At 30.8% G+C, this 72,089-nt stretch overlaps 5 protein-coding genes, 1 long non-coding RNA gene and 1 pseudogene across 10 annotated transcripts; 4 read left to right on the top strand and 3 right to left on the bottom strand.

The window, feature by feature from the left end:
- The first annotated feature begins 16,746 nt into the window (after positions 1 to 16,746).
- Positions 16,747 to 17,479, top strand: LOC105136731 (uncharacterized). The gene is made up of 2 exons (XR_844410.1): positions 16,747 to 16,994; positions 17,301 to 17,479. It is a non-coding gene; the product is annotated as an uncharacterized LOC105136731 (long non-coding RNA).
- Positions 17,480 to 18,540: 1,061 nt separating this feature from the next.
- On the bottom strand, positions 18,541 to 22,872 carry LOC105136730 (probable kinetochore protein SPC25). Its single transcript, XM_011042188.1, has 8 exons — positions 22,575 to 22,872; positions 22,356 to 22,421; positions 21,052 to 21,198; positions 20,320 to 20,433; positions 20,141 to 20,230; positions 19,864 to 19,986; positions 19,365 to 19,582; positions 18,541 to 18,967 (listed from the first exon to the last, which is right to left on the bottom strand). Exons 1-8 carry the CDS (start codon positions 22,741 to 22,743, stop codon positions 18,956 to 18,958), a joined length of 939 nt encoding a protein of 312 aa, XP_011040490.1. The 5' UTR covers positions 22,744 to 22,872; the 3' UTR covers positions 18,541 to 18,955.
- Positions 22,873 to 36,323: 13,451 nt separating this feature from the next.
- On the top strand, positions 36,324 to 40,751 carry LOC105136729 (probable LRR receptor-like serine/threonine-protein kinase At4g26540). Its single transcript, XM_011042187.1, has 2 exons — positions 36,324 to 39,517; positions 39,987 to 40,751. Exons 1-2 carry the CDS (start codon positions 36,685 to 36,687, stop codon positions 40,496 to 40,498), a joined length of 3,345 nt encoding a protein of 1,114 aa, XP_011040489.1. The 5' UTR covers positions 36,324 to 36,684; the 3' UTR covers positions 40,499 to 40,751.
- A 1,655-nt stretch (positions 40,752 to 42,406) lies between these two features.
- Positions 42,407 to 47,139, bottom strand: LOC105136728 (cell division cycle protein 48 homolog). Of its 3 annotated transcripts, none has more exons than XM_011042183.1 (9): positions 46,958 to 47,139; positions 46,412 to 46,571; positions 46,103 to 46,331; positions 45,207 to 45,973; positions 44,892 to 45,113; positions 44,255 to 44,326; positions 43,843 to 44,124; positions 43,324 to 43,683; positions 42,407 to 42,934 (listed from the first exon to the last, which is right to left on the bottom strand). In XM_011042183.1, the coding sequence occupies exons 1-9, from the start codon at positions 46,999 to 47,001 to the stop codon at positions 42,635 to 42,637; spliced, it is 2,436 nt and encodes an 811-aa protein (XP_011040485.1). In that variant the 5' UTR covers positions 47,002 to 47,139; the 3' UTR covers positions 42,407 to 42,634. The 3 variants fall into 3 exon arrangements, with proteins under 3 accessions (XP_011040485.1, XP_011040486.1, XP_011040488.1); XM_011042184.1 differs by having other exon boundaries at positions 46,412 to 46,568; XM_011042186.1 differs by lacking the exon at positions 46,958 to 47,139 and adding an exon at positions 46,789 to 46,910 and having other exon boundaries at positions 46,412 to 46,568.
- Positions 47,140 to 53,680: 6,541 nt separating this feature from the next.
- LOC105136726 (uncharacterized) lies at positions 53,681 to 58,148 on the bottom strand. Of its 3 annotated transcripts, none has more exons than XR_844409.1 (8): positions 57,415 to 58,144; positions 57,198 to 57,284; positions 56,878 to 57,090; positions 56,320 to 56,484; positions 56,115 to 56,168; positions 55,875 to 56,021; positions 53,864 to 54,302; positions 53,681 to 53,796 (listed from the first exon to the last, which is right to left on the bottom strand). XR_844409.1 is itself a non-coding variant. In XM_011042182.1 (8 exons), the coding sequence occupies exons 1-7, from the start codon at positions 57,646 to 57,648 to the stop codon at positions 53,925 to 53,927; spliced, it is 1,278 nt and encodes a 425-aa protein (XP_011040484.1). In that variant the 5' UTR covers positions 57,649 to 58,144; the 3' UTR covers positions 53,697 to 53,840; positions 53,883 to 53,924. The 3 variants fall into 3 exon arrangements, 2 of the variants coding, with proteins under 2 accessions (XP_011040484.1, XP_011040483.1); XM_011042182.1 differs by having other exon boundaries at positions 53,697 to 53,840; positions 53,883 to 54,302; XM_011042181.1 differs by having other exon boundaries at positions 53,697 to 54,302; positions 57,415 to 58,148.
- A 212-nt stretch (positions 58,149 to 58,360) lies between these two features.
- Positions 58,361 to 66,464, top strand: LOC105136754 (uncharacterized; annotated as a pseudogene).
- A 1,018-nt stretch (positions 66,465 to 67,482) lies between these two features.
- Positions 67,483 to 68,817, top strand: LOC105136725 (heme-binding protein 2-like). Its single transcript, XM_011042180.1, has 2 exons — positions 67,483 to 67,868; positions 68,174 to 68,817. The coding sequence occupies exons 1-2, from the start codon at positions 67,660 to 67,662 to the stop codon at positions 68,625 to 68,627; spliced, it is 663 nt and encodes a 220-aa protein (XP_011040482.1). The 5' UTR covers positions 67,483 to 67,659; the 3' UTR covers positions 68,628 to 68,817.
- Positions 68,818 to 72,089: the final 3,272 nt, after the last annotated feature.

Below are 72,089 nucleotides of genomic sequence, written 5' to 3'. Positions count from 1 at the left end.
TTCTTAATTTATTTTGATTTATTTTGTATAAGGTTATTATGATTTTATAATCTAGATCGTAAATTTGCTAAGTTAACTTAAGTCGATTTAATATGCTATTATCTTAATATTTAAAAAAATATCATATAATATATCGTTCTATCAATATTTAAAAAAAAATCATTCAACATACATCATATTTTGAATTTATAATTAAAATATTTTAGAAATGTTTGGGCATATTGTTTTTTACCTTGAATAAGTATTATTATTGTCAACTAAGTGATACGCTCGGTGATTATATAACTTAACACCAAATAAGGACCATATTCCAAACTCTAACTCTATCCTTGATAGGGTTGGTATAATTCGGCAAAAGATCAGAAACAACCCTTATAAATTTTATTAATCGGCCAGGGTTGTTTGATCATTTGAGTCAATAGTGATTCGATAAATTATTTTATTGTAGAATATGCTATAAAATAATTATCAAGTTATTTGGTTCATAATTTATGAAAAATTTTTCTATAAAATATGTATCAAGTTTGTTGGATTCTATGATTCTTCAGTGTTAATTAATGATGTGAAGTGAAATATTCTATGACATATCTTCACATTTCAGAATATTTTGGGTGTAAAATATGCACCAACATTAATTTTGTGATTCCTTAGTATTATTATTTATTAGAGATATTAAATGGAATATTCAGTTATTATATTATAAAATCACTTTAATTTTCAGCCACTAAACGTGTACCTGATGTAAGAATCTCTGAACATTTCATTATGTGATAAGTGAATTTACAATAAATATGCAACTCGGCCAGCAAAGCAAGAGTGAGATTGTTATGAAATTCTCATTAAATTTCATTATCGTTTCATATCAACTTCATGTTGTAACTCTCACTTGGTCGCACGCAGGTCGGAGCCTAGAGATTGTGGGCTCGAGTGACACTGCTAAAAAATTATTAAATAATAATAAAATTATCAACATAATATTTTCCAACAGTAATCTCCTATTATTATAATAGTGATGGAATATATTTGTTAATTATTTCCAACAAACAAACTTACCACCAGAATATATTATGTTGTTAATTATTTATGAAATTACTGACACAATATAATAATTAAATAATCAAAAATATTTTGTTAATAATTTTATTTTTAATATGACATGTTATTATTTTCCAACAGATTTACTAGTGATATTTTTCATTGCAATAATCTATTAAAACTTTCATTTGTAAATTTAAAATTGTTGTTTTAATTTGTAAATTTAAAATTGTTATTATCACTAGCAATCCTATTCTTTCTTTTTTCTTCTTTTTTTTTTTTTTATTTGAACTATAAATCAAAACAGGTACTCCTCCGTTCTATTTTACGATAAATCTAAACCTCATTATCACAAATTTAGCCACTCAACACTCCATTATATCAACATCATTGTCTTGGTACCATTTAAAAAAAAAATATTTTCTACATGAAGTAAACAATCCTATTCATTTATGTTTTAAGATAATGTATTAATTTGATATGAAAAATGTGTATTGTAGTTTGCTTATATATTTAAGTGTTTTTCAACCTTTTCATAGAGAATTGAAGTTTGATTTGTATATTAAGTTTCATATAAAAAATTTAAAAGTTTGATTTGTATATTAAGTTTCATATAGAAAATTTAAATTTGTTTATGATTTGATGAAATTAATTTTAAATTTGATTATGTAACTTAATTAGGTCTGTTATTATAAAAGAAATGATAGGTTGTTTAATGAGTAATAATCACATTTTGTTAATTTTATTGTTATGCTGTAAATTTTATGGAATTTGATTTTTTTATGAAATTGATAGCAATTAAATGTTATTAATTTAAATTGAATAAATTTGAATTGAACAAATAATAAATAATTAGTTGGGTACCAATTAAATATTGTCAATTTAATTTATTTAGTTAATATTTTGATGCAATACATATAAAAGTTAGAGACAACAAACACACACACAATACAAAAATTTTACAAGTGAAAAGCATTGTTGATATGAACTCTAAATTCATAATTTTATTCTTTAAAATATAATAACGAAAAAGTCTGTCTTTTTAGATGATTTACAAAGTTTTAAATAAGTTACAAATCCTAAAAAATAAAAATAAAAATTCAAGAGTACTAAGAAAACAACCATAAAATCTGAAATAATACATGAAATCCTAAAATGACAAGGAAAATAACAATACTATCAAAATCGGGGGTCTTGACAAGATTTTTAATATCTTAAGATCTGATGGTCCGTATAGTAACATAGTTTGTACTATAAAAAAGATAACTTCTAGAAACTTTTGTAATAGTTTTAATTCTATTCAATAATTGGATAAAAAATTGTAGTTCTTTTAAAATATTAGTCTAATTTGGCATTATCAGACCTTTTCTTGAGCCAAAATTTATTTTATTAGTTTATAAATATATTTTTTAAGTCATTCATGTAAACTATTAGGGGTAGATCATTATCTTATTATAACATATTCACTGTTTATTATCTCAAACCCGACTATATCACCTAAGTACAAAAGTCTAAATCCAAAAACAAAACAATTGATGAATATATAGATTAAGTTGTAAGGCTAGCCGTAAAAGAAAAGAAAATGACCGACTAATAAGCTTTAACAGGAAAAGTCCATTCTAGAGACTTTGGCAAATTTATATGGAAGGCTTGGACGTTCTTTCAAAAAGAAGAGACTTCTCAATGAAATAAAAGTTTGTCATATGATCATATCTCAAGATAAGATGCTGATGTGAAATTCTGAAGCAAATAATTCATCATTTCAGCTTTGAAAACTATTATTTAAAGCTGCACATTCAACCACGTAGACTATCTTCTTGCCTCTCACACACCCCCCCCCCCCCCCCCCCCCCACCCCCCTTTTCCCCCCCTGAATTGTCATCTACTAGTCACTAAGAATGGCAAACACATTATCTTGTCTTTGAATAATTTTTTCTTATATTCCTTTTCCACCATTGGATTGCTCTTAATTAACTAGCTAGTTCAAGTGATCACCACTTTATCAAGAGTTATATCAACAAAACACTTGTTAAGAAGATTTTTTTTTTAGAGGTTATTTACAGAAAACACTTTGTCAAATCTCGATTTTCTAATTCAATTTTTTTCCCCAGACTTTGATTTAAAACTTGACAAGCCCCTCATCTCTTTTATGGGTAGATGTAGTTACAAAGACTTGATAGGTAGCACATGCTCCGTCACGGGTTGATTTAAATTTTCTTAATACAAGAAAATAATATTCAAATAATAATAAATAGAAACAAATTGAGTTAAATTTATCAAAGCATCACTCTAATATAAGATTGAAACAACCTGCAAAAAAAAAATTAAAAAAATCATAAAATTCAAGATTTAAAAAACTAATATCAAAGAAAAAAAATCAAAAAATATAATGTCAAGGAAGCAAATTTAAGTCAACTCGACCTTTAAACCGATAACCTACAATATGAGATCAGGATAAAAAAATATTTAAAAGAAATACCAAGCAAATAAAACAAAGTTCAACAAAAAAACTTCAAAAAAAATACGGGTTAACTTTACCAACCATCTATCATAATAATCATATACAAAAAAAAGCAAAAAAAACAATAACAAAGTTCAAGGGCAAATTATTCCATGCAAATTGATGAAGTTGAAAAAAAAACCTTATAAAAAAATCAAGGAAAAAAATTAAACTTTCAAAAAAAGCTTAGTAAGAAAATGCAATCTAACTGGAGTTAATTTTAACATCTTACACTTGAAATAACTTATTCCACGCTGATAGTGCATTTGTTCTTAAATAATTTTAATAAAACATATTCAAAAATAAATAATTAATATTTACAAAAAAATCATTATGCAAATATAAAAATGCTGGGCTGATGACATGTCTACACATGTGTCACACGTGTAAACCTACTTTATTGATTTATTAATATTATAATAATACAAATTACTAAAAAGACTCTAAGAACATACGAATATTATGAAAAAAACCAAAACACAAATATAAAAATACCCTCCCAAGACAACTTTTAATTTTTCTAAGTCAAAGGGAAAATATAAAATTTTACTGTACATAAATTGTGAAAAAATATAATAACTACTCCTTCAAAGATCAATATTTTTTAGGCTTGGAGGGCACAAGCGTGATTTAACAATGCAAATAAATCTGCAAAGATGCAAAAGCCCCTGGTTGGAGGCCAATTCTTTGAGTTCCCAGGAGAAATATAGTATTTTTAATGTACATAAAATTGGAGGCCAATTCTTTGAGTTCCCAGGAGTAATATAGTATTTTTAATGTACATAAAACAATAACTTTGTTTTCGATCAATTCACATTGAAATCCATGAAAAATATAATTTTTCTCCTAGTGCAAAGGCAATTATTAAAAATAATGAAGAGCAAAACTATCATTACAACGCTTAAGTCACAACAGTGAATCTCCTCACAAAAGACACGCTGCAGTAATCCACTTAGCCTTTGTAGTTTTTTTTTTTTTGGTCAATGAAGACAAACGACCTTTTCTCCAAATCTTCCCTTGCGAGCACCTAAGGCAAGCACGGAAGAAAAAACATGGAGACCAATTTTTATTTACTGCTTAGCATCGATCATCATGTCAAGAATACATAGCTAGGTAATCCATTAACCTATGTTTTAGGTATAACAAAAAGGCAAACACTAGATGCGGCCATGTCCCACTCTCCCGTGATTGGCTCTATTGGGGCCACATGTGAACCCATGAATGGCTTATGGCACGGACGTGTGGATAGCCCTCTTAGAAAATGATACATGATTTTCTCTCAAGTAAACTTCATCCACATGAATGACAAAAGCCAGGCTGGTGAAGATTATGGGAGAGATTTCTAGGGTCGGTCGGCAATGGTTGATGCTTTGCATTGTTGAGATGCGTCCATTCAGGTAGGAAAATTATGAACATGGGAGCAGACAACGCTTGGGCCCTTGCAAGTTCTTTGGGGGCAATTTTCGTTTTCGTACAAAGTTGTTGTAGCCCTAGAGAACTTGTGGTATATACTATGTTTTTTACGTATTGTAATTTAGGATTAGCACTTTACCAAAGAAAGTTTTGATTGAAAGGGCCTTCCAATCAAACCTTTATTACTTTACACTTTCTCGGGAGCATGCAATGAAGGAGAGAATGAACCCGAAGGGAGGCAAGATCACAAGATGACAAAATCTAAAATAACTCATGGTTTCACTGTGAACATATTTAGATTCTTACAGTGAAATTACTATTTTTCCCTTAACAATTTAAGTATTATAGCATGTTTTAAAAGGTAATAGGTTTTTTCAACATGATGCGTTTGCTACTACAAGAATAAATGGGGATACAAGAGTTTTTTAACCTTTTATTTGCACAGTGGATCTCTAAAATATGCTCAAAATTTGAGTTTTCTTAACTATGAAGGCAAGATGTATTCAGTTTTTTCTTTTTCTTGACACAGTATATTTACTGAAGTGTCATTTGAGTGAAATAATTTATAGCTAAGATTAAGGGAGTTTTTGATCAATTACTATTTTATTTTTTTTGGTTATATTTTGTGGGGTTAGGGATACTTTGACATTTGAATATATCAAATTACAAAATAAAAAAAAATTATTGGTGTGTGCATCATAAACGTCAATATTTGAGAGGTGTTTATATTGTTTAGATGAAATGTCCAGCTCTTCTTGATAGTCAAATATTATATTTCATGAAGGCGTTTGATGTGTTTCACTAAACCTTTCATGGTAAGAAGGTGTTTGCAATCGCTTCATGCACGGTGGAGCTTTGATATTTTTTTTTTCTTTTCCCTCTCTTTTCTCTTTCTTTAACCTTGAAAAACGTGTTGCTCTTGCAAACAATCAAAAGAGTGTTCTTTGTTAATTTTATCATATTAGATCTTTAATCTTTTAATTATATCAAATTTGATTTATTTTTTTTCAATTTAATTTTTTGATATTTGATTTTTATATCGGATTCATTCTTTTATTTTATAATATTTCTTATTGGACCCTTAATTTCTAATTTTAATTCTTAGCTCTTTTATCATATTTTATTTACTTTTCAATTTCATCCTTAGATCTATGAATTTATTTTTTTTTTATTTTATATTTGGTTCTAATTCTCTTGATTTTTATTTTCATTTTGGATTCTTTTATGAATTTATTTTTTATATAGTTTTCCCTTCAATTCAAAATTTGATGATATTTAAGGTTTGACCCTTAATGTTTTGAATTCTAATTTTGATTCTTAGGTCTTTTATAAAATTTTAATTTATTTTTAATTTCATCCTTATATCCATAATTTTGATTTTTTAATTTTTTATTAGATTCTCATTCTCTTAATTTTTATTTTATATTTTGGATTCATTTTTTAATTTAATTTTTTTTAGTTTTGCCCTTTAATTCAAAATTTTAGGTTGTCTTTTCCTCTCTCTCTCTCTTTAATCAGATGAAGTCTTTATTCTCTTAATTGTAATTTTTTTATCCTTAAATTTTTTTTATTTCATCATTTGACATTTGATTTATTGGGATTCAGTCTCCTTGGTTTTTCTTATTGTTTTTTAGCCCCACCTGGGAGTTAATTTGTGACAAGCACTAGGTCACAAGTTGAATGAGTTGATCCAAATTAATTTAAGTTAACCAAGTATTTTTGTTTTATAAAAAAAATAAAAAAGATATTATTTTTTTAAAAAAAATAAAAATACTCAAAGAGTTTTGGCCGCGTTTTGATTGAATTTTCCCTTGATTAATCGTAACATGGGTCAACTCAGGTTTTTTACCATCTTACACTGGATTAATTCTCTCCAAATTTCTTTGGAAACTGACCCGGTCTAAACCTCAGGTTACCTAGGTCACAAGTTAACCCATGTTAACCCATCAGGTAAAGTTGGGTTTTAAAATATTGGCTTTCTGGATGCGGTGCTTCCAATTTAATTTAATCACTAGCTAGAGCTATGGGTTTGAAAAGTTAACATGGATTAACATCGTCTTCTTTTTCTATTACATCCTTCAAAGTTGTTCGTTTTGAAAAATAAACTTGTTATTTTCTTTTATTTTCTTTTCGATCAAATTATCCCCATCTTATAATATAGGTTTGAGGTTTATCTGAATGACCGAGTTTTTTAGGTCATCTTTTTTATTTTGTCCTTTAAAGTTGAATTCTTTTTAAAATTAAATTTTATCTTTTTTTTTTTATTTTATCTTCTATTGTATTATCTCGTTCACATGATCCTATTTAGAAGTTTTGGCAACCTTACTTGGTTTTGCTGATGCTTTGGTTTTTAAAACTTTTTTTTATTGATTTTTTTTAATTTATCCTTTTACATTTTGATTATTGGGGATTGACAATTGTTTTTTTCAATTCTTTTTTTGTGATGATGAGTCGTGAATTTATTTTTTGTTCTTTAAAATACATTGACAATGCTTGAGTATTATTTTTTAAGCTACAAAAAGATTAGTCTGGCTTATGGCGAAGCGCGGGCCAACTACCTCGGTGTCATTTAGAATTACGTTTCAAACGGCGTTTCACCAAAATTCAATTGTTTTTCTTTTAAAAGTAATTTTTATATATTTTTTATAGTTTTGATATATTAATATCAAAAATAAATTTTAAAAAATTAAAAAATTATTTTCATAAATTTTTAAATAAAAAATATTTTAAAAAATAATTTTTACTGCAATCTCACCAACAGTAAATGGAGCTTCATCATCTCTCGTAATATTGATGAGAAATGTAAGCAGCTTGGGAACCAATGGGGCCCTAGTGAATAGCCAGGTCACAACCCCATTGTTGTGGAGTCAACCTCAATACTCTCTTTTAGTACACTAATCATCCAACAGTGGCTATCATTTTCTCAAAGTGAAGGATTGAAAAAATTGGCCACGGAGACCAAAAGGAAAAGTGAAGAACACGGCATTGCACAGGAAAAGGCACTCTCGTCCGAAATCGTTAGCCCTTTTTAGACGATAAAATTTCAATGTATTTCTCAATATTGCATGCAATTATCACTAGATTTTCTAGGTTCACACGTGAATACTACATGCACATCAATTCTGTCGGGTAAGTCAATAAGTTTGAATTCAAATGCTCAAGTTAAAAGTAAAATGATGGTAAGCAGTAGCCCATCTCTCCATGGATTTGGACTTTGATCTTTCAGTGAATTTTACACAAAAATCAGTCACTGCTGCTGTGAATGCTGCCCAAATCAGTCACTGCTACTAGAATGATCGTTTACCAATCCCAGCGTCTCTCTCTCTCTCTCTCTCTCACTAGGTAGTGGGTCGGTTTGGTGCTTTGAGAAAGTAGCTTGCTCAAGTCTCATCTAATAAAATTATTGCAAATACAAAAGACAGTATGTTCCTGTGGTTACTCTCGTATAAATTTCTTCTTTGTGCTACTAAATTCTGGGTAGTTTGTTGTTTTGTGTTTACAACCTTCATTTATGACAAATGAGACCTCTATCATTTCCTTGTGAAAGAAGACAAATTTGAATTCTATGAATGCACAACTAATCTATGGTAAGAAAAATTGAAGGTAAACTAAAAATACAACTAATTAAGCTATAAAAAGATATTTGAAATTAGTACATGTGTTTAGGATGCTATGCTTGTGGGTTATATGTATAAGGATATTGGGGTTACTATTAAAGAATATAATATAAAGGTGAATTTATTACCTTTAGAGTAGCATGACTTCAATCTAATCCGAAGAATGGATTGGTTGAGTACTTATAAGACTCAAATGGATTATTTTGCTAAAATGGTGACCTTTTAAGAATTAAATGGTAATAAAGTGATTTTTAGAGGAGAAATGGATGTCATATTGAGTAGTATGATTCTAGATATGACAATTAGAAACTTGTTGAGGAAAGGGTGTACGATATAAATTGCTGATGTAATAGATTATGAAAAGAGTAAGGTAGAATTGAGTATCATTCCTATAGTAAAAGAGTTTTCAAATGTGTTTATAAAAGAGTTGTCTAGATTGGCTCCGAAGAGGGAGGTTGAAGTTTTTATTAATGTACTTACGAGTACATTTCCTATAGCCCAATTGTCTTATAGAATGACACTTTAAGAGATGGTTGAGTTAAAATTTTAGTTACAAGAATTACTAGATAAGTGGTTTATATGCCTAATTAATTATCCTTAGGGAGCTCCAATGTTATTTGTAAGAAAAAAAGATGAGACCTTTAGATTCTATATTGACTATAAACAACTAAGTAGAGTGACATTAAAGAATAAATATCCATTTCTATGGATAAATAATTTGTTTAATCAACTTTAGGGAGTTAAAGTAATTTTAAACGCAGACCTAAGATTATGGTACTATTAGTTAAGGATTAAAGAGGAAGATATATCAATGATCGCATTTAAGACTCGTTACAAATATTACAAGTTTCTAGAAATGCCATTTGGATTGACAAAAGCACCAATTATGTTTATGAATATGATGAATTAGGTCTTTCAACCTTACTTAGATTAGTTTGTAATAATATTAATAGATGATATGTTGATTTGTTTTAATTCATTTATAGAGTGTGAACAATATCAAGAAAATAGATTCAATCTTAGTTTTCAATTACTTTTAACAATCATGGTGGTGAGCATCATTGTTCTTGTCCGGTCAATTATTGTTTTCTTTTTTGCTACTAGGGTTGGGTTGGGGCTTTATATACTACTTATTCTCATGCTCTTTTTATCAAGTTTTTGAAACCATGCTTTAAGTTTATTAGTGTTAGGTGGTAAATTTATATTTTAATTATGGGTGTCTATGTATTATTATCACTAGAAGCACCTAATGATTTACATTTTGCTTAGGATTCTTACCATTTGTCTCACATTTTTTGTTGGCTTGACTTGTGCCTATAATAATTTTTGGTGTTATATGGGATAGAGGCATTGCAAGTGTTAGATGTAGACATTGACCATTGAATTGGGACCTAAAAATCTAAATTGGCAATGGTGGCTTTTGTTTTTTTTACTTGTAAGGGAGATGATGGCTTGGGTCTCGGTTAAAGGTTTTTGGTTGTTAATTCAAGGAGAAAGATAAAGGGTTAGATAATTACAATTATCACCAACTAATCCAATAGGTTGGTGACCGTGTAAAAGAGAGATAAGAAAGAGACAAGAAAAAATACAGGCAATTTTTTATTTTTTTTCCTTTTAGTATATATATATATATACACACACACACAAAAATGATTAGTAATTTTTCTTATCCTGGGCTATGATATAAATACACATAAATTATTTTTTAAGATCAATCATTTACTCGAATATATAAATTTGTCAAGTTAACAATAAAGTCTTAATTCAAATACATAACATAAAATATATAAAAAATAAAATTAAAGTATATAAAATTCAAAATAAAAATAAAAATAAATTATATTATCAAGGTTGCACCCTTCGATGTTTTGTAGAATAGAATTCATTTATGATCGAATCTGAATCAATATCTTCAACAAGCTCTCGTTCAATGTAAATCATCATAGAATCTGTTAAGAGTTTGGTTACGATAATACCTCCTCAAATAATAAATTAATAGTAATTAATAACAAAGGGTAAGAGTGGTGTTATCCACTTTGACTGCAGGTTTAAATGTAATTAGAGGTGTCATAATGGTTAAGGTCTAGGTGGGATTAGTCATTAATTAGACGAAGAGATCTTGACTATGCACCTAAATTAGGATGGCATCCACAGAATTATAGGCCCTAGCACTGCTCGGGTCTGGTAGTTTTTTGGACTCGACGCCCAATATTTATCCTCGATCGGAAAGCGCCGACAGAGGTAACAAATAAATGTGGATCTCTTCAATTTCTTAGATTCTTTTTCCTAAAGTAGAAGAAAGAATTAAAAATAAAGCAACCCAAGTTCACATTGTTTTAATGATTAAAAGCGTTAACGTGGTATCATATCATTAAGATGGAGATCAAAATTGTATCAATATCACATTTTCTATAACTTTTTTTTTAATATACTCATGTATTCTTATTGATGTAACTACAATCTAAATAATTATTCTATGTAAAATTCTCCATCCTTTTTTATACTTTAAATATTTGTTCTATCATTCAACCATTCAATGTATTAGAGAGTTAGTTAGCACGATTGAATACTTTTTTTTAACTTTATGGTTGTTTTTGCTAGTAAAATTACGACAGGTAATATTATTTACTTTTATATGAATATAAAAATTTATATTTATTTAGATATTCAAAATTAAGCAGTACTTTCCTATAATAACAAATAATAACCTTGTATTTATTCTCAAATAGTTACAACATTAACTTTTCCATATATAATAATATTAAAGTTTTTGTTTGTTAATACCTTCTGGTAGCTTTGAAAGTTTAATATTAAAATTATCAATTATCTCAAGAAAAAAAACACGTATTGTGTGCACTACCTTCTCATCTAGCCTAAACAAACATTAATTGCATATAAAAGTTATATGCATCTATTATTTTTTGAGTTAGTACATCTTTTCTACTAATAAATGATATTTTGGTTTGCTGTAAATACACAAGCATATATATATGTGCCATCGATAGCTCTTATACAATTCTACATGAAAAAAAAAAGAAACATCAATCATTAGGTTCTAAGTAATTTTAGAAAAATTATCCAATTTATTATTCCAAAAAATTAATGATAAAGAAGTATATTAATTTTATCTTGAAATGAGACATATATCTTGGATTCATCGTAATATCACATGATGCGTTTACAAATTTAAGATCTTCTAGTTTTATAATATCTACTGCGAGTAAACAAACTACTCTTAGAACTTTATTAAAATGTTTACTCATAGTTTCTTCTAGGTGTTGAAATCTTTCATGAACTACTCTATTTATGGGATTTAATGCTAATGTATATAGAAAAATGTCTACCTTTTCAGTAACACTCGTCATTTTTAAAGCTCTTAACCCATATTGGCTTTCTAAATCAAAGCATAGAGTTTGAAATATCATTGCATCCATTTTAAACATGTTTACAAATCGTTTCCAATGTCTAAGTAAAATTTCATTCAACCATCATATTCTTGTGTTGTATGAAACCATACAATGTTCTTTATATACATAATTATTATAGCACATTGAGAGAGTTCGGGCTGTGCATAATGCCAGTTTTCAATGAATAAACTCTCTCCTTTAAAATGATTCACCTTCCTTATCAAAAGCATTTTTTATCATCGTCATTATCAACATCATCATCATTTGTATTCATCACCAATACCATTATCATTACTGCCACTATTATCATAATTAACAACATAATTCATTATTTTATCATAACATAATTAACAACATGATTTATTACATTATCATAATCTCCATGAAATAGAGCATTAAACTATTAGGGCATTCATATCTATAAAATGAGATAATTTCTTGTATTTATGAGTACAATAAATTATAAGAAACTAATAGTTACAAAAAATAAAAGCAAAATAACTAACAAGAAATTAATTTATGATTTTCTTGGAAAATTTTATTACAAATATGATAATAATTAAACATAATTACTTACTTATATTTTGAAGTTGTGAGATGTATTTTTTAAAAAAATTAAAAAATTCAAAATTAAAAAAAATAGAGATAATAGAAGGTTCAATAAGGAACTAGATATTTAACCTATAATGAAACTAGAAATAACAAATATAACTATATTTTACCTTCCTATAAGCATTAAGGTTTGTTTGGTTTTATGTGTAATATACAATTAGTTCTATAAAACATAACAACATAGGTAGAGAATAATTTATCATGATTGCTTTAGTTTTCTCGGTAATGAATGTTAGAGTAGTCCTTAATATTTTGGCTTTTTTTCTATTAGTTTATTTTCAATATTTTAATTTTGTGTTGTATTTTTAATATTACTTTTATAAGTTTTATGACTACAACACATTGCACAATTGAGAGAATCCAAATATTTATTATTTCAATTAATTTATTAAAAAAAAAACCTTAAGCAAATTAATTTCATATCAAATTGAACTCTAAATTGATTTCAAATCTTTTTAATGATAATGCCAACTTTAGACCTTTCGATTTGATCATGCTAACTAAAATTCAAGAAAAAAACACTTTGGACCTTTCTTCCCTATCTCTCAAGACCTTGGCTGCCTGCAAGGTGTATATTAGCTACAAGGTGTATTAATTGTTATACTGATATAAAATTTAAAACTTGAAAGGTGTATTAATTACAGCATGATTTAAGTATTAAACATTACATACAAAATAAATTTCATCATATTTTCTCCTTCTAATAAAAAAAAATCTAGAAAATAGAATAAGATATTACTCAAATTTCAAGGTTTCCATGTACAAGGAAGATAAAAATGAATACTGAAATTCTAAAATTGTATAGCTTTAAACTATATAGATATTGTATTCACTTTCCAATTATCACTAAACAATACCTATCTTGTTATATTTTAAATGCAATATACCTACAAACTTGTATTTATTAAAATATAGTGGTTACTTTCACTTGCAGTACAAATATCTAACCATCAATAAACAAACAAAAATGATGTATTTGAAATGCATCATTCAATTACTATAATGATAGTGATAATTTGATAATTCAAGAAATAAAAAGGGTAATTAACTTGTGTGTGTAGTTTAAAAAAGAATACTTTGTAGCAAGCTTCAAACTAACAATATGAAATATTAGTTTTAAAAGTGACATTATAACCACTACTACAATACAACAATTGTATAGGAATGAATACATGTATAAACATAGTTGAACATTAGTTGTTGAATTTGTCAAACTAATTTTCAAAAGTTACTATTCTCACATAAAGTTCTTCCTCAAATACAATAATACTATAAGTTTTGTGGTTCTAACCATTAGACTATTAAGTAAACAAGTTCCAATATATACATAATAGTAAGGTAGTTACAGGTATGTTATAATAATTGACTTAAGCAAATTCATATTACAGTGAACACAATGAAAGGTTGGCTTACCTAAAATAACAAAAAAACTAGCATAACAACTATAATACATTCACTGTGCAATGAGGTCATTGTGATTCACTTCAACCATAGCTATCTTATAAAAAGTATATAGTAAATAAGCAACACCATATTTTTATCCAAACATTTTTAAAATAGAAGAATTAATGTTAAGATATGGTTCATAAACCATATTAAAAATAAATAAAATCCTCAAGTAATCTACATAGTAAATACATTATAATTATTTATTGCACAAATATAATAACCAATTGTTATAGTTAGAACACATGTTACATAAGCAAATAAAAAAATTGTAGACATAGAAACAACTCATATTATTTAATAACAGTCAGTTGTAACATTATTTAAAGATAATAAAATGATATAAGTAATTTAAAAGGATAGAACCTTATTTATAGGTCTAAGGCTTTGAATTTCATTCAAACATTAATTTTAGTCAAGATAACATTCTATCAATATCTCTCATTGGTGCCCACATCTCCCTTTTGCTTTTTAAACAAAAGAACTCAATAGAAAATATGTGTAATTCACTACCGAATTAAACTTCATTTATGAAGTGAAGCTCTTTCATCACCTCTTCAATACCACACCCCTTCTTATCCTTAGTAGTGGAGGTGCAATTGCTCTTTATCGAAACATTATTAATCAGTCAATCCAACACATGAAAATAATTATGCTCTTATTCCTTCTTCTTTTTCCACCTTGAGATATAGAATGTTGTGTTGTTTTTCTCTTGCCACTACTATGGTTGTTATTGTTGTTTGCAACATTGAATTCAACTACCATATAACTCACTTCATCAACAAAATTACGAATATCATCCTCCTCCGAATCACTACTTTATTCAGATTAATATCATTATCATTATTATTCCTCACTCCATCATCCCTATCATCTTCATCATACAACATTCTTGAAGAGGGAGCTCGAGCATATTGTCCAATAGTCACAATATTATTGAATATTATATTGTATTTGCCCATAATTACAGCTCAATACTAGTATGCCAAAACTTTTTTACTCCTCTAATTTATATGTAATAAAAATTAAATATAATTAATGAAACTTTATGAATTAATAAAATAATTTAACAAGACAAATGAAATTAAAAGGATGAAGATATTAACAACTGATGTGGAATTTTTGTTTCCATAACTCCTCAGTTGTAAAAATAGTCCTTGATTTACTACTCTAACCAACTCCAATTTTATAAGTTAACATTTTCTATATCCTCCAATTCCTTTTCTTTTAATATCATCCCATTTATTTTTCAAGTATGCCTCAGTGAAAGCATGGTTAGTTTTTTCCTTGAAGGCAGTTATCATAAATTTCCAATCGGCTTTCTCAAAATGAGTATATGATCTCATGCATATCTCAATAGTTTTGATGCAAATATCACAAAAAATGTGCAATATTTTTTTAGTTCAAGAAGTTTTGTCTTAACTTTGAGGATCTTTCATTGCTTCGTTTGATAAGCTATTTCAAATATATAATTAACTATTTAATATTGTAAGTATAGTCTAATCATTAACAAGAAGAGTAAATTATCCAAAATAAAAACTATTTTCTATTCATCGCGAATAAAAATCTAAGATATTTATCCAGATTTGCTCTTTGAGATGTTACTTGTTATCATAAGATTTAACCAATTTATCAAACATATTTCTTTTTCAACTTCAAAGTTCATCAATCAAAAGAGAACTCTAAAATATTAAAAAAAAGATGAAAAAAATCATCTTTCCACCTGCTTAAAAAAAAAAAGAATTAAGCTAAAGAGGAGGATACCTATTTAAGTTTGATATCCATGTAAAATCAATAATTATATAAACATCTTTCCATAAAAGGATGTAAACAGATGTTGTTCTATCTCTAAATCAATAGGAAAAATCTAAGACAAGAAAGATAACTTTAAAAATTCTAAAGTTGCAAGCATATATCTAAGTTAACAAGCAACAAAAACAAGAGAACGACAAATCACACATGTAAGTCAATAATAAATTCATTTAAAAGTACTGGAAAGCAATTTATATTTAATATTGGTGTGAAGCACGGTTCCACTTAACAAAATCCAAAGGAAGATTTGTAGATCTCCTAGGGTTGTTTCTTAAAATAATTAAAGGTGAAATTTAAGAGATGATTTGTAAATCTACGATAGATCTAGCTTGAGTTGTTATTGTATCTCTCTTGAGAAGAATAAGAAGAAAGTTATGTTAATTTGTTAGGTTATCAAGGGTATAAAGAAAGATAAAGAAAAGTTATCACGTGAACCACAAGCAAAAATCAATGTTGGATGCTTGTTAATAACTGATATTGAATCTAATTTATTGGTGATTCCCACCAATTTCACAGCTATTTTTTTTACCAAACACTATAATAACTATGATTCAACAAAAACACAAAATATATTATGAAAACACGCAAGCTTTAAAAGAATGTTAAAAAGTATAGTTATAATTGTTTTTTAAATTGTATTTTGTTTAAAAATACATAATAATAATATTTTTTATTTTATTTTTTAAAATTCACTCTCAAATAGTGACTAAAAAGAAGATATGCTTTCTCTCTGACTCTCTGAATTTGAATATTGAGAACTAGCAACTAGATAAATTTATTTATTTTCAATAGATAAAAATCAGTTTTCAAAATAGTTAAAAAAAAAAAATTAATCTTGATAGATTGCATGAATTGATTTGAAAATAAATAAAAAAATAAAAAAATAAAGAAGCAATAAAAAGAAGACAGAAAACATGACATTTTATTATAACAAGTGTTAGCAAGCAGGTGGAAAAACAGTCTTTATCATCAAGTATAACCTTGGGGCCCATCTGCAGGACATTTTTTGTTGACAGAGTTGCTATTAGAGAGAATGATAGAAACAGCACAGCAAACAGGCATCCAAGGTAGAATAATAAATCTTTCCTCTGCAATTCACAGCTGGGTGAAGAGAGATGCCTTTTGTTTCAGCAAAATGCTAAACCCAAGGAAGTAAGATCACTCTCCTTTTTCTTAATTTCAGTATATTAAATATAAATAAAGATCCATCTATCATTTGAGGGCGATGAGACAATAGTACTAAGGGGTGAGAGCTTGGGCTAAATAACCACATCATTCCAAGTAATAAAGATAACATAAGAACAATAATAACAGTTACCAAGGATCTAACAAATCATAAGTATAGAGGTCATTAACAGCTTGTAGGAAAATTACAGATGGAGCAATCATAATGGAAGAAATTATTGTTATGGGTTTAGGCAAAAATTAAGCTTGATATTTGGTTTTCAACTTTTGCAGTTATGATGGTACAAGTGCATATTCTCAATCAAAATTGGCTAATATATTGCATGTCAAGGAAATAGCCACAAAGCTCAAGGTACAAGTCACCCTGGTCTGCCCTGTTAATTAGAAGACTTTTATGATACTCACCTACATACTTGTAACATTATAAGAGAGAGATTACATATAAAGAAGAGCGGGGAGAAGAGGAGAAAACTCAAAAAAAAAAAAAAAAAAAAAAAACAATCTAATTAATTATTACACATTGATCACAGTGTGTAAATTCTGAAGAAAGATAAGAAACTAGTGATTGGTAACTTACTGTTGGGAAGAAAGAGTGATGTCATAGGGATACCCTATTTGATATCAGCATACTTTAATGTTTTAAAGTCGTTTCGTTGTGATAGGGGAACACGTGGACATTTAACATGCGGTACAAACCATATCAAGGGTTGGCAAAGTAGTTTAAGTGCTATCTAGGTGGATAACCAACCAGGTATATGTTGCCCAAGTGAACATGTTTTTCAGGTGCTGTTCGATACTGTAGATGTTTTATATTATAATAAAAGCAATTTTATATTATAGGGTTTATTATTAAGTGTGGTTTTGCCTCAAGTTTTTAAGAAGCAACTCTTTGGTGTTTGTTGTGGAGAAAATTTATGAACAGTAAAGATATTTTTTATTATTTTTGTAAAACTGAGTATAGTTTAAAGCTAAAAATATATTGAACTAGCTCTGATCCAGTAAAAAAAAATATTTTTTATGCATCAACCACATGCTATGTTGCTTTGAGTCCACAAACAGAAGGTGTGAGTGGAAAATATTTTGCAGACTGTAATGAAAGTAACTGCTCAGCTCTAGCAAATGATGAATTAGAGGCACAGAAACTTTGGATGCAGACCCATGCACTGCTGCAAAGATATCTGTATCCGCCACCAGCACAGCATGTTCTTCTATGTGATTGAGAATACATATTTAGGAGTCATGTGTATTTACAAGTTAGAAGCTCTATTAATTTACTTATAACTTAATAAAGGGATTCATAAGAGCAGGGGCCAATAAAAATAGTGATGGATAATTTAAATTTGCATTTAGAATAAAGGGATGGTAATGCTATATTCTTGCAAAATAGGGTCAGGGAGAATATAAGATTGAGTTCAATTTCTGAAATTAATAAAGGGGATTATTTCATTTCCACAAGTTTACAAGTTTGCATAATTCCATTTCATAGGAAACAAGAAATGCGAAAAAAAAGAGAGACTAAGGGAGCATTATAGTTGATGTAATGATTAGTTTTGTTCTTGTTATATTAAGCCAAGCTCTTTCTTTAATACATTGTGCTTTAAAAAAGAAGAAATCCAAAGATTAGATATCAACAAAAGGGATATAATCATGTTTGGACCCTTACATTTCATTCCTCCATCATCAATTCAGATTACCAGAAAGCACAGCATAAATGCACTAGTGCAGCTGGCTTGGGCTCCTTGTTTAGGTCATCATGTCTGATAAGTGGCACATGATCTGCTGGAGAGAGTCTCCATTCGCTTTCAGTTAATTTTCCAAAATGTATAAAAAGGCTCCGTGCCACACATCAACTATCAAGCCAGAAAGCAACCTAGTCACAAACAATGATTAGCTGCACACAAGCAAGTTCAAAAGCTGCCTCTACTTCTTCATTTCTTAGCCTGCCACAAATTCCAAATCAAGAAAATCCATCACTCAAAGTTGTATAGCACAAATGTCAAAGAACTCAAATGTGAGTTGTAATAAATACATAATGAGCAAAAAATGCCTAAATTTAAGGATGAAAGGGGGAGAATGTCTTTGCAAGAGCAAGATAAGAAAGAAGAAAGTTCAAGGAATGATAGTGACAGACATGTGAAGAGGAATACTGCCTAGTGAAATCCAGTACTGTTGTTTAAATCAATTTGAAAACTAATTTCAAGCCATTATTTTTTCAATTGTCATCCTCCACTAATTGCCTAGAGTTAAATTGCATGAAAAAAAGGTCTAAATATTATGCAGATGGTATTTGGTGGTGGGAAAGCTATAGAACTTCCTATGCAATCAAAATGATGTTACCTTAAAACGTGGAGATTGTCGAACAGATACAGGAGACATGATTGCTCGACTCCCTCTTCCACGGCCACGGCTGCCTTTGGAATTTCTTATATGTTTATTTGGTGTTTTGCTTGTCTTCGTTGGAGATTCACTTGTGTCACTGGAGATTGAAAGAGCTGGAGCAGACACAGATACTGTTGCAGATTCTTGGTAAAGAGTTGTGGTTTGAGGCAAAAATCCTAATGCATCATATGATTGAACACACAATAGTATAGTTTATGAGTGCCAAAATTTGCAATTAAACAGCAAAGATAAAAGCCTATTCATCAAAATTCTCTACTTTTGGCAGTTGTCCCAGAAGAGCAACTAGCATGTCATATGGAACCAACATTTATGTTTGCCTAAATATTGAACAAGTGCATGGAAGATGCTGCACAAAAGAGAAAGCAAGTGCCCATTATTCATAAAGTATCTTCTCCCAAGTAGGCAAGTTAAAGGAACGCAACAATTAAAACTGTACCAAGTGATGCAGATTCTTGAAACTTCTCTCTCATTTTTCTGACAAATTTGAACAAGCCATTGGTTTTATTCAACTCGAGGATCAACTGTTTGGTTTCATTCAATTGTGGATCACAACCCAACACTGCAAATTAGGCAGAAAAGAAACTTTAAATATAATAAGAATATATTCAAACAACAGACCATGAACAATTTAGCCCATATCAGAACTAGAATGGACAGATTTAGTTTAGTTGAAAATTGGAACTACTTGATAACCAAATGCATACATTACTTACATGTGTACATATCATTTTCATGGCGAATGGTGAAAGAACACTCCTCATCTTGATTTTTCAAATTGATGTTGTTGAGTGTGAATTTTACCCCTAAATATATCAAGAGTTCATAAGTACAGAATTTACACAGGAAAAAAAAAAAAAGATGAGTATTAAAAAAATGCAGTGGCTATGATTCCCCTGGCCGCCTTCAATTTTGAAGCCAAGAACCCTATTGTACCATAACATTGCCTCTTGAATATCCCTTTTATGGTCAATGTCTTGGTGTTCTATTTCTTCAGATGTTGCCAAAGCTGTCAACAACGCCAAAGGAAAAGGGCTGAGAGCAGAGACCGATAAGCAACTTAACCACATAATTTACATACTCAGGAGATTGGAAAAGGCAAATCGAACAAAACTCAAATATGGTTTCATAGGTGACTGATGAAGAAGCAAACATATGAAATATCACAGCTTGCTAGAATTTGAGGATGTCCGAACTAAAAATTAATAAACATCATGAATTCAGACCTAACAATTCCTTTTCCAATCAAATATAAGCCAGGTTATGTATTCAGCTCACATGTTACATTAAAACTAACCACCAATAGTTGAGTTCTACAGTCTTGATGCATCCTAATGGATGTTTGCATGAGTTTCATTACGGCCCTGACAAGTCAGAAATGTGAAAACACATCCAACAAATCTCAACCTTCCAAACCTTTGTTTCTATTTCAGTAGGAACCAAAATCTAACCCCACTCATGTTAAGAACACGATTTAATCATCAATTTCACAGGCATAGTCTATGCTACAAAAATCTCTTTTCAATAAAGTTAGTTAATGAAACAATAAAAAGGAAATGCACTGTTATGGTAATGGAGTCAGCGTCTGAACAATTAACAATCAGCTAACAAAGGAAAATAATAATACCAAGAGATAGCTGGGACATAATCGTTGCAAACTCATCCCTTCTAGCTCTTTGAACTAGAACACTTCTTTGAAGTTCTTGTATTCTAGCTCTTGTAGCAGATATTGACTCCCTTGTTGCCATCTGCTTAGCCTCTTTCCGAGTCTTAACTGTAAGAGAACACAAATTAAAAATAAGAAGAAGCAAATGGACATCAGTTTTAAAGCATTGTATCTCACGAAAACAAAAATAAAAATTTAAGCAGAGAATGGATTTTTTTGGAGATAAAAACACAAATTTTCACTAATGGTTCTCTTCTCTTTTCCAGCATTCTTATTAAGAAACCAAGAGTCCCAATTTTAAAAAATAAAAATAAAAAAGTCCTTGCTTCCCTTCTTCAGCTAATTTTGTGTCAGACAAAATATGAAAACCATAGCATTTCATCTTCCAAATAGCATATATTTGTTTCTTCTAAACATTTTGTGCCACTAGTCCCCAAGGGGCATAGCATGATGGTAAAGGACTTGAGATCTGCACAACAGGTCTTGAGTTTGAGTTAGGGCGTGCATTTTTTATAAAAGTCTGAACAGCTGAGGTTTTACTCGCTCACCTAAGCCCACAAATGCGCTTTCCAGTGGGTTAAGGTTTCCTCGAATCCAAAAAAGAAAATTATGTGCCACTAGTTTATATCATTTCTTAAGTTAAGGGTTTCAAAAATAGCATGGTAATTTATGAACTCAAGCATACAAATGGTAAATAAACAAAACATCAAAATATATAGATGATCGGCAAGTGGGAGTAAGTTATTTCTTTGCAACTTTAGGCTTCCAGAAGGAAATAAAAATTAAAGCACAACCTGATTAAGAGTTACTCAAATACACAAATTCAGCACAAGGGAATGAATTTGTTCTGTCTTCCATTAGAGGTTAATGCTAAAAACAGTAAAATCAACTAGAAAAACACAATAGCGCTAACTGCAAACAAACAATACAGCCCTCCCAGAACATAAAGTTTCCATCGAAAATGGTAATGACGGCTGCATGTTTAAAGCATTAGGTATTTGATTTTTTTAGCCACAAACTTAAATCATAGTAGCATTTAAAAGTAGCAATGCACATTCACAATCAATTAATTAATTAAGTAATTAGCACTCGTATTTAAATTGCCTGAAACACACAAATTAAGATTTCACGTCCAGATTACCAACCAGACACTTCAAAAGATCAAATATTGAAATGTTAAAAAAAAGTTTTTTAACATCACAGAAAATGCCAGTATAAATTCACTGAAAATTGGTTAGAGAGAGAGAGAGAAGAGAGAGAGAAACCTGCCAGAACTTTAACAAATTCATCATCAGCTTCTCTCAAGCTAGATTTCAACCTCCCTGACTTCCCTGCAAAAAGAAGAAAAAGAATCACACGATTTTGAAAACCCTACTTCGATCCCCAAACAAAACAAAACAGCTTAACTTCCGGAACTAGCTACACAACAACAAAGGCTAACTAGAGTAAAGTGAAGAATTGAGCAATGCCACTCTTTTTCTGACCTTGATTTTGCATAGTTTCTTCTACTATGGCTTTGGTGGAATCCAGAGTGTTGCAAAACGACGCCATGAAGGAATCCACTTTCTGGAGTTGGATTTTGGCATCTCTGTCGCATATCAACCGCAGAGACTCCATTTGAGTCCGTACAGTCTCCGTTGCTTTCCTCTGCATTCTCTTTGGCTGGGGTTATGACTTTTCTAAGCGGTCATTTTGATTTTCCAATTTTTTCTTTTCTTTTCTCGTATACTTTTTGGCCTTTTCCCGGACAGAGCGGGAGGGAGCCATTTCACTAATGATTGTTCTTGTGCTATGGGCTGCGGGCCTTTCTGGGAACTGGCGGTGGATCAAGCTATAGACTCTGTTTAGCATTATGGTTAGCACGCGTTTTATCTCTATTACAGGTTTTATCGTGTCTGGTTAAAGCAGAGTTTAGGAATGCCTCGAAATCACGTTTTTATTATTTAAATATAATTTTTTATTATTTAAAATTATTTTTTATATTTTGATATTATTTTAATATGTTAATATCCAAAATAATATTTAAAAAATAAAAAAAATTATTTTAATATATTTAAAAAAAATCTAAATCATAATTGCTACTACATTCTTAAATACCTATTAAATCTGGTTCATTATAAATTTTTTATAATTTTTATTTAAAATTCTCTCTTGAATCTTAAATAAAAAAAAAAAGGCTATAATTTACAATTTTTTCTTAAACTTATTTTTTCAAAACGTAAAAACTTATTTGATGTCTGTCGGTCCCAGCCAATAATTTTTTATGTCAAAATTAAATTTAATTATTTTGAAACTAGTTTTTTACACCAAGTGCATTAGTTATTGGCCCTGTGAATATACAATGAGCTAGTTGCATAGCAATTTAAAACCATTTTTAGAAAAGAAAAGGAAAATGTAAATAAAACAACAATAATATTAAGAAAACCACAAAAAAAAAAAAAAAACATTTACTTCCAAAACCATTGAAAACGTGGAAGAGAAGGAATATGGTCGAACCCATCCAGTAACAGGCATGGTTCGTAAAACATTGCAAGACATTGATAAGATAAAACGGCGTAGCCTATCAACTTGGGAGAAAGATTTACGGGTATGTTCGTTTTTAAAATAATATTTTTTTATTTTTAAAAATTATTTTTAATATTAATATATTAAAATAATTTTAAAAAATTAAAAAATTAATTTAAAATAATAGAAAAGTTAATCTATAATTTGGCCATAAAAGATTTACGGGGTATTTAGGAATGTAATTATGATTGTTTTTAAAATAATATTTTTTATTTTTAAAAATTATTTTTAATATTAGTATATAAAATAATTTTAAAATACCTAAAAAAAATTATTTTAAAATAAAAATTATTTTTAAAACTTAAAAATAAAAATTTCATTTATCCTTATATACTATGACAAATGTCTTAGCTGACTCTTTCGATAGGAGCCATTAATAACAGACAGACCTCCAACTTCTTTCTAGCTAGTTATGTATTTATCTTACATGTAACTACAGAGTTAATTAAGAGGCATGCAAATTTTGAGTATATGTAGTCGGTTATTAGTTTATAGGATTGGATAAACAAAAATTTAAATATAAAAAAATAATATTTAGATTATTAGGAGTTTTTTGGTATTTTCATGAAATTTAATACCACGGTTGAAAATTTAAAAATTTTAACCTAATTATTTGGTTAATCTATATTTTAAATTAAATTGTATGAAGATAATTTTAATATGACTTTGTTTATTGGTAAATCTAAAGAGAGAAGAAAAAAATCTCATATGAAAAGATAGAATTTAAAGAAAAAGGTTCAAAAAATTCAAAGCTATTAAAAATCTCTTATTAAATTATGGAATTGGAAAAACAAAGAGGAGATAAAAAGAAATTAAAAATTGGCAACAAAAACTTTTATAATATGATAAAAAAAAACATATGAAAATCAATTTACCATCACTCAAACACTAAAATATAAAATTAATAACAAAATCATATTAAATGATATAATTGAAAGGGAAAAAAAAGAAGAGCAAAAAATTCAAAGATAATAAAAACTCTTGTTAAAAAATAAAATTAAAAAAAATCAAACTAAAAAAATCAAAATCAAAAATCAAAAACCTAAATGACCAATAAAAAAAATTATAAGTCTATTAAAAAAATATCAGGAGCACAAACATTAAGGAGACCTGCATAATAAAAAAATATCAGGCCCTTCATTTTTTTTTGCTTGCCCTTTTTTATTCTTACAATAGGTTGCTTGTCATCTATAAAATAAAAATGTTTTTCCTCCCATTATGATCGAACATGTTATTGGAAAATTTAAACATGAATAATTTTTTTATATAAAATTTTTAAATAGGTTAGTTCAATATATATTTTATATAACAATAATTTATATATTAGTTTTAGACATTCCTCGTGCTTCTTTTCATAAAAGAAAAATATAATATATATCAATATTAACAACTCTAATTAATGTTTAGTCTTTATAAAGTAATGACCATGAACATTTAGAAAAAATGCTCTGATGCAATAAGAATTTTATAATTATAAAAAAAATAAACATATTTTTTAAAAAATAGATAAACAAATAATGTTAAATAGCAATGTAAAACCATTTTTTAAAACTTATTAAATAGTTTAAACTTTTAAATAAAAATAATTATTTAATATAACATCAAATCTTTAATGATAGAATGATTAAGAGTTTGAATTTTTACCACTTTATTCTACCTAATTAAATTAATAAAATTAGTTATGACCACATATAGATTTTAAGTTCAAGGAATTTTTATTAAAAAAATTATTTTAAACACATATAGATTTTAAAGGAATTTTTATTAAAAAAATTATTTTAAAGAATAATATAAAATTATTTTTAGAATCTCGTAATAATAACTAAAAATTTTAAATTAAATTATTATATGACTTTGTTTATAGGTAGATTTACAGGGGGGAAACTCTTATTGAAAGATAGAATTGAGGGAAAAAGGGTCAAAAAAATCCAAAGCTATTAAAAACCTTGATTAAATTATGGAATTGGAAAAAAAAATAAAAGATAAAAACAAATTAAAAATTGACAAAAAAATTATTATATAATAAAAAATATGAAAATCAATTTACCATCAATCTAACACTAAAACATAAAATTAATAACAAACTCATAGGATATAATTGAAAGGAAAAAAAAAAGAGATCAAAAGGAGGAAAAAAATCCAAAGAAAATAATTTTTTTTATTAAAAGATAAAATTTAAAAAATAACTCAAACTGAAAAAATAAAAATAAAAAATCAAGAAATCCAAATGATTAATAAAAAAATCATAAGCCTATTAAAAAGTCTAGGAGCATGGACACGAAGGAGACATGCACATTTAGCCTGTCATATTTTTTCTCATCCTTTTTTTTTTCCTTATAAAAGGTTGCTTGTCATCTATAACATGTTATCGGAAAATTGAGATATAAATTATTTTTTTATATAAAATTATCATGTAGGTCAGTTCAATGTTTAAATTATATAACAATCATTAATATATTAGTTCTAGGTATCACTTATACTTTAATTTATAAGAACCGTTGCTTCTTTTCATAAAAGAAAAATATAATATTTATCAATTTTAATAGCTCTAATTAATATTCAATTTTAATATAGTATTAATTATGAATATTTAGAAATAATACTTTGATACAAGAAGAATATCATAATTATAAAAAATAAACATATTTTTTTCTTTAAAATAGATAAACAAATAATGTTAAAAAACAATGTAAATCATTCTTTAAACCTTATCAAATAATTTAAACTTTTAAATTAAAATAATTATTTAATATAATATCAAATCTTTAATGATAAAATGTTCAAGAGTCTGAATTTTTACCATTTCATTTTATCTAATTAAATTAATAAAAATAGTTATAAATATATATATGTTTTAAGTTTAAAAGATTTGTACTTGAAAAAATATTTTAAAAAATAAAATAAAATTATTTTAAAAATCTCCTAACAATTTAAAATTTTGAATTAAATGATTATTTCACTTATTATATATATATATATATATATATATATAGACACACGCACACACCATAAGCTAGCTATCTTTCATCTCATAAAAATTAATTAATATCCCTCTTTAAGCCGAAAGAAGAAAAGCCATTTAGGTCATTAACCTTGAAAGAAGAGAAGAACATTCTAAAAAGGAAACTAGTGGCACAAGAAAATGCTAGTTGATGGTGACTCAACTTGAAACCTAAAATAAAATATAATTTCCAGTTTTCCACCAAGAATAGAGGATAAGGCAAGCCATTGAAGTGATTAAAAAGAAGAAGAAAAAAAGGAGCATTTATTTTCATTAAATATATGTGTGTGGTTATGGCTCGTGTTGTGGAAGGGACGAGGGCCATATATGCTTAAAAAGAACCTCTTCTTGGTCTAAATGATATCATAGCTGACTAGCCATTGATGATTCTATATTGTTTACCCAATCCACGGAATCTTCTCTTCTCTGGGATATTATTGTTTCTCATCATATCCAGCCAATTATTGCTCAAAAGGAAGCCTTCTACCACACACTTTGGCTTCGCAAAATAAATTATCAGTAGCGGGCAAGTGTTTGTGCTTTCCCGGAAAAGAAAAGGAGACGGAAAATGATTAGGGAATTAGAATCCAACCGCGACTTTCATATTCAGGACTGCCATTTTCAGGGGCGATGAGCTCGGCTTCAAAATATTCACTCTTAATCTTGATGCCAAAGGCCCAAAAGCACGTTTGAACTGGGAAAAAAAAAGGTGAAACACTATTTGAAGGTTCCCAGAACATGTACTTGACTCCACAGAGGTGCTCCTTGCTCACCATTTTCTAGCAAATTTATCACTGTTTTTGGTACAATAAAGCTCGCATAAGATCGATCTCGCCAAGAAGAACAGATGTATCAGTTAGTGAAATCCAGAGCAGACCTGAACTCAAAACATTTTACACTTCTTGACTTGATGATATATACTCAAGATGCTGTAGTGTAAGTAGTGCAGGAACTAGAATTCCACGGCAAAGGTGTCAGTGCATGTATATCATCACTCTTAAGAGTCTAATTTTCGAGTTTTCATTTTCATTTCTGCTGCTTCGTGCTGAATCTATCATCTCTTTTGGTCACGACTCAAAAACTATATCTTATGCTTGATTCTTTTTATTTAATTAAAGATCGATTACAGGCTTATGATTATTTTAGTCAAAGAGATTATAAAAGTAATGAGATTTATTAAATTTATAATATCATATTAAAAAATCATTACAATTTAAAAAATTAAATTATTGAATGAAATTATAAGAAAAGTTTTATGCTACTTCCTTGATGGCTATATGTAAAACTATTAATTTTTAATTAAATAATGAGTAGGATCAAAAGACTTGGAGCAAATACTTAAATTAGTTTTTGTGCAAATAAATAAATAAATAAATAAAGGGATGTGGACCAAGAAATGGAAAGGAAATCTAGGAGAAGATTAATTAGCTACACGAATGGGTAACAATTTGCATATAATTAAACAGCACGATCTTGCATGTTGCTTATGATTTATGTATTTTAGAACTGCATCTAAGACCAGCGCATATCATCGATTGAATAGTATTTTCATACATGAAAAGCATATACTAAAATAATTTAGTGGTTTAATCATGTATTGGTCTACATTCAGAGTTTAGAGCATAGTTTGACAATGTGGTTTGAATACTTTTTAATTATTTTTTTCTTTAAAAACAGTAAATTAATTATTTTTAATTGTTTTTTTCAGATGATTTGAAATTTGAAAGACACTCAACACCATTCTTCTTTTTTCTCAGGCATGTGCTCACATTTTTTTCAAGTTCGCATTCATGTTTCAGAACAAACGGATGATTTTATATGTATATATTATAATGCTTTCTTTTGAAAGATTGCAGACCAGAATCCAAGCATAATCTTGAATTTGACTGCTCCCAATCGCCACCAGCTACGTAGCAGCAATGAATTAAACCGACAATAAAAAAAAAAGGGGATTTTTTTATATATATATTTGAAGAGAGAGAGAGAGAGAGAGTATTGACTAGAATCACATGTACCGACTCCAATAAAAGAAAAGGGCAGCAGAAACATAAAATAAAATACGTAAGGGAGTGTTGGCTGGGCGATCCACCCTTTTTTTTGTATTAAATTTTTTTTTTTATTTTCAAGTTATTTTGATATGTTAGTGTAAAAAATAATTTTTAAAAATAAAAAAATATTGTTTTGATATATTATTTTTTAAAATCCAACTTAAAGTTGACCTGGGACATAATCTAGATTATGGGTCCAGTTGATTGTTGACCCTAATTAACATAAAAATAAAAATAGTTATTATCATAATTTTACTCAGGATCGACTTAAAACAAGGCTTGAGTTACGAGTAAAGAGATTCAATATAAAAATAAAAATAGTTATTATCATAATTTTACTCAGGATCGACTTAAAACAAGGCTTGAGTTACGAGTAAAGAGATTCAATATAAAAATAAAAATAGTTATTATTATAATTTTAAAACACAAATCGAAGGTCGATTCAGGGCAAAGCCCGAATTACAAGTTGGGATGGTTAATCCAAATTGACTTGGATCTATATTAGAATAAAAATAATTATTATTATAGTTTTAAAATCTAAATAAAAAGTCAAATTGGGTTGGCCAGAATTAATAAAGATAAAAATAGTTATTATCATAGTTTTAAAATTCGATTCGAGAGTTGAACCAAGACAAGGCATGAGTTATTGATTAAGAGGTTGATCCAAAACTTTTTTTAAGAAATTCAAAGCAATCTCGTTTTGACAAAAAAAAATCAATATACATTTGACTCTTGTTTAATCCAAAGTCAAGTTGGTCTTATCAATCGTTTTTTTATTTTTCTGTTTTAAACCTGAACCATTCTCGACCTTGGGTCTACTAGGTCTTTAGTTAACTTGTCAAAGTAGTTCAGATTTTATAGTTAGAGTTATTATAATATTATTATTTTAACACTCAATGTAAGCTAAAGTAAAAAAAAATATATAGAAGTATTTTATTTAAATATATTAGTTTGACAACAATATAAACTAAGAGTAAAATAGATTTTTTAATATTTTATCTTGAGCTAATATTTGAATACTTTTTTAGGTTTTGATTTAGTAAACAATATATGTTATAATTTACACTTCAAACATTATACAAGACAAAATATTATTGTTATTATAGTATGTTATTCTATCTTGTTTAATGTCTATCATATACAAAATAAAATAAATTATTCAATCCAGTTTAATAAACATTAACACAAAATAAGATAGTTATTGATCTAATTTAGTCATATTCAGCTCAATCTAATCCAATCACTATCATCCAATATATCAAATGCTAAGAGTAACCAAATAAAAACCTTATCTTCTAGATGAACTCAGTGAATATAAGACATATATCTAAAATATAGATATATGAGTTCAAATAATTTTATTTATATTTCTTTTATTATATAATCCATGGATAAAATGGTACACTACATTTATATATAAAAAAACCTCTTCTTATTTTGATGATATGGAATTCGATACACCATCAAACACCATATATTTTGGATGATGTTACATAGTATCTCAAATTCTCTTTCATCGAAAAAAGAGAAAAAACTAACGGTAATAATAAACTCTCCATGTGGATCCATATATGCATGTACGTACGCATGCATGAATTTAGAGGTAGCAGAGAGCACTGACTTTCTCAACGAGAGCTGGTTGAAATTTGAAAAACAGATCAGTAGCTAGCTAATCATGGGATGTTACTCGATAGTTAAAATGTGATGATCATCACCCTTACTGCTGTTTTGCCCTTATAAATATAAATAAATATGATGCTGCGATGATCGAGATTTGAAGAAGCAATGCCAGTTACTGTACGTGTCCATCTGGAGAAATAGGGGATGGTGACACGCAGTAGTAACTAATGAAACATCTTAGCACTCAGACGTTGCTTTGTCTATCCAAACTCCCACAGAAGGTGGACCATAACTAAGTAATACATAACATCTGATCTGAATATGAAAGGAAAAAGAAGAGATTTGTTCAAGTTGTTATGCTTATTGCATTAGGATTCAAGTCCTTAACCCTGACTTAATTAATATTAACAGGAGAGAGAGTTCTAAATATTGACAGAAACCCAAGATTTTGGTAACCATTAGAGCTGCTCAACAGCTTGAGATTGAAGGAGGCTGCTCGTTCCAATTTGGGTGCGAAGTTAAAAGTCAATTCCAAGTCGTTTCAATAGGTTTATCAATAAAAAGGCAGCATCACTTAATAATGGTGGTAGGAATAAGATTAGATGGCCTGGGATTGTGTGGTTTATATGGCCTCGGCTCTTTCTTTTTCAGAGGAAAGTGCATAAAACCTCACTAAATTTCTTAAATACCAACAAGTATTTAAACATATTTTATCTTCTCCTAGCTATAAACTTGAAAGCAACGTCACTTAAAACTGCAATATTCTTCGACCTTGAAAGATTTTGAAAGTGAACGGTACTTTCCCTTGACATGGCTTGGTTAAGGCTCTAATATTCATACAAGAAAATGGGTAAAAATCATGTATGATCCCCCTACCTTGCACATTCAGCCTAATCAATCCTTTTACTTCCCCTAAAAGGAAAGCGGAGATCTCTTCTCAATCATAAAATTTATTTCAAGGTTGATGATCGAATAAAAGAACTGATTATATTTTTTTAGTTTAATATCGATACTCAGCTTATCTTATATGTACCTTAATTAATTTTATGAGTTTTGAAAATAATAATTATGTAAATTTTTAATGATTCTGAAATTTATAAAATTTAAACTACTGAGTTTTAAAAAATAAATATAGAATTTAACTAGTTAAGTTATATTTTTTAAAATTATGATAATATTTCTTTTAATATGATGTGAAGGGGTTAATTTGACAAAGCTTTGGATAGAGAGTTTGGATCACTATATATTCAAGCTAGAGGGATCATGCATGATCATTTCTAGCACGAAAAAAAGAGAAAAGGAAAGGAAGCACATCACCTTTTCGCTTGTGAGTCTGATCAAGCATCAACTGTGAGAGGAATAATTGGATGAAACTACTTTATGAAAAAAATAGCACGATCCAACCACTTTGGTTTGCCGAAATTGATTCATGCTAGAAACTATACTGACACTGTATTATTATTATTTTTTAAAATTTGTTTGAAATAATATTATTATCCACAACAACGTTTTGGAAAATTATTAGGGTATTCATATTTTTTTTTTTAAAAAAAAAACTCTTTCTGCTCCATGCAATCGATCACTGCATGTAAAATAATGTTCTCCTGAGACCAAGATTAATTAGGTTACAACGTGACTGGCGGGCTCGTGTCTGAGCAGGGGGAGTTATCTTCGTCTTTCCCCTCATAACCTTCTAATCGACAGCTTTCAAGGTCTTTTTCACTGCAATTACTAGGAAGTGATATTTAAGTTTAGAGGGGGGATGATCACCTAACAAAGACAACTTGATCCATCATGTACACATGATGCGCCAGAAACCAGCAGCTGTGATGAGAAAATGACCCATCGTTTACTAGATTGCGTCCTTCCAACTTAGAAAATAGAGTGCCTGGGAATGTAACCATTCTTGTTTTTTAAAGTATATTTTATTTAAAAATATAGTAAAATAATCTTTTTTTAAAAAATTATTTTTAATATTATAATATTAAAATAAGTCATATATGTACTTTTAATTTAGAATATATTTGAAAATATAGTTGAGATTGCTTCTTAAAATGATTTTTATTTGAAAAATATATTAAAATAATATTTTTTTAACTTATTAATTTCTGACATTAGTGTATTAAAACAACTTAAAAAATCTATAAAATAATTTAAAGCAAAAATAAATAAATTTTAATAAAAAATAACTTCAACATTAATATGCTAAACAGGGTCTAATTTCAAGCTAGAAACAAAATTCAAGCAGTTTTAGTAATACTCCTAGTCTGTGACAATTTTTTGGACCATGTCATATTCAAGAATTTCTACCGTTCTCCATACTCTAGAGAGAAAATAAATTTACATCTCCATGAGTCTCTTTGATGTATACTTTTATATTTGAAATTGTTTCTAACATTATATATGATCTCATGACCGCTAAATTAAAAATGGAGAGTGTGTGTATATATATAACCATACATTCTTCTGAAGTTAAAATTCAAGACATGTTTATAGAAAATATAATGAACTTCTCATGAATTTTTTATTTTTAAAATTGATTTGATAATTATAAAGTATTATTATTATCCATAAAACTAATACCCCTCTATGTTTTACTCAAGTAAACAATGTAATCCACAGTATGATAAGGATTTTGCCCTTCAAAAATCAAATGATTGAACACATACTCTGAAGTAAAATAGTATTTTCACAATTTATTGCACGGTGTAATTACATTCATTATACATAAAACTAATTCCCCTCAATGTTTTACTATAAATGTAAACAATGCAATCTATAATACAATGAAGATTTTACCTTTCAAAAAACCAAAGATATGAACACGCCATAAGAGGTAAAATATTATTTTTCACACTTTATTGCATATTATAATTATGTCTATACATTTAAAAAAACAAAAACAAAACAAGATAGCTAATGTCTGAGGAGCTTTTTGAATTCTTCTCTTCTTTTTTTTTTTTTTATATTGTATAATTATTGAATGACTCATGAGGTTAACCTTTTTTCCCCTTTGGTTTTTTACAATTATTGTGTGAGGTTAAAAATGTTCTAGTTTTTTTATATAAAAAAAAGTATATATATCTTTTAGGTGATGTATGTTATGTTTTTTAGTGACTATTGATCACCTACCTGGACGAAGTTCAAAGCATTGTGACACCCTTTATATGATGAGCCAACATATATAAATTGTCAGGGTATAGAGGAGCTCTAACAATAATTTTTTTCCCCTTGTTTTTTTCTTCTTCACTTCAAATAGTATGTTAGCCTTGTAAAATTATAAAGTGATCGGAGCTCTAACAATAATTTTTTTTCCCCTTGTTTTTTTCTTTTTCACTTCAAATAGTGTGTTAGCCTTGTAAAATTATAAAGTGATCATTAATCTTTTAATTGTATTAAATTTAATTTATTTATTTTTTAATTTTATTCATTAATATTTGATTTTTTATATTTTTTTAATTAAAATTGATCATCATTCTTTTGATTCCTATTTATTTTGCTTTTAATTTTTTTTATTGGATTTTATTTTTCAATTTCATCCCTAATAAATTTTTTTTGTTGAATTTAATCCTCATTCTTATAATTGCAATTCCTTTTGTTTTGAGTTCTCTTCTTGATTATTTATTTTTTTTTAGCAATTTCATCCCTCATTATTTAATTTCATTTTTTTTTAACAATTTCATCTCTCATTATTTAATTTCATTGAATTTTTATATCATATTTGGTGTCTATTTTTTATCATGATTTTAAAACCCAACTCAGGAAGTGATCACTGTCATGTCCTGAGCCACAAGTTGGTTCAAATCACTAGTGTTATTGGGGTCAATTAAAGTTTTTATTATGCAAGAAGTAAAAATAATATTATTTTAATAAAAAAATAATAGCAAAAAAAATCAATGGGTTTTAATATGACTTTAACCTAATTAATCACTTGATTTTTTATATAACGAAAAAGAAAAATATTATTATTTTTAAAAAAAAATATGAAAAAAAAAAATTCAATGAGGCTTTGACTTGATGTTATCCAAGCTAATCATGTTATTGATCAACCAAGATTTTGATCTATTTTTAATATTTTTCTATAATTTTGATAATCATCCATTTTTTCAATTTGTTTATGTTCATTGCTTTTTTATTTATTTGTTTTATTAGATGCAGCTGATCCAATCGCTCAAATATCAATTTTTTTTCACTTTTATAGATCAATCGAGTTTTTTTTAACCCGATCTGCTCAATAACCTGAATCCTAGATTTTTAAAACTATTACTTCACATGAGATTTTGTTTTTTGAGATCAGAAAAATCCCAGCAGCCCACGACACAACGAGAGACAAAATATCCAATATATGTCTAAAATGCAAGACTTAGACTACAATTAATTGGATAAGATAATTTAGCCAGCCAAGTATGGGGTTACAAACATGTAGGAGGAATATATATATATTATAGTGGCAGGAGTCATGATGGAAGGAAGGAAGAAATATAGATGAAGCTGGTAGTAGATGGGGGACTACTCTAGCTAGTTACTTATAGTAATATTTTGTGATGCGTTTGTTTTTGTCTCTTCCTCTTTTCCCATCGACACTCACTGTACAGAAAAGCTGTCCGACACCATGGATGGTTTTGCCTTTTAAGTTTTAAGCTCTCTCTCTCTCTCATGTGCTTAGATTCCTAATAGGCATAGACACTCTTTTATCTTAAGATGATGTCGAGTAAAATAATATGAACCCCTACAGAGTCACGAGGGAGGCAATATGTGCGTGTAAGCGGGTTATTGGATTGTACGGATGGTCCAATAATTTGTATAACTAAGCCAAATGATGCATATTACAGTGTGATCTTCCTCACCCCTCGACATCACGTGATGGCTTAGTTTTTCATATCAGAGACCTAAATGGGATTTGTTTTTCAAAATGGCATCTGATTTTGCACAGAGTCTGAAAATATATTGATTTTTTTGTAAGTTCGTCATCTGGACTCGATTCAATTTGGGTTTGGTGTATCTAATGGGTACAATATTTGATTTGGTATATGCTTTGGTTATTTTTCTGCGAGCATGCTTTAAAATAATTGCATGCTATGGGACTCACAGTACGGAAGGACCATGTAACAGATCTCATTCGCATGCATGATCTGCCAATGTTATTCTAATTCTGGTTTAGATCTGAATCTCAACTCTTTCTGGCCTTATGAATTGTTTAAGACCCAAATTCACTGCGAGGTACGAAGCTGTAGATGCAGTACTAGAATTGATCTGCAGTGAAATTTGAGGGGGTAAAAAGGGCCCTTTAGAGCGTGTTTCCTCGACAAGATCCTTGGATCGCAGCAGCAGGTAATTTGTGAGCTTGCTTGAATTAAAGTTGGTTCTGCAATTTGTGTCAGCTCATGACATCGAACCATAAAAAAAAGGGAAAAAATGCGAAGAATTATATATTTGTAGTGCATAAATTATTGGTTAAACTAGCAGATCATGCCACTTGAAGCAATATTTCTCTAACCAACTCGAGGAAGTTTGTCAATCCTTTTCATCTCTATATTTTGAGCCTATTTGGGTAATGATTATATTTTCACATTCAAGCTACAAGTCATTTGCAGAAAATTCAAGAATTTAGTGTGTAATTTACCTCAATTTGTAATACACTCTTTTATCAAGTGTTATAAAAACACAGGATGAGTTGACTCGGGATCTGTTTGATTTAGGATTAAGATCGATCTGTTGAGAAAAAAATTGAGAAAGAATTGACTTGCTTGGGCTGGCCAAAAACCTAAGTTGTTTTGTAATTCAATTAATCCAAGGAAAACCTAAGTGAAAACCCATTATTATTTAAAAAAAATAATATCTTTTTAGGATAACCCGAGACTTACCCATATCAATCTGTGCCAAGTTTTAAAACCATGCTTTTATTAACTCCACTCGGGACAAAACAAAGCTGGCTCAAACTCTTGCACCAAAATAAGTTAAATAACTGCAAGCCACCATAAAAAGGTTGCTGTAAAATAGTGTATGCAAAGTCAGTTAACACACTGCCCCTTTCGAATTAAAAAACAGTTATCTTCTCTTCCCCCCTAAGCCAGCTCTCTCTCTCTCTCTCTCTCTCTGCTGTAAAGAAAAGAAAAACTAGAAATACCCATCTAAAATTCCATTTCCTTCTGCAGAAAACATAATGGCCTAGCTGTTTCTTGGATCCGGAGATTCTGGGTTTCTTTCAATTAGTTTAATAGTATTAAACATCTAGTTATAAGACTTGGAAAAGAACATTAACCCACAAGACATGATTTGGTTCCTCCCATTGTCTCTCCCAAGGCTCAAACCCTCTTTTTCTCTGCTGTTCCTCTCGTTGGAGTTTGTAGCGTAGCTGTAATGCCTGTAAATCTATGGCCCCTCTTTTCCCTCTTATTCCTCTCTTCTACCCTCGTGCTTCTCTTTCCTTTTACTGCTTTCGCCGTCAACCAACAAGGCGAAACTCTTCTTTCATGGAAGAGAAGCTTGCATGGATCACCTGAGGGGTTGGATAATTGGGACTCGAGCAATGACACTCCCTGTCGATGGTTTGGAATTACTTGCAACTTTAACAATGAAGTTGTGGCATTGGGTTTGAGGTATGTCAATTTATTTGGAACACTTCCCTCCAATTTTACATTTTTATCTTCCTTAAACAAGCTTGTTCTGTCTGGAACCAATCTTACTGGCACAATCCCAAAAGAGATTGGCACTGCTCTTCCTCAATTGACTCACTTAGACTTGAGTGACAATGCCTTGACCGGCGAGATTCCAAGTGAGCTTTGTAACTTTCCCAAGCTTGAACAACTCCTTCTCAACTCAAATCAGCTTGAGGGCTCCATTCCAATTGAGATCGGAAACCTCACTAGCTTGAAATGGCTAATCCTCTACGACAATCAACTTAGCGGTTCCATTCCTAACACCGTAGGCAAGTTGAAGTATCTTGAAGTGATTAGAGCTGGTGGCAACAAGAACCTTGAAGGTTCATTGCCTCAAGAAATTGGCAACTGCAGCAATTTGTTGATGTTAGGCTTAGCAGAAACAAGCATCTCAGGTTTTCTCCCACCGAGCCTCGGCCTCCTGAAAAAACTCCAAACAGTCGCCATCTACACCGCCCTCCTTTCCGGTCAAATCCCTCCAGAACTCGGTGACTGCACCGAGCTCCAAGACATATACCTTTATGAAAACTCACTCACTGGCTCAATTCCGAAAACATTGGGCAAGCTCCGAAACCTTAGAAACCTTTTGCTCTGGCAGAACAACTTGGTTGGTATCATCCCTCCTGAGCTTGGAAACTGCTACCGAATGTTGGTGGTTGACATATCAATGAATTCCTTGACCGGAAGCATTCCACAATCGTTCGGCAATCTAACTGAACTCCAAGAACTCCAGCTTAGCCTCAATCAAATCTCCGGAGAAATCCCAGCACAGCTTGGAAACTGCCAGAAGATCATTCACATCGAACTCGACAACAATCAAATCACTGGCTCAATCCCACCTGAAATAGGTAACTTATTTAATCTCACACTCTTTTACTTATGGCAGAACAAACTCGAAGGCAACATACCGCCTTCCATTTCCAACTGTCAAAACTTAGAAGCCATAGATTTATCTCAAAATGGCCTAGTGGGGCCTATTCCAAAAGGAGTTTTTCAACTGAAGAAACTCAACAAACTCTTGCTTCTTTCCAACAATCTCTCTGGTGCAATACCGCCCGATATTGGAAACTGCTCATCTTTGATTCGTTTTCGAGCTAATAACAACAAGGTTTCCGGAACTATTCCGGCCCAGATTGGAAATTTGAAGAATCTGAACTTCTTGGATCTGGGATCGAACAGGATTACCGGAGTAATCCCGGAAGAAATCTCGGGTTGTCAAAATCTCACATTTTTGGATTTGCATTCAAATGCTATTTCTGGTAACTTGCCACAGAGTTTTAACAAGCTCATATCACTCCAGTTTATTGATTTCTCCAATAACTTGATTGAAGGCACACTGAGTCCAAGTCTTGGTTCACTGAGTTCACTCACCAAACTCACTCTTGCTAAGAACAGGCTGTCAGGTTCCATTCCGAGTCAACTCGGTTCCTGCTCCAAGTTACAGTTATTGGACCTGAGTGGAAATCAGTTATCAGGGAACATTCCGTCAAGTATTGGAAAGATCCCGTCACTGGAAATCGCTTTGAATCTAAGCTTGAATCAACTTAATGGGGAGATTCCGTCAGAGTTCACGGGGTTAAACAAGCTTGGCATTTTGGATATTTCGTATAATCATCTTACAGGCGATCTTCAACATCTCGCAGCTTTGCAGAATCTTGTCGTCCTTAATGTCTCGCACAATAATTTCTCGGGGCACGTGCCTGACACGCCCTTCTTCTCGAAGCTTCCTCTCAGTGTGCTTGCTGGGAATCCTGCTCTTTGCTTCTCCGGTAACCAGTGCGATTCTGGTGACAAGCACGTTAAGCGAGGGACGGCAGCGCGTGTGGCAATGATTGTGCTGTTGTGTGCCGCATGTGCGCTCCTTTTGGCAGCGCTCTACATTATCATGGCAAGCAAAAAACGTGGCAGTGGGGCCCAGGAGTGTGAAGGTGAGGATGACGTGGAGATGAGTCCTCCTTGGGAAGTGACTTTATATCAGAAACTAGACTTGTCAATTGCTGATGTGGCACAATCGTTGACAGCTGGCAATGTGATAGGACGAGGCCGGTCCGGTGTGGTTTACAAGGTTACCATTCCGTCTGGATTAATGGTAGCTGTTAAGAGGTTCAAGTCGGCAGAGAATATTTCAGCTGCAGCATTTTCATCCGAGATTGCTACGTTGGCGAGAATTCGGCACCGAAACATTGTCCGTTTACTCGGGTGGGGAGCAAACCGGAAAACAAAGTTGTTGTTTTATGATTACATGGCTAATGGCACATTAGGGACCTTGTTACATGAAGGGAATAATGTTGGATTGGTTGAGTGGGAGACGAGGTTTAAGATCGCATTAGGGGTGGCAGAGGGGCTAGCGTATTTGCACCACGATTGCGTACCGCCGATTTTGCACCGAGATGTTAAAGCGCATAATATCTTGCTTGGGGACCGGTATGAGGCATATTTAGCCGATTTCGGGCTGGCTAGGCTGGTTGAAGACGAGCATGGATCATTCTCTGCAAACCCACAATTTGCATGGTCCTATGGATACATTGCACCAGGTGAGTTTTCGCTTTCACTTTCACTTTCTGATAATGATTTATCATTAGATTGTGATAATTGGCTTTCTTAAGCACTGCTGAGAGATTATTGGACACTTAATTGGAATAATATCTAGTCGAATATGATACAGGGATGAGACAAATTTGTGATTATGTCAGAAGTCAGTTGGGATTAGTGACGATGGGGACTTAAAGCAAGGTTTAGAGATGGGTTTAACATGTAATTAGGTAGCAAAATCACATCAGGCATGCCAACAAGCTGTTTAATTTGTTTTGTTCATGATTTGTTATTTTCGTCGGCAACTGGAAAAGGCTGCGTGCGCAACAAATACTACTTTTAGCAAAAAGTTTCTGCAGTGAGTGAAATATCATTCACCATGCATGAATGTCTAAGCTTCTGTAGGTAGACATTGCGCACCATTGTTAATTTTGCATGCACGATCATTTATATTTGATGTTTCAATTACAGAATACGCTTGCATGCTTAAAATCACTGAAAAGAGTGATGTATATAGCTATGGAGTGGTCCTTTTAGAGACAATAACTGGAAAAAAGCCAGTCGATCCATCATTCCCGGATGGCCAACATGTTGTTCAATGGGTCAGAAACCACCTGAGGAGCAAGAAGGACCCAGTTGAAATACTTGATCCTAAATTGCAAGGCCACCCAGACACACAAATACAGGAAATGCTTCAAGCTCTTGGAATCTCTCTTCTTTGCACAAGCAATCGCGCTGAAGATCGCCCGACAATGAAAGATGTGGCAGCATTATTGAAGGAAATTCGACAGGAACTGATAACAGGCGGTGAGGCCCAGAAGCCAACCAACAAATCATCGAAAACGATGGAAAGCAATCCATCATATTCATCATCCTCGGTGACCCCAGCTCAACTGTTGATGCTTCAACAAGGGTCTTCTCGTTGCTCACTTGCTTACTCATCTTCATCATCAACTAGTATTATGTCAAGTGCTAATCAATAGCAATCTCCTTGTGTAGTTTTGAGAGTTATTCAAATATATTAGTATTGTTTTTTAGAATAGGGAAATACATAAAAGAGTTAGCGCCACAGGGGTGTTTTGATCAATACCTTGGTATCGAGATGATAAAATTGAGTACATAGCAAGTTCCTTCTATTGTCTCTACTCCCTGTTGAATGCTGCTATTGTGGTTTTCGCTCCTCTTATGAACAACATTTTTAATAATGAAAGATACACACAAACATAGACAAAGAAAGTGAAAGGGAAAGGAGAAAGAGATCAGTAAAGGAAATGGAGGCACAAGCTATATAGTTTGCTTCAATGTGAAGTCATTCTCCATAATTTCTGAGTAGTAGGATGTGGATGTCTTGATTGATATGTGAGTGGGCGTGGTGTTATTTTCTGTGAGGGTTTTCGAGGATGATTTTCCTCTTGGGATGTGAAATAGAGAGACAGGGAGAGATGAGTGGCCATAGGGAATTGTAGGGTAATGATAAGAGAGCTTCTTTCTTGCTTTCATGCAACTATAAAGGTCCCTACCACGTGAAGGAGATAAAGAATTATAGGGAAGTACTAACTGGACATACAGAAACAAGCCATGAAGTTATCAATATCAATCAATCACAAGATTGGCTGCCTGCCTTGTGAAATTAAATCCCAGTACTCAAATCATATAAACCACCATTCTAGTTCATCAAGGCAGCTGTGAAAGATTTTCGTTGGATCTATTGTAATTCTGTCATAAATGGCGTAGCACAGAAGCTGGTAGGAAGTGGTAACATGGTAAGCACTTGACTTCTATACATGTCCAAGAAAGAGAAGGAATATGAGAAGTTTTCTTTGGTAGGTTGAAGGAAAATTTAATTCATTGCTTTAAAAATCGTCCCCACTGTTTTTTAATTTTTCAGTCTGAATTCAGGGAAGGCAGGCAGTGGCAGGATTGATAAATGTATTGCAGCAAAGGTTCCGGTGAGGAAAAATACCACAGCGGTTGTTTTTCTTTGGGCTCACATGCGCACATGCAGGTTAACACAAAATACAGAAGCTTGTAACCCATTAACAGAGGCTTCTTTCAAATTTGTTAACTATTTTTTTAAAAGAAAAGGTACATATAAGATTCCCAACGCAGATCGTAAGACTAATATATTTGTATTTTGTACATTTAAAAAATAAAATTATATATTTGTATTTTGTAAGGCTGTGAGGTCCCGTCCACATGCATGGGGCGGATCCCACATGCAACTGTGATTTTAAAATAGCTTTTGATGATAATGCTCACCTTCATTACGCTTTTACCTTTCGGACACTTGATTTTGCCAAGTGAAAGGAAAACTCTCGGAATCTGTTCTTCCTGCCATTTAATTTTCTCAGTAAACAATTTGGTTATAACAAGTTAGCTCAATAATTTATTCACAAACCAAAAACCAAATAGAACACATATTTGAGACCTTTAGAATCATCATGCTCAAGATGTTCTGAATATTTTTGTTGGCATTGAGAAACAAGAGGGAAAAAAACAGCAGATAATCTATCAGACGAGGACGCAGCTCAGCTCTGATACGAGGAGGTGTTATAACTGATGGCCTTTTAGCCTCAAAATTGTTAACCTGCGAGGGTAAACCGCTTTTGAAAGAAACCCTTGATACAATATAAATGTACATACGGAGTGCATTGCGAGAGAAGTAATATTTTGCATCCACAGTTAATTTGGTAGCCTCTGAAACTTGCTATAAAAAAAGTATCCGATGATAATTACAGAAGCCAAGAGGAGAAAAGTTGGACAAAATCTATAAATCATTTACCTAGTAATCATGCACAATTCACGAACCTGAATTGTTCTATGTATTCAACTTTCCAGAGACAGAATTCAATAAAATAAGGAACATACCAGAAAAGACTCTAAACCAAAAATACGAAGAAATTAAGCACAATGTACAGGACCTTTATTTTCACCTCATGGCAAGATCCAACCCATATTGGGCTGATTATCATAAAATTCTTACATAATCCGCAGGGTGCACCAAACATAAAACTTAAATTCCTTGGCAAATAAAAAGCATACTAATATGGGCATGTATTGCCGTTATGTGTTAGATATTTACATAAGTGAGAACGCTAAGAACTTGCACAGGTTTCAGTTCAGCTGTATAGATCATCCTCCTCGGCAGCAATAGTTGCTGAAGCAAACGGATCAGTGGCTCCTTCACCTGCCACATTCTCAGGACGGTCTGGAAACCGGAACTCAGTACCAAATCCACGAGATTGCTGTAAGGTCTGAGCAAAGAGCTGGTACTTCCTGATGTCTGCATCACTAACACTTCGACGTGCAAATTTCATTGACTCCTCAAAATGTGCTGCCTTTATTTCTGGGACCTCATCCACATCATCTTCTTCCATCGCTTCAGGATTGTCTTGCTTCCTTTTCTCCTTCTCAATATCCTGCCACCATTCCCCAAAAGTTTCAAAGAAGAGCAACAGTACAAACACAAACTACAAGCATTAGTCAAGGCCTTTTTCGTTGACTATCATACCAATTTTCAAGTTAATTCAAACAATTTCAGGTGCACTAACAGACATGCTCAGCACAAACATTTTTGCAAGAAATAAAAGCAAGATTTACGGAAGGCCAACCAACATGGGAAGCAAAGTGTTTGTAAGAAGTTACAAGGATTGCTACATATAAACAGACTCACATCAGACACTGGTTCACACATGCACATTTAATGCAGTACATGTTCAACAATAGATTAAATACATAAGAGAATTTCAATATAGACATGCTCATTCAACTTCTGGATGAAAATAAAAAACACAAAAATGAGACTCGCCTTCTCAATATTTTCTCTAATGGCATATTTGCAGGCACGTTGACAAATTTCAGTGATATCAGCACCACTAAATCCATGAGTATATCGTGCAAGAGCTGCCAGGTCAACATCCCTAGAAACAGGTGACTTGCGCAAACATGCTTTAAATATCTGATGACGGGAAGCCTCATCAGGAAGAGGTATATAAATCAACTGGTCAAGACGCCCAGGCCTGAGCAATGCTGGGTCGATAATGTCTGGCCTGTTTGTTGCTCCAATGATAAAAACTGTTTTCTTTGCCGTCATACCATCCATTTCTGTCAGAAGTTGATTCAAGACTCTATCTGCAGCTCCCCCAGCATCTCCAGCAGAGTTGCCCCGCTGCAACCAGGAAGGAAAGAAAAAACAAATAATAAGAAACAAATAGTGAAAAGGTCAAAAGGAGGCCCTGATGATGTGAGCAGGATAATATTTTTACAAGCAAACTACACTTTTAAGTATACATAGGGAAACTTTTCACTGAAGGAAAAGCATGCATACCTGAGTAGCAATGGAATCAAGTTCGTCAAAGAAAAGTACACAAGGAGCTGACTGCCGTGCTTTGTCAAATATCTCCCGCACATTTGCTTCACTTTCTCCAAACCACATGGTTAGAAGCTCAGGACCCTTGACACTAATGAAGTTGGCCTGGCATTCATTAGCAATTGCCTTAGCAAGTAGGGTTTTACCACAGCCAGGAGGTCCATAAAAGAGAACACCTTTAGAAGGTGACATGCCAAATTTCTCAAACTTCTCAGGATGCTCCACAGGGTATTGGACAGTCTGCCAGAAGCCAGAAACTTAATATAAGAATTTATACAATCTAAATCCAAGAAATGAGGAAGATGGTAAAAAGCAGGACATCTATAATATTTCACATGCAGAAATATTTAATTGAGATAAAATGGCAAACCTCTTGAAGCTCTCTTTTGATATTCTCTAATCCACCAATATCCTCCCATGAGACGTTAGGAACCTCCACAACCTATCAATCAGGAATATATGTTCATCATTCTCAGGAAGCATATAGAAATTTCATCAAACACACATGTATGACATTTTGAGCAATCTATAACATGAATTAGCAAGGCAATCTAAGTAAATACAAGAGGAATCTTCTGGTTAGGATTAGGTGAACTGAAACCAAAATGGGTGAAACGACTGCTGGGTCATCCATATGCTCCACCATTATTCTAATTAAAGCATACAATATTTCATCCAAATTTCCTCAAAACAATTGTAATTAGCATGAATGACCTTTCCTCAAACGGATTGTACTTAGCATGAATGAAAACCTGATTTGTTCAGATTTGGGTAAAGGGGCTACTTTCTAGGCTCTCGGAAGACTATAACCTCTTGTTTTTTTTCTTTAAAGTGGCAGTTGTACATTCTCTTTTTTTGCCTCAACATGTGTACAGAAAAAATGTCCCTTTTTTCCCTTCTTTGATGAGAGACAGAGCACAGAGCACAGAGCAAAATACCAAACAGCAATAATCTTCAGATAACAAAAGAGAACTAAGAATTTGTATTCGTATTTGGCAAAAACTCACTGTTTCGCGCAATGCAGATGGATTTGAAGTTCCCAATGCAGTTTGGAAGTGGTCATTAGTCACAGCCATTGAGTTTAACACCTCGGCATCAATTGTGTCATCCTCCAAATCAATAACATCCATTTTCTCCCTAATACACTGAAGAGCAGCCTCAGTACACAGAGCTGCAAGATCAGCACCAACATAACCATGGGTATCTTTTGCAACTCTTTCAAGATCAACCTGGAATCGAATGTTAATTGAACATAACCATGAGTAAACATTGTTATACAGCATAGAGAGTAGGAAAAGAGAGACAACAGTTAAGAGACTCACATCTTCAGCAAGTTTCATATTTTTAGTATGAATTCTAAGGACCTCCAACCGTCCAACTTCATCAGGCACACCAATATCAATCTCTCGATCAAATCTCCCAAATCTCCTCAAAGCTGGGTCAATGCTATTGGGCCTATTGGTAGCTCCCATAACAATCACATGTGCCCGTGACTTGAGGCCATCCATTAAAGTCAAAAGCTGTGAAACTATACGCCTCTCCACTTCACCGTGAGTCTTTTCCCTCTTGGGTGCAATAGAATCTAACTCATCAATAAAAATTATGGATGGAGCATTCTTTTCAGCTTCCTCAAATGCCTTCCTCAAGTTGCTTTCACTCTCACCAGCCAGCTTTGACATTATCTCAGGACCATTAATCAAAAAGAAGAATGCACCAGTCTCATTAGCAACAGCTCTTGCAATCAGAGTTTTACCAGACCCAGGAGGCCCATACAGCAAGATACCTTTTGGTGGTTTAACACCAATTGATTTGAAAAGCTGTGGATGCCTAAGAGGAAGTTCAACTAGTTCACGAATCTGAGCCATCTGTTTCCTAACACCACCAACATCATCATAGCCCACTTCATTCAACCTCTCCTCATCCTCACGTTTGACAGGCTCTCCTTCACAAAAGATCTCGGTGTCTGGTGCCACAACACAGTACTCACCAGGGTCTGTCTCGATTACTTTGAACTCCACACTGCGCATGCCACCCCTGACAAGGAAAAGGTCACCTTTCCTTACAGGGCGGTACGATTCCAAGAAATATGCTGTTGAAACACAAAAGGAGAAAAAAGATACTCAGAATAAAACATTTTTAGTAGAATCAACTGCAAGACAAGACAAGAAGATCATGAAGGATTAAAAAAGGGTGCATATATCCAAAATGAAGAACTTACGCTTTAAATATGCATCAAAAAGACTTCCAGTAACACCCTCGATAGTGTCATCAATAGGAAGGATATGAACTCGCTTCCCATACTTCACATCAGGACATTGATGGACAGACACAACATCTCCAAGGCGGACTCTAAGATTAGCCCTGACAACTTTGTTCAATCTGATTTTCGGTTCCTCACATTGTTCATCAGCAAGAACAATGCAAACAGTGTCTTTTCGCTTCTTTCCCTATATTACAACAAACATATTTTACAAATTCTCAGGAGCAAAACATAACACAAAATAGCCCCATTAAAAGCTTAATTTACCTTAATTAGCACGGTGTCACCACGAAAAAACTGAAGCTTTTCCATGGTAGCAGGATGCATAGCAACCACAGAGTTATCATCATTAATAGCCTCGTCAATAACAAGTCGATTGGGAGACTTCTTTCGCTCCAAAATTGCAGTCGAATAATCTTTCTTACTGCTTTTCATCATTTACACAAAAACAAGTTCTGTTACCGCACGGTAAAGAGACTAAACTATTTTAAACCCAACAAACCATAAAGTGCAACGAATCCATTCTTAGAACATAATCAAAACTATAAGCTCATAAAAATAACCGCACAATCATTCTTCAGAAAATAACAAAAACACATCAATCAAAACGACACAAAAGTTAGGTTTTTTTTCTGATTACTTACCATTAAACAGAGAATAGCATGATATCATGACAAAAGTATCAAAATTTAGGTCTGTAAGGGAAAGAAGTTGCAAACTTTCTGAATACAAACATAAAAGCACCAAAATTTGTACAAGCCCAATAGTTGTTAACCAATAATTTAACAGCAACAGTACGTAGATGAAACATACGGGTCTGTGGAAGAAGAACGCTGACTAGAGCTTGGATCGGCCATTGACTTTGAGAGTTGAGAGCTAGCAGAAGAAAAATTGAAGAGAGGTGTTTATTTTGTATATTTATATATTTACTACAGTCAGGAGGTGGAGTCTATCTTGGATATAGAAAACAGGGACCGACACGCTACCTTCAGTGTCGAGGGTATCTGTTTTCAGACGTGTCTTAAAAATATTTTTAGTTTAAATAAATATTTTTATACCTTTAATATATTAATATTAAAAATCTGAAAAAAAAAATCTAATTATATCTACATAATTATAATTTATTTAATGATTAAAAAGTTTTAATACTAAATATTACGATTTTTTCATTAAATTAAAAACAAAAACTTAGTCACTGCCCTCCCTTTTTATCCTCCATTTTCTCATAAACTGGATTTTTAAGATTTTCATAACCAAAAAAACCCATAACCCAGAGATTTTAATGCTGAAACTCATTTTCCTGTGCATACCTTGATCTTCTTGTTTTCTTAAGCAATTGAGTTCTAATAACCAATGATTGTGATTAGGCGAAAAGATTTGCTAGCAAGAAAGAAGCACAGCCCCAGAATCGAAGCAAGGCCCTTAATGCTGCACCTGCTGTCATGAGAAAGCAAGCTGCTAAACAGAGACGAGCTCCCCAAACAATTGAGGAACTGATGAACTACTTGAAGCGCATGATTTGCGGAGGGTCACCCCGTGAATTTACACGTATGGATTCTCTGCTGCAACTGTAATACAAGCTTCATAAAGTTGAAGAGCTAACTCAAAACTTGTCCAGGAAGCTCCATGGTTTTCATCCATGAGGGCCGCCACACGAGTGAGTGCCTTCGATTCTACACCGAAGGAGTAATGTTACCTTAACTTTCTCAACTTCCATTCCTTTTATCTCTCTCTCTTTTTCTTCTTTTTTCTTTTCTCACCAAACCCAGATCAAATCCCTGAAACTCACCCAAATGTCATTAAGAAATTATAAGCTTTAATGTTATATATTTTTATGGGATTTGACTTTGAAATTGAATGGCATCAATCTATGCACTTCTTTAAAATCCATTGAAATAACTCCGTAGAGCCTTGATGTTTCGAACATCGCAGCTTGCAGATGAACCAAAACTTTTATCTATTCCGTGTGAAATAGTCACCACTGATCTCTAGCTTTTTTTTCTTATAGGATTATAGATTTTTTAAATTATATTTGAAATTATGGTTATTTTTAAAATATTTTTATGTTAAAATATATTAAAATAATATTTTATTTTTTAAAATTATTTTTAATATCAATCCATTAAAATAATTTAAAAATATTAAAAAATATTAATTTAAAGTAAAATAAAAAATAAAAATATTAATTTTTTTAAAATTTTGAAAATAAAAATAAATAAGTCTTAAATTTTAACATATTTTATTTTTTTATTAATATTAGTATCTAAATTGATTTACGTATGTTAATTAATTTTATAAATTTTAAAATTGATATTTATATAAATTTTTTAAAATTACTTAAACTCATTATCAAGAAGCAAAATTTAAGATATAATTAATTAAGCTACCTACTATTAAATGGCACATGCTATTTGATGATAACCTTATCTTGGCATGTTATTGTTTAGGATAGAGAGAGCATAATATTAAATAATATATTTATTTTTTTATTGTATAAATTATTTATAATCATAAAAAAAATGACACAGTTATGGTTAGCACAAAATATTTATCCCTTGTAATTTAATTATTTTGATAATAACAATAATTAATGAATTTAATAAATATATTAAAAACAATACGGACCAACCCAATAATACCAAGAACCTGTTAAAAATACCAATCAGATCAGAGACATTCGATAAGTTTGTTCAACATGTAAGGCCAGAATTGACTTGGGAGAGACAACCTTGCATATGGGGCAACGATTTTCTAATTCATTTAGCAATTAAATTTGGAAATTGTGCTTCCTATTTCTGCATGGAGAGTTGGCAATTAATTAAGAGTTTCCATCCAAGGAATATTAATTACAGCAGTAACAGTATGTTTTGCGGTGTAATAGGTGTTGTTTTTTTTAATTTTTTGTATTAAAATATATAATAATAATGTTTTTTTTATTTTTTAAAAAATTATTTTTAATACTAGTATATCAAAACCATTCAAAACATATAAATTATATTTAATTTAAATAAAAAAATTAAAGTTTTTAAAAACACAAACTGACCATATACCAAGTAATTTATGAGAGTTTCCAAGGGATTAATTAATTAAATCCCAACTACAAAGGAGAACTGAAGGGGGAGCTCCATAGAATAGCAGATTGCTTGAAATTTTTTCCAAGTTATGAGGAGTTCTAGCTCTACAGGGAAAGGCATGGCCGCCATCAACGTTCCAGCTTGGGGGAGGACTATGTAAGCTTACAAATTAAGCATCCTAGCCTAAGAATGATACTACATGGGGCTGAAATTACTACTACATTCGGATATGATTTCCTACCATGACAAAGAGGTAAGAAGTTAGCAGTTTCCTTCCTAGTTTATCTAGGACATATATTCGGCCTTATGCTTGATTTAAATAGGGTTTAAGGTTATTTCATGTTATGTTTTATTCATATTTTATGGAAGCAATAATTTTCACATGGGACTTTATTTTTAATTAATTATTTTCAAATTTTTATGTTTAATTGATATATTTAGGTTATTTTTCAAAGTTGATTTAATTAATTCAGCCCACTTGTTTTGGGTTCATTAGGGTTTAGACTTTAAGTATAAATATTTTATATGTAACATTGTTTTAGATTTCCTAAATAATATATTAATTTAGCTGCGTATTGTTATATGTGATGTATTCACATATTATTTGGTTATCTAAATAACTGAATTTAACTTCCCTAAAAATAATTATTTTTTTGTCATCTTCCTTATATTTTCTGTTTATAATTTATTAATATAGAGTTAGGTTTATTTTAATAGTGTTGATGCTTTGATTTAGATAATTGTTATATTGTGTTTTCATTAAATTTTATTTTTTGCATTTCAAGATTATGTTAATCTTGATTGTGAATTACATGAATTTTATATTTTTGGGGTTTGCATAAAAAAAAAATTATATTATATGAGTTTTTTTATATTAATTTGAAGCAATATGGACTCTTTTTTTATATTGTAGGAGTTTCTTTATATTAATTTGAAGCAATATGGACTCTTTTTTTATATTGTAGGAGTTTCTTTATATTAATTTGAAGCAATATGGACTCTTTTTTTATATTGTAGGAGTTTCTTTATATTAATTTGAAGCAATATGGATTCCTTGGACACAAATATGTCTTCAAGATGCTTATGCTAAATTTAATATAATCACAAAAATAAACTTGAGGTTTAATTTGGCATCACAAAAATAAATTTCATCCAAAATTAATTTTGAATTGCTAAGTTTTACCATCCAAATCATTCGTATTGCCAAAATCTATACACAGTGAAAAATACCTTATGAGAAACTAATTTATTAAATATTTTGGTATTGTAACTCATTTCATTTCAAATGAAAAGAATGAATTTTATTAAATGTGTTGTTACACTTATAATAACTATAAAGTTTTTTATTTGTATTTAGCTAAAATGATAAATTTATAATTTTAAAAGAAATATATTTAACACTTAAGAGTTAACTTATTTGATATGATTAATTTATTTTATACTCAGGTTGTTTGTAACAACTCTTTTTATTCTAAAAAAATTAATAATTTCTAACCTGATTCAAAAACATATAATAACTCAATATATTTTTAACTTTTTTTTTCTTGTGCAAGTAACAACCATGTGTGGTTTTTTTTGCTTATAAATACCATTCTTTAATTTCATGTGAAAAAGCTTATAACTTTATAATCATACATGGTGTTATAATATTTCAAAAAGATTTCATCCTTTTTTTCATTTTCTTAAAGTTTTTAAACCCTAAATTGCATCAATTCTCTCTTTCATATTCTTGAATTAGATTACATCTCTTAAAGACTTGGGCATAATTCTTTGTAATTTTCTTTTTTGAAGTGTGATAATTCTTATGAGAGTCTTATATGTTATGAAAATATAATTGATACTTGAATCTCTTAGATAAGTTTTTGTTATGAGCGATTTGAAAGGTTTAAATTTTGATTCTAAAAAAGATTATGATTGTAAGGTTTCTAGTCTTGATCTAAAAAAAAAAATAGTATAATTTGTAAGCTCTTACAGGTTAAAAAGACTATAATTTAATAATAAATACTTGAATAAAAATTCAAGAACTAGAGTAAACGGTTATCTAAGTTACTATAAAAATCAGTATATTTTTCTTTAACTATCTATCTTATTTTATTTGTGACTTGCTTAATTATACGAGTTTTGTTGTTGAAATTAAGGTTTTAATTTTATAAAAATATAAAACATTCAATTTAGCTGTAATTCACCAGCTTTTAGGTTATTTTAGATTTTCAATTCAGAACTCTTTAATCAGTTCAAAAACACTAAATTAAATTGATAAATGTTTTTTCTCTTTCAATCCCAACTTATTTTTCCATGCAATTAAAAGGCAAAAAAAAAAAACTATCATCAAACTCTTTTCATCAAATAGAATCTTTTGACACCAAGCTTGACTATTTTTGGCAATTAAAATATTGACAACATATAACTTTCTATTTCTTCACTGTTTTTAGGTAAGTTTATCTTTTATTTTTCTAACCTATTGACTGAAATGCAACAAAAATAAACTTTTAAGACAAAAATAAAAGTTGTGATATTTTAATTAATCATATATTTTCTATGTTTTTTACATTTTAGCCATCTATCTTTTAATTTGGCATATGCACAGTAATTTGAGGCCTACTTTTATCTAATTAGGCTATAGAAGGATGTAATTAGAAGAAACAAAGATCAATATGAAAAAAAAAATCTAATTCATTTAGTCATTTTATTAATTCTATTGTTATTTATGTCAATTACTGCAAACATGGCCTTTTGAAAATTCTTTTCACGTGATTAATTTGATTAACCATGTATTTATAGAAGTGTTTGCAACGTTGTAAGGGTATCATTAATATAAAGTGGTTAATTTTAAAATATATTTATATTTAAGCTAAATTTTAATATACTTTATACAACAAGTCTTCTATCTTGTTTCATGCATTCTCTAAGTGAAACATATATGAGAGCATTCAAAAGAATTTTGAGATACGAGATATATTATTTTAATGTTAAATTTTTGAAATATCGAGAGTTAAGACTACATGATTTATCTGATAGTGATTGGAGTGGATTTATTAATGACATGAAAAGCATTTCTAGATTGTATTTCAATTTAGGATCAACAATATTTTCATGGTCATCAAATAAGCAAAATATTATAGCAGAATCTATTGTAAAGGCATAATTCATTGCAGCAATAATAAATCAAGCATTATGGCTTCAGAAGATATTATGTGATTTCTACATAAAGAAAGAAGAAACAACAAAAATCTTAGTTGACAATTAAGTGGCTATATCAATTTTTTACAATCCAGTGTTTCATGGAAAAACCCAATATTTTAATATCAAATTTTTATTTTTTATGTGAGGTGTAGAGAAATGATAATATTAAGTTGATTTCCTACACGTCTAAAGATCAATTAATAGATTTATTAGTTAAATCACTTTTAATAAGCCGGTTTGAGTTTTTAAAACAAATAAAAAGAGTTTGTAACTCTTAAAGTAAGGAGGAGTGTTGAAGTTTTTTTTTAAATTGCAGCTCTTAAAGCAAAAGCAAGGAGTGTTGAAGTTTTTTTTTAAATTGCTATCAAAGACTCTTTTTTATTTTTGTTATGATTTTTTCTACAATAATAAAGGGCTGTCCTAATTTCTAGCATCTTGTTGATTTATTAGTTTATTAATTGATCATGATATGTTCCTATAAATTAACATTTCAGTTTATCTTTATTTTATATATATATGTTAAGATTATTGTGAAACTATATCTAATCTATTCCTTTTATTCATAAAATAGTAGCAATAAATTGCTAGTTTAATTCACATCCTAGTTAGTTCTTTATTTAAACACTCGAACACTTAAAACACTTCCATAGCCAATGCCTGTTCTGCCCAATTCTTCATCACCCTTGTTCATTGTGAATAATGAAGTGCATTAGATTGTCTGCTGTCACCCTAGATTCTTTTACCAGTTGATAGTGAAGGATCGGCCGAGAGGGACTTGGACAAGGGTCTTGCTAATATAGTATTTGATCAGCATCAGCTCAAATCCACGGCGGAAAGGACAAGCTTGGTTGGAGATGAGGACTTGCTGCAGTTATCAGTGCTGTATTCAACTACTAGTATTATTATATTTTTAAAGAACCTTATTCTCTTCTAAACTTGTTATAATGGCTACTGAGATACATAATGCACGATTGTATTTATTCCATTCTCCGAAAGATGGATTGCACGTTCGGATAGTATGGTGAACAGAGACAAGTCAATTGGCCTCTAGTTTTCTTTCTTGTTGCTCCGCACATGCAATGCCATGTTGACAGGATGTATTATCATCAATTAAAGAAGAGTATTTACATTGAAGTTTCCGTAACGACAGTAAGCTTTCAAATTGCAGGCAGCAATGGCAGTTCTAGTGAGTCAAGTGCCTCTTGCAAGGGTGTTTATCCCATTGAAGGGGGGCCTCCAGCCTTTTATTGTTTTCCCCTGTGGTATCATAATTTTTAAATTACTCTGTGAAGTTTGGAGTAAAAATTACATATAAACAAATACCAGAGTCATCAGATGACACACAGTACCTATTGTCATTGAAAGCTTGTATTTTCCCCAAATATACACAATTCCCTGAAGTGGGATTCGCCTGTTAGGAAGGATAGAAGACCCAAAAAACCATCCCAGACCTTTCTCAGGCCTGAAATGAAAACTAATTACTCAAATTAACAGCTTCAAGTCTCTATCCTATGTCATTTTCTTCATGGACATCTTACATTCCTTCCAGGACCACCATAGTAAAAGTAAGTCCCCCAGACACTGTTTCTCCCTTGCTTTATATTATAACAATTTGAATGATCAGCCAAGAGATGTAGATTTGCTAGAGGGAGCAAATTGTTATCCCAATCCACCACCTTCAAATTCCTAAAATAGGATGCTTTTCCAAATCCCTCTTCTGCAAAATGACCACTGCCCATCTGTGTTGATGTATGGAACCCTGCTGATCTGAAGTTCACAATTTCCCCTCCAAATTGTACCATGCTTGCATGACTTCTCAAGTGGCTGAACAAAAACGCTGGCCAATATCCTACCAGGAGTCCTGATCCAAATTCCAGCCACCAATGTCCATGCTTTGGGTCCTACATGCCACCAATTTCCAACTTCTCAGTACTATTAGGGTAGATGATTAATGTGTGCCATCACATCAAGTCCTTGCTTTTATATATATACACACATAAACATGATGAACTTTCCTTGTCAGTCAAAGTGTCCTCCCGTCTAGTAGCAATCATATAAATAGAAACGTGTACATAAATTAAGTTTGATTAGTGTCTAAAACATAAAAAAAACTCAGGCCGAAGAGACTTAAGTAAATTTAGTTTAAGAAATAAAGATGAACATATAAAATAAATTAATATAAGATATTTTTATAATAAATTCTATATTTTCAAAAAAAAATAGAAAGTATATGTATTTTTGTTCTTACTATATCTGCTTTCAAATGGTACTTAGATTGCATTTGTTTTTCATCAGTTTTTATATTTACTATGAAATAAATACAATAAGATGTAATAAGATGTTAGGTAACAAATAAAATTGTAGCTTGTACCGTGGGTCAACTAAAAAATTAAATTTAAAATGTAGTTCAGCTTTTATACAGTAGTTTCTATATTTTTTTAATTAAATTTTGTAAAATCTTATTTAATTTTATGTTTCAAATGTGTTTTTGAAAAAATTAAATTTATTTTATTTTTTCTTTGTTTTAAGTTGATATATTTTTTGTGTTTTTTAATTATTTTGATGTAATGATATCAAAAATAATTTTTTAAAAATAAAAAAATATTATTTTAATATATTTCTAAAATTATTTTTAATTACACCAATTTAAAAAATTTATTTTTTCTTTACTTTGAATTAATATATTTTTTATGTATTTTTATTATTTTGATGCTCTGATATTAAAAATAATTTTAAAAAATAAAAATTATTTTTAATAAATAAAAATTATTATTTTGATGTATTTCAAAATAAAAAAAACACTTCAAAAAACAATCATAACCATATTTACACCAAATATTATATATATTTTAATATATATAAACTTTAACTATATTTTTTACTAAATATATTTATCTAAATCTAACCACTATAACTAATTATAATTTTTTAAAATTATAATTATAAAAATTATCTAAAAAATAAACATACTCCTAAAAAATAAAAGAAAAAAGAAGAAGAAGAAGACAGCAATGCATAGGAGAGGAAAGAAACGCGTGGTTTTACCCTTTAAGACCTTAAAGGCAGTTGGGTCAAGCTTTTGAAGACACTAATTAAATAAAAAAAAGACATCAAAGAAAAGCTGACCCCATCTAGGAAAAACCCTTTGAAAAGTAAAAAAGAAGAAGAGAGATTCTTACATTTTAATAGTATGATCAGGGAAAAGAACCAAGAAGCCAAGATAGATGTTCCAAGTCAAATTTATTAACCAATAAGCATTACAGGTCAACTCAAGACTCCTATGGTTACTGGATTTGACAATGATGTTTTGTTTCTCAAGTATTTTGTTTAAAGGAAGCAAAGTATAAAGCTTACCACCAAGTTAACAGTAAAAACTGCCTCAAAGCTGAAGACTTTGAAGCTGTAGAATTGATTCAAACAATACAGTACTGTACCTCATTCTCAACTACCATTCATTGACCAGAAAAGCTCACCTTCCAAATCATCAAGCCAATATCAAATTGTCTGCCATTGTAAGATGATCTTGGAGATATCGCAGCTCCAATGGCGATCTTGTTGTTTGTTTGGACAAATCCAGAACATAGCAAGTTATAGCATCCAGTAGCTTGGTACGCATCAGTCTGCAAATCCATTAATTCCAATTGGCCACTGGTTCACATTTCCTTAAACTATGGAAGGGATTTCAAGACAGAGAGCCAAATAACAAGACTTACCGTCCAATAAGTGAAGAATCTAGGGTAATTATCTCCATATAAATCTGGACTAACCTGAAGACACATGAAACAGGAGTCAATTTCGTAGGCACCGTATTACTGACTGAAACATGACTCAAACACCGATTACAAAAGTGAATTGTGTTAGCATAATCAACGTTGAGGTTATTTTGAGCATGGCCTAGCGTATAAAGAAGATTCTTGCCTGCCAACCGGCTTCTATGGTATTAAGATCATTGCCGAAAGAGCCAGAGATGACCCAGATTTGTGATAAGCTGAATTCATATTCACTAGTTACACGAGGTGACCAGACATTTATGCTTGCCTTCGCTCCAAAATACTGGTCTCCATTAGCAAAAACAACTGCATGCTGTAACACATAACATTATTAATACCAATACTAGGATATTTCTACAAGCACAGGCACAACATTTTTCACGGTCCATTATTCTTTTTATTATTTTTTGTCCTTTTTGGTCCAATAAATTAATGGCAGATGGCTCTCTCTGTAATTGAAAACAACATTTATTGTCCTGCCACTTTTTTTTTTCTCACCGACCCATTTTTCACTGTTTAATTTGGCATGGAAATGAAATTATCATTTGTAACTAAAAAAAGATGGAGGGTTCTAGGAATAACTAGAAATGACAGATTTTCGAGTGAGTTGTGACCATTCTGGTTCATCATGGTTATCTGTTTGTTAGTTCCACTAATAACATTGCTTTTAGAATTTGCAAATTCTTGTTGCCAAATACTAACTAACCTCATGACCACTGCCTTCTGAGTCTCTTCTTACATGTCGTCTCAATTTTCTGACAAATCTTTTAACAGAACCTACTCTTAAAACATCTTTTACTGTGGTTCTTCTTATTGGAACAGTTCCTTCTGGGCATGATTCACCCGAATCTGTCCAGAGCTGATAGCTCTCAGCCACTGTCTCTCTTGTTTCATTGTCTTTCGGCCTCTCTGGTAGATCCTGAATTAATGTAGATTCAGTAACAAAGATCAGAATCACAAGCTTTTCAAATACCAACAAAAAATCAAGAATGGAAACTGTTCAGTAGAAATAAACAGAAAAATTACCAGGGGTTTCTTTCCTCTAAGCTCTGGATGGTCAAATGCTGGTTGAAGATGAGATAGAACACAGTCTATTACATCACCATCAGGGCTCTAAACCATAAAACGAGGAACCAGATCACTAAGAAAACATATAACACAAAACCAGGCAAATTCAACTAACATTGAAAGAGGAGGGGGTGGGGATAGAAAAGAAGAATGAAAAGTCAAAACAAAGCAATACCTGAATTGTCTTGACTGCAGACTTGTTGATCTTGTTGAGAAAAGCATTGACTCTCTGTAGCCTCAATATTTCTTTACCCGGCCTGAAAGTTTGGTTGGCTACTAGCCGGTTACCGGAATCTGACTCAGCAGCTGGTACAGACAAGACAGGATAAATAGAAGAAGCAAAGACAAGAAGGAAAGCAACAAAAATAGGTATCATTGAGTGAGTGTCAACAGAAGTAGAAGCAGCCATTTTTTAGGAATGTATGTGGTGGTGTTGGAGTTGCAGAAACAACTTGTGTTTGTTTACATTGGTGTTGTCTTGTTGTGTGAAGAATACAGAATGGTTCACAATTCTGAAGCTTTGTCCATGGATATGAATCTAACTTCATGTCCATACAAAACAGAATCACCACGGTTCAAAAGAAGAGAACTACAGCTGTTTTGTTCACTAGATAGTTCACTTTTTTCCATATGTATACATATATATATATATAAACCCCCGCTCTCTCCCCCAACTCATATTCTGTTGTCTTGGTTTTGTGTGGTCTGTCGCACAAGGCATGAGCTTATTAAAATAGACCACCTCCATGGGTAGAAAGTATTAATAATTACCACAGGATGTGGTCACAGTACATAGAATACATGTGGTTATCGTACTAGCATCGTATGAATTTTACTCTTCGATGTGATTCTGAAGGGAAAGAAAGAGAATCATGAAATCTTGGTCCTTTTAATATATATATTTTTTCCATTTTTGTCAAAAATGGGCATCACACTTCATGCAAAATATATATTTTTTTTTAAATGAGCATCACACTTCATGCGAAAATATATATATTTTTTTAACTTACAATAATCTTATGATCTTAATTTGTCTTTTAATACAGCAACATTTATGACAGTTCAACCTTGATGAAATTGTAACGGTAACTCACTCCACTTCCAATTCTGGAATATGAAAGATGGAGATAATTATCCCATCTGTGTGCAGCACAACTATTGGACTGAAAAAGAATGGAGTTATCATTCATGGCACTGCTAACATTACCACTATGAAGTGGGAAACTACGCACAGCACATTCCTGCAAATTGGTGGGCCAAATGTAATGATAGTGTTAGAGAACTCATGATGATGAATTACATGGTTCCCAGTGAGTAATTTCCTTCGATTTAATATCAGATTATGGATAACTAAAAAGGTCCCCTGTGATGATTTCGTGGTAGACCAAGGTAATTGAAAATTAGTGAACCATGTGCCCCTTGCATCGCGGTTAAAAAGTTTAATTATGCCTTCACATTCCGATCCTTATCCTGGAAATACATGTTCGTTTATTAGCGTTCAAGGCTGAGCCTCTGGGGATGAAGACTGTCCGAGGACATCTCCTATACCAGGTTACTTCCTCCCTGTGCGTAAAACCAAACTAAATTAGGTGTTCATGGGAGAGTATAGTGAAACAGTATCGTGTAGTAAAACAACTGTGATTGCTTGTATAATTTACAAATTATTTTCTTACATCTTGAAGTATTTGCGGATGAAAGGAAACAGTACACACACACACACCACGTACACATAGAAAATGGCATTAAAAAAAAAAATGGCATTGATGGGGGAGAATTAAGGACTAGCTAGTGTTACCTGACCTAGCCAGTATGCTTGGAAACTTTACATACCTAATCGTAAAATGTCCTAGGAAAGTTACCCCATCAGGTAAACCTGATGGTAACTTGTGAAACTCTTTAAATCGAACAAACAAGACCAGTTTCTGCCTGGTATGAAAAGGGCTGTTGAACATGGAATATCGTTGCATATACTTTGGTGAAGAAATTCCTGGACAGAAAGGCTGAAAAATAGCTAGAGTTAGGATGAAAAAGTGATCCGTCTTAATGACTTTAGCAGACTTGATCCTCCATTAAGCTCATCACCATCATTTCTATGCCTAGTCCTGAAAATAAATTAATCATTGCAATAATTTATAATTAATTAGTCCAGCCTAGGCCCCATGGTGTCAATGATGTCACCATCTATGACATGTGATGTCATGGTAAATTAGGTTAGACTTGAATGTACATAACAGACTTCATTGCTGCTGCAAATAACTTCAAATTTATGACTCTTAGGAGAAGCTAGATGGTGAAACAGGATTCTCTAGGTTTACCCTGCATTCTCGAAATCAGTGATCTAATAAAGGAAAGATTGACACCTGCAGAGGGGGTAGTGGGGTGGAAGTGCTCTGTGGTCAAGTTACTTCTTTTCCTATATACTGTCTCAATATATCATGCCATTGTTTTGTCTCATTATACTCTAATTGATCTCACACTAGCACTACGCCATTCCTCTTGGATCATCGTTGATAATACATAGTAGAAGTCAGAAGATGCTGTGTTGACATTGTAGGTATGCAACTTAAATTAAGCAAAGTGAACAAAATACTCGACTCAACGCTGTGGTTTCTTTAGACTGAGCTTGACGTGTTATACATGGGAGCAAAAATGTATGGGGCCTTAGCCTGGTAATACTTTATAGAGTAATGGGGTATGATGCCTCCCACTTTGAGATACTTCCCTTTGATTTGTTACAATCCCATTCTTTATTTCTCTCTTCTTTTCACACACTTCCACTCACAGCATCACCCACCCCTGCAAGAAATAAAAGAAAAACTGGTGAAGATTATTGGCCCAGTGATGGTCACTCTCATAAAAAAACACAACCGGCAGTGAGATTATTAAGGAATTCGAGCGTGAGCATGTTCCTTTTTAAAGCTAGTCTAAGAGAATAGATTCCAACCCCACAATCTAGAAAGAACGCGCACAAGATTATTGTTTTTATTTTTATTATTATTATTATTATTTTGAATGTAGCTAACATTTATCGTAGGACGGTCGGACACACTCATCTTCTTAAAACTTGTGTTAGTGACAGTCCATGAAAGAGGTAGAATTTTATGATGTCCTTTGATCATTGCCACTGCATAATTATAAGGCTGCCAAAGCCATGATTTTTTTCAAAGGAGACGAATAACGAAGTAAATAAAAAATCAAGGCAGGGATGAAAATATGACAAAGTAAAAAAGAATTGGTGACTTTATGCCTCAAAATTTGCTACTCTCGATATATTGAAGGCTAAAGGCAGAAGTACGAGCATGCGGTGTAATAGCTTTTTTCAAGTTATATCGTTTCGATTCTTTTAACATTCCTGTGCTAGTCACCGAATAGATTAGTAATACCATATTATAATGCGATGCTTGTTGTAGCCGTCTGTGGCTAAATTAATAAACAACCGAACAGATAATCGACACATAATTGGCTTGTAATGAGGGTTGTAGATACGCTAATAAGCTATTTTTCAACATTTTTTAGGGCACAATCATCAAAATACATGGTCCCAGAAGAGCACTGTTTGCCTTCAGTAATAATAAGCTGTTTTTCAACATTTTTTAGGCCACAAGAATACCACTGTTTGCCTTCAGTAATAAGCTGTTTTTCAACATTTTTTAGGCCACAATCATCAAAATACATGGTCCGAGAAGAGCACTGTTTGGCTTCAGTAATCCGTAATGTGCAGAATGAGCAAGAACGCCACATCTTAGTACGTACTTTTGAAGGATGAAGATTAAATAGGTCACCTGTCGTGGATGTGGAGAACATGTGTTGTTTTCTCAGTGATGTAAAATGTGCACCTCTTTTTCACTATTTTTGTGGGGGGAAAAGCTGAAAATATTGTAGTGTTCTAAATGGCACACTAGAGAACCTTTCTGGCATGAATGGACAAAAATCTTGGGAGACTATCAAGGATATATATATATATATATATATTATCCATGGTGGTATGCTTTATAATCACAATATGGCTTTGTAGGTCAAAAGGTTCCTATGGCATCATTGACCTCACATGAAATGGATAATAAAGAAACTCAACTTGAGATTTTGATAAATATTCTATCTAATAAAGTCATGTAAAATTCAAATAGTTTTAAAAATAAAATTTATATATTAAATAATTGGTTAATTTTTAGTTTTAATAATTTGATATATTTTTTTATTAAAAATAACTAGTAATTTATATCAAAGTAACTAATGATTGGTACCTATATAAAAATCTTAATTTATAAGTTCAGAAATTCTCATATACATATTTTTTTTAAGAGAGAAATTATGATAATATTATAAAGAGATAGATTTTAAAAATATATATGCTGAAAAATATTAAATAAAGAGATTGTAAGCCTAAAACTTATAGGATTTATTGGGTATTTGCAACCCATAAGTTTTTTTTTTTTTTGTGGGGAGGAGAAGCTAAAATGTAATTTCAATCTTATAATATTTTAAGTTGTATTCTACTTACAATAATACAAATTAAATCAATATAAAATACTAAAAAATTTGCGTAGAGGTTCTGAAAAATTACTAAGAGACTCGTGTAAGATCTTGAAAAAATCTCAAGGAAGTTTTGAGCATAGACACTCTTCTTGGACCCATATGGAGTTTTTGGGTGCATGCTTAATAAGACATTGGGCGTGTGCCCAATTCTCAAAAATAATTAGACCAACGCATTATATTTGGATCTAGTAAGTGTTGGGGGTACTTTCAATACCCAAAATTAATTAGGTCCAGGTATAATCAGTAAGTGTTGGGGGTACTTTCAATACCCAAAATTAATTAGGTCCAGGTATAATCAATAATGGGTGTTATCTACCTAACACTATAATTAATTAGAAGGGGGTGTCATAACTAATTAGGTTCAAGAATAGTGCCAAACCAAATTAATTAAGGTAATAGTTTAAGCATGTTTCACTTAGTAAAGGTTTTTAAGTTCTTTAAATCTGAGTTTATCAATGGTTCTTTAAGTTTTTATGATATTAATATACCAAGACTTGTAAAAATACCTAGTTACCATAACAAGTTCGTTGAATTTTCTTCATTAAAAAGAGGGATAAAAATCCTGAGTAATAAATCAAAAAGGCCCATATGTAAAGACATGCACCATAGTTGAAAAAAAAATTCTAAGTACACAGAGGGGAACCATAAAGGAACCCTTACGTAGAAAATTTTTCTAAGAGGTGGAAAAATCTATGAAAAAAGAGTTTGCACTTAGAAAAATTTATAAATGATTGGAGAAAACTAATAAGAACGAGTCTATATTTAGAAGATAAAAAAAAGATTGAGCGTAACCTAAAAATGGTGAGCATATTCTTAGAAAATTTCTAAGTGGCCATAGGAAACTAATGAGGAAACTTATTGGAGGAACTCTTATCTTCAAACTCATTAGATAAACTCCCTTTAAAAAAACTCTCATTAAAGGAACTTATTAAAGGAACTCAACTCTTATTGAAGGAACTCTTATCTCATGACTCATTACAAGAGTGATGTTATTACATTAGAACCTCATACCAATCCTTGAAAGAGTGTCCGAAAATCCCCACCGTAGATCTGTAGATAGAAAATATATGTCATAAATACATTATTTTTATCTAAAAAATAAACTTATATTCCTATTAAGGATTATGCATTTTGATGTGATTTGAACAATATGTCTAAGAAGGTTATTAGAAGGAATGTCTTAAAGGCGAAGCCAAAATATTTACTTTAACTGCCTTAATAACTTTGAATGGATAAAGTTATTTTGATTCCACAAAGTTATAAATCCTTAGGATACACCAAATATCCAGGGGATAATCCCTTCTAGTTCTTCATTGATCTTTTATTTTTATTAGGAGAATAATTTTGCTTATAATATTTTTCATGTTGGTTGTTCTTATAAAAATAAAGAGACTCGTGTCTTTGCAAACTGGATTAAGCAACTCATGTAGGGTGATCCTAATTTTCATTTTCATACCTTGTTTCATCTTGCACAAGCTTCTGTGTGATATAACATAAAGTTTTTTATAGAGGTTATGTCTCTTACCCATCTTATTAAGGATTTTAAAGCTAATGGATTAATCAATTCTTTCACCTTGAGCATCTCTTTATTGAATCTTTTTAAATATACTCGTTTAGACTCATCTTCTTGTTGAATTGTGAACATAACTTGTTTTATCTTGAGCAAGTTTTTGTCTAGTAGAATATAAAAGTTTTTCTAAAGGGTATGTCCCTTACCAATTTTATCAAGGTCTTTAAAGCTACTGTATCAATTAGTTATTTTACCTTGAACATCTTCTCGTTGAGCCTTTTTAAATATACTTGTGTAAACTCGTTTTCTTGTTGGGTAACACTAAATAGTTCTATGGAGCTTTTCTTGTTGGGTTAATATTGAAACATGCAACTAGCTAAATGTATTTTTCAATTGAATTTAGCTCTAAGTTATTATAAAGATTGTGAGGAGAATTGTTTATATTAAGTTATTATTCTTGATGATTGATTCTAAACTATGCACACATTTTATATATGATTTCTCATGTTGGCTAAACCATCTTAGTTGCCCATGTTTATAAGCCAAAAAAAATAATATTATATTTTTACTATTTAAAAAGTTATATAACTAATTTGGTTTTTTAAAATTTTTTAAATAGCATCTTCACTATACGAAGGATAGCTTAGATAAAGTAAAAGAAATGAGAAAAGGAGGGAGAGAGAGAGGGGGTAATGATTTGCCATGTATTTAAATGTTTGACTAACAAAGAAAAAAATAAAGATTATATGTATTTAAATTTGAGAATTACAAAATAATAAAATCATAGAAGTTAATCCGTGGAGAATAAAATGATTGAAAAATATATTTCTTCGGCATAGATAGCAAAGTAATTATTAAAAGAAAAAAACAAGGGAACATGAATAGTTAGTTCAGCAACACTACTTTTTAAAAATGAGGTGGTCGGAGAAGTTCGAATTTAAGTTTTGTTTTTTTCCTATCTTATAAATTGGAAGTGAAGGATTGGTAATGTAAAGTACAAAACTATATAATAAAAAGATTAAACGGTGTCCATTTTCTTTTAAGACTAAACTATGTAAAGTACAAAACTATGTCAGAAAACATTAAACGGTGCAAAACCATCATCATTTTTTAATGCTCATTTTCTTTTAAGGTTTTGAAATTGTTTTTCCTGGATGGCATGACCTGGGCTTGGCTAATGTGTTCATGAATGCTAAGAGTACTAGCCCACATTTTTTTAAGTCTAAGAATAATAAATTATTATAATCATAAAGGAATCTCAATTAAAAAAAATATAAAAATCATGAATTAGATAGATTATTTCAATACAACTATATTAATAAGTCTAAGAATAATAAGTCAAAAAATTATATTAAAAAATAAAAAAAAATAGATATTCTATTCTCATTGAATATCAATGAGAAAAAAAATTATGCATGTATATTAGAATAATATATAATTTATCGTCAGTTGAATATAAACATAACCATAAAAAGTTGCAATGACTGTGCATAATTATTAAACATTGTTTTAATAAGTTTATTTAAAGATAATTTTATTATAAAAGACAAGCTAGGAAGAGATTACCATAGTCTACCAGTAGGGAAAAATGGAAGAGATGATGACGAAATGATCCTTTGGTTTCTATAAGACCGGAAATTTTCTGTGGATGAAGCTACTTCAAAATTGACCAAAGCCACTGTATCCTAACTGTCACAATTTTTGTTCTTTCAACTGTAATATATGTTTGAAGGTTTTGAATTTGCTACCATTGAATGATTTGATTCGTGGAAATGTGCAAGTGAAAGCATAGAAAAATAGCCACAGAGCTGTATTTGCTCCACTTACAGTTTTGTGTGAGCATTTTGAATTTTGTGTGGTTTTCCTTCTACACTTGCTAGGAATGGGGTGAAGAATTTAAAGTGTCGGAACTGTCTGAAGAGCCAGTGAAAAGTATAGCAGACACTGGAAAATCCTATGTGCATGATTATCTTGATGTGTATGGAAGGCCAGTGCTTGTAGTGGTGGCATCCAGGCACTTTCCTACTGTAAGTTCTTAAGTTCAATGAAAGCTTCGTCCATTACAAAACTAACAGTTTTCACATGATGAACAGTGTTACTTAATCATCCCTACAGTGAATGAAAGATAACAATAAGTTATAATTTCTTTGCATATATGTGGAGTATCGCAAAATCTAGAATGTCATGGAGATATTTCCCCTGCCTTTTGTTTTAGAAGGCATAAGTGAAAATATTGACCTCATGAACAGAGCAATTTTGGAAACTAATAGATTACAGGGAACATCTCGACGACTGAGTTTTTGATAGGATATGTTTGCAGATCCTTGGAAAGGGCCAGCTTTTCCTACCCCTCGTGTCAATGATCTTCACTCTTGCATATTACAGTAGATATTCCAGGTTCTAAATACATATTGGCATCCCAAAACTGACAATAATTTCAAAAGGATTTCCAATGGCCTTCTGATTATAGCTGGTCTTGCAAATTTTGATGAGATTTATTTGCTTCTCCTTGGATCAAGTTAGGAGATCTTACCTCTTTTATGAAACATTATGAGGCCCTGTCAATTACTGATTACATTTCAGATGACCATAGAATATTAGTTGTTGATGAATACTTTATATTCTCAACATCTCATTACTGCAATATTTTGAGCTCAAACAAAGATTAATTTGGATCTGCCATTGTTCATCATCTTCTGTCATTGTTTCTAACCAAGCATAAATTACTCAAGGCAGATGCATAATCCTTTTGAGAAAGAGAAGCTGTGTGTTTTTCTAATTGAGAAGGCACTGCAAAAGCACCCAGCTGGGAAAGAACAAATATTAGGAATACTTGATCTCCGAGGATTCAGTCTGAGAACACAGATTTTAAGTTCTTGACCTTTCTGGTAATTCTCACAATCAGCTGATGATTTCTTATGACTAGTTGGAATTTCACAAATGTGATTGTCTATTGCTGCTCTGGCCATTAACCTGTTTCTTTTATTGTGCTGGTGAAAAGTACATAACTAGGTGATGATTTACAATTTGTCGACTTTGCAAACATTTAAGGTCTGTATGGCAACTAAAAGATATTAGGGAATGGAAGAGAAACTAAACTGAGGAAAAGAAGGGTAAAGAAAAGAAGGGAAATCAAATTTCTTTTGCTTTGTTTAAGAGAAGCGAGCAAAATGAAGTTTTCTTTGCTTGGATATATGAATGGAAAAGAAAGAAAAACAATTTTTTTAGAGGATACAATGAGTAAAATTCTGTCAATTTTTTCATTTCCTTAGCTTTCCTCCCAGTTTGGGCTGAAAACTCTTGTGTGTCAACAATGGAAGTCAAGAGATTTATTTTCCCCTCTTCTCCCTTATTTTCCCCTTTTTTATGTTCATAATTTAGCATCGAAACACAGGAAAGTGGTTTGATTTCCTTTACATTACTCTCCTCTCTCTCAAAATGCTTTCTTTCCCTTATTTTTCCCAAAGAAAATGCAGCAAAGTCTGGCAACCTTGTGGGTTAGCTTGCATATTCCATCTGCATCGAACCATTTCTTCTGAGTTCAGTTTTGAATTCTTCAATGATAATATCATTGCTGCTAGAAATCCTGATTTTTTATGAAAGATATCTGAATTAAAATGTTCTTAAAACCTCTTTCTTTTAATGTTACCTGAATTATGTTTATTCAATTCCTCATTCTTTTATTGATATTAATCTCTCTTTTGCTATCACCTTGTTGAAATACGATTGCAGCAATTGCCTAGCAATTATATTATGGACAACATGGGTTAACTGGTTTACACGGCAATTGGCCAAGCCTTTGTTGAGATCATATGCTTCTCTGGTACGCCATCTTTTCACCCCCATAATTATCTAGTAAAGTCTTACCTGTGCTATGTGCTATAATTATTACCTATTCAACATCATGGCGATTTAGTTTTTAAGTCGCAAAACTCAGATGGACATGGACATGCTTTCTGTAAAAAGTTAAAACAGAAATTATATCCATTTTCTTTGCTATCCAATTTTGCTTGCAAGCAAATGGCATCGAACAAAAGGTGTAAAGAGGATAAAAAAGCTCCCTTGGAATGATAACCTGGAAAGCAAAACCAACATATGGATATTCCATCATTGTCCCATATATGTTACATCAGAACAGATGAAGCAGAAAACACCTTGTTATACATATCATTATCACCTTAGCGAGCACGCAACCTAGCTTAGCCGTCATTATCCATCATTGATTTATTATTATGTCATGTCGGAGAAATTAGCAAAACAACAACGCTAGGGACAGTTTAAACTCGTTTTCCAGACATAATATAGTATCACAACATAATGAAGAATTTCATTTAATTTCTTAGAGTGTCAGACAGGCAGAGAGAGAAAATAGAGATGGAGAAACCAAGGTGGTGGTTGTTACTGTTACCTGGTATTGTATTGTTGAATTTGGTGGGTCTTTGCAAGGCAATCGAATCGCCACAGTATGTTGTGGTGCATGCAGAATCGGATTTCGAGGTGAGATTGTATGTGAATTCCACATGGATGTCTGCTCCAGTTAATGAACTCTCCTTTGAGAAAGCCACCTTGTTTGGCTTTCATAGGTAACTCCTGTGCCCAAGATTCAACATCACTTTGAATTTTATATGCATATCTAGTTTGTTGTTTTGATTGCTTAGAGAAAAGGCGAAGTTTGATGTTTTTAAGACTTTGTTTTGGTTGGTATTTTTCACTTCTATAATAATTCAACCAGCTAGAACACTAGTTGGGTGTACGTTTCAATTTTCCTCCACGCTCCTGGAGCTACCATTTCTTAAAGCTGATAGCTGCTTTATATTTTGTGACTGCTAAATCTTCCTTTGAGATTCTAGTTCATCTGTTTGATATCACCCTGTTGTTCTTTTATCAGGTTGTTTCAATACATCCAGGGTGCCAATCTAAACTATTCGAGGATTGCAGTGACAGTTCCCTTAGTGACCAGCATAGTTCCAGGAGCTGGGCCCTTCCGATCATCTGCCTATGTTGTTCGGTTTTATTTGCCTGTGAAACTCCAAGCTGACCCACCCGTCCCCCTTGATGAACTGCACCTGAAACCTTACGCATGGATCAGTCATTGCGTTGCTGTGAGGAAGTTCTCTGGGTATGCGAAGGATGACAATATTGCAAAGGAAGCAAAAAGACTCGCTGTCAGTTTGAGCAGGTCGCCATGGGCCAACTTAAGCGCTAGCGAGAGCAATTATTCCTATTCTATTGCTCAGTATGATTCTCCATTCCAGTTTATTGGTCGTACCAATGAAGTGTGGGCAGATATAAAAGTATCCGGAGCAGATGGCTGTAAATCCACTGGAATAGCCTCATACTGAAGAATTGCAGACCGAAAGGATCAAGCACAAACATAATAAACCACTGTAGTTTCCTTATTCTCATATATATTTCTCTGTGTGTGTGTGTGTGTAAAAACATGTTTATGTATTCCATTTCAGCTTGTAAGTTGATACCATAAGAACGTGATGCTTGTGCTATATTTTAGCCTTTTACTAGCCAGTTTGCTCATTGCTGCGGAGTTCTTGAAAAGTTTTCTTGTAGCCCTTCATATTAAAAGGAAATTCAATGATTTTAGAGAAAGAATATATTTTTTTTAGTCAAAATTCCTTTTTTTAATTCATGCATTGCTTTTCTGTTTTGAGAAAAAAATCTCTCTTTTTTCATCGACATGATTTTTTCGAATAAAAAAATAAATATTTATAAAAATTCTAATGATTTATAAGGAGAACAAAAAACGTATTATTTTAATCAAAATTTCAATTCCTTATTAATATGTTTCTTTTTTTTATTTGAATAAAAACATGGTTTTTTTTATTGGATGCATGATTTTTTAAATAAAATATTATAATAATCTGAAAAGAAAGTTTTAATATATAAAAAAACATAAAATCATGCCTTTATAATTTTTACTTTAATATGTGAAAAAATAAAAGAATAATTAATTTGAGAACTATATAAAGCATTTCTAATAAATAAATAAATAATAGATATTTTTCCCTCATTGAATATCCATTAGCAATGTTTTAAAAAAAATTGCATATTAAGTTTGTATAAAATAATTTATAAAGTAATTATTATACAAAGCTCTAATTTTATTTGAAAATTATGTATGGATTTTTTAAAAAACAAATATATATATCATTTTAATAAATTTATTTAAAGTTGATTTTATTATAAAATATAGAAAAACAAGAAAATTAAATAAATAAATAAAAGAAACGGATGAATGTTAGGCCCACACACCTGAAAATATATTTAGTTAAAATAAATATGTGGCAATTAAAATAAATATTAAAAATTAATTCAGTAATTTAAATTCTAGAGAAAATATATTTATTTAGTCAAAATTCCTCTTTCTTGTTCATGGTTTTTTTTTATTTTGAGAAATAAATATTTATTTTTTTATATAAAAACTCAAGCCAATCAAAATAAATATTCATAAAAATTCCAATGATTTAAAGTAAGAAGGATAAAAACATATTTCTTTAATCAAAACTGTCATTCCTTATTCATTTGTATTTCCTTTTTTATTTTTAAGAAAACATATCTTTTTTTATTATAAACATGATTTTTAAAATAAAGTTTATCATAATATGAAAAGCAAGTTCCAAAAAAAATCAAGCCTTTGTGTTTTTTTTAGTTGGCTATGTGAAAAATAAAGAATGACTAATCTGATAACAAAACATTGACAGTAAAAATAACAATAGCATAATTGGATGGTTTTTAGTTAACAATTTTAATTAAAGAGAAACTCTTTATGAAATAAAAAAATAAAATAAAATAATTAATAAATATGAGATAAAAACAATGAAAGGTAAGCGCTTTTAGGTTTGAAAAGTCAAGTTTGTGCACCTATTTATTTTTAAAAGTTTGAGTGGATAACACATCATTTAGTTGAGGTTCTTTTTCCATAATCAAATAGATAATGTGTCGTTCATTGCTACAAGTTTTTGCCATTAAAATCGAACTAATTTGGATTTCAAATCCTGTATTGTAATTTATTTTCATTTAAAAACACAAAAAAAACAAAACATCCTAAAAATTTTAATACCTTCATTCCCAACCTTTAAACATCATCTAATCAACCAAAAAACTCAAAAAAATCAGATTGAATCTAAATAAATTTTGTGAGAATATATTTACTTTTTTAGCACTATTAAAGATTGAAATCATCTCCATTGAAACCCCCTTGAAGATAAACTTATTGATGTTAAGATTGATCTTTTGTTTTTTTTTTAACAACTTGCTTTCTTATCCCTCAACATTCAAAAACTAAAACATGAAAAAAATAAAGGTCAAAGGTTGAAAAAATATAAAAATATAAAATATAAAATAAAATAAAAATCAGAAATTAAACTTAACCTTTTCACGCCACGCCATATTGGATGAACTCCCTTTTAAAAAACAAATCTACTGGCATCAACATTGGCCTTCTTAGTGGTCAGCTGAAAGTTTTCTCTTTCCTTTTCTTTAAACGACTTGCTCTCTCTACTATTTTCTTGACAACTCGTCCTCTTTTGCTTCAGCATTTAGAAACTAAAACATAAAATAATAAAATTAAGGATCAAAATGATAAAAATAAAAATGTAAAAATATAAAATTTATAAATAAAAAAAGTTAAAAAGTTAAACTTAAGCTTTTCACGTTACATTGGATGAATTCTCTAGATAAATCTATTTATATGGGATTGGTTTTTTTTCAATAATAAACCAAAAGTTTTCTTTCTTCTATTTTTTTTTTGGTGAATTGTTCACTCCTCCATGATATTTAGAAACTAAAACATAAAAAATAAAGTTTAAGGGTTAAAATAATAATAAAAAATGTAAAAAAAATAAAAATTAGCCCAACTTATTCACACTAAATTAGACACGCTATAGCTATCACGTTGCATAGTAATTGAAATTGTAAATCCTCAGTCACGTTGCATACAGTAAATCATTAGTCTCTTTTAATTTATTTTATTATAATATAATTATAATTACCTGAACTTCCCTAAATGACTCTCAGCTGAATACTCAGGATAAAAATGCACTAAAATTTTATTTATATTTATTCTTGCATGATCCATAACAATCATATAATAACAAAAACCGTTCTTGATTACAACTTTAGCTTATGAAAAAAGACACCTAGCAAAAACAATAAAAATAATTTGAGTTAATAGGTTAAATTTATGGCATGAATTATAAAATTAAGATAATCTCATAGAAAATAAATTAAAATAAATTATAAAATTTAATTTTTAATTAAAAAAAAACCTCAAAACAATATTAAAAAATATTAAATTAAAAAACAAAAAAAACTCAAAACAAATTATGAATATCAATCCTCACTAAACTCACTATTGAATAATTAGTTTTTTTTTAAGCACTATTTTAATGGGTAGTGAATTCACCTTTCCTATTAGTTTTTGTTAATTTTAGTGAATAGAGAATTCACCTCTTCATTTAATTTTTGTTAATATGAAGCTCACTTCTTAATTAATATAATATTGAAATAATAAAATGAAAAATAATAATTAAATAACTTGAAATAAATTATAAAGCTCAATATCTAATAAACCCAATATTAACATAAAACTGAAAAAAAATTAAAAAAAAACTTTACGAAAAGATGAACAATGAATTTATCTTTTTTTTTTAGTTTTTATTGATTACTCTATTTATGATACTTATAAAATTGTAGGGCTGCATCATATGATTTTATATTATAATTGTAATTATAATTATAATTATAAATTATACTAATTGAGAAAGGGATTTTATTTTCCTATACCCTTA

The sequence above is a fragment of the Populus euphratica genome, unplaced genomic scaffold (assembly GCF_000495115.2).
Source record: "Populus euphratica unplaced genomic scaffold, PopEup_1.0 scaffold60.1, whole genome shotgun sequence".
NCBI classification, from domain to species: Eukaryota; Viridiplantae; Streptophyta; class Magnoliopsida; order Malpighiales; family Salicaceae; genus Populus; species Populus euphratica.
Note: the sequence above shows the minus strand (reverse complement) of the source record. Positions and strands in the feature narration are given on the sequence as shown.

What these genes read in the sequence shown, in the direction of transcription:
- LOC105136730 (XM_011042188.1), bottom strand. Translation starts at nt 22,743, where the DNA reads ATGCAGAGGAAAGCAACGGAGACTGTACGGACTCAAATGGAGTCTCTG. An exon ending in ATTTGTTAAAGTTCTGGCAG is followed by an intron (nt 21,199 to 22,355) that starts GTTTCTCTCTCT and finishes GTTCTCTTACAG; the next exon opens with TTAAGACTCGGAAAGAGGCT. An exon ending in TGAAAATGATATGTACACAT is followed by an intron (nt 19,987 to 20,140) that starts GTAAGTAATGTA and finishes CCTAATTTGCAG; the next exon opens with TGTTGGGTTGTGATCCACAA.
- LOC105136729 (XM_011042187.1), top strand. Translation starts at nt 36,685, where the DNA reads ATGCCTGTAAATCTATGGCCCCTCTTTTCCCTCTTATTCCTCTCTTCT. An exon ending in CTATGGATACATTGCACCAG is followed by an intron (nt 39,518 to 39,986) that starts GTGAGTTTTCGC and finishes TTTCAATTACAG; the next exon opens with AATACGCTTGCATGCTTAAA.
- LOC105136728 (XM_011042183.1), bottom strand. Translation starts at nt 47,001, where the DNA reads ATGGCCGATCCAAGCTCTAGTCAGCGTTCTTCTTCCACAGACCC. An exon ending in TTGATTCCATTGCTACTCAG is followed by an intron (nt 43,684 to 43,842) that starts GTATGCATGCTT and finishes TCCTGGTTGCAG; the next exon opens with CGGGGCAACTCTGCTGGAGA. An exon ending in TTAGAGAAAATATTGAGAAG is followed by an intron (nt 42,935 to 43,323) that starts GCGAGTCTCATT and finishes GAATGGTGGCAG; the next exon opens with GATATTGAGAAGGAGAAAAG.
- LOC105136726 (XM_011042181.1), bottom strand. Translation starts at nt 57,648, where the DNA reads ATGGCTGCTTCTACTTCTGTTGACACTCACTCAATGATACCTATTTTT. An exon ending in TTAGAGGAAAGAAACCCCTG is followed by an intron (nt 57,091 to 57,197) that starts GTAATTTTTCTG and finishes ACATTAATTCAG; the next exon opens with GATCTACCAGAGAGGCCGAA. An exon ending in TTGGCTTGATGATTTGGAAG is followed by an intron (nt 54,303 to 55,874) that starts GTGAGCTTTTCT and finishes GGTGGCATGTAG; the next exon opens with GACCCAAAGCATGGACATTG.
- LOC105136725 (XM_011042180.1), top strand. Translation starts at nt 67,660, where the DNA reads ATGGAGAAACCAAGGTGGTGGTTGTTACTGTTACCTGGTATTGTATTG. An exon ending in ACCTTGTTTGGCTTTCATAG is followed by an intron (nt 67,869 to 68,173) that starts GTAACTCCTGTG and finishes TTCTTTTATCAG; the next exon opens with GTTGTTTCAATACATCCAGG.